This window comes from Nuphar pumila, chromosome 2 (assembly GCF_984573655.1).
Source record: "Nuphar pumila chromosome 2, dmNupPumi1.hap1.1, whole genome shotgun sequence".
NCBI lineage: Eukaryota > Viridiplantae > Streptophyta > Magnoliopsida > Nymphaeales > Nymphaeaceae > Nuphar > Nuphar pumila.
Window position 1 is genome coordinate 40,565,081 of NC_143250.1, and position 63,843 is coordinate 40,628,923.

The window sequence follows — 63,843 nt, forward strand, 5'->3', positions numbered from 1 at the left end:
CTTGTACCACCTACGCTCTCAAAGGTAGATCATGGGTCCAGTAACATATACCGTCTTTCAGGTATACCCAGAGCCCGAAGAATCTGGTAACATATATCGTCTTTCAAGTGTACCCAGAATCTCAAAGGTTTTATATTTATGATTTATCCAATTTTTTATAATCACGTGCGTCCTATCACACCACCAGGGGTCCTGTAGCATATACCGTCTTTCAGGTATACCTAGAACCACACAAAATTTTATGATTTTGCACTCATTCATTTTTGTTTGCTTTCTTGTGCGAGCCATCGCACCACAGGGGATTTCCAACAAATCTTGAACTCGTCTTAGGATTCACACATTTTATATACATTTGAATCTGGGTATCATAAGCACCAATTGAGTAGCGTTACTCAGATCATGGCTCGACTCAAAGCCCATATTTTCCAACATTTATTTTCGGCTATGGAGTATGTGTACATGTCCACGAAACTAGACGTTCTACGTGGCATAAAGACTATTTCTTTCTTTTCAAGACAGTGTGCTTACTCAATTGCTATTCATGCATCAGTACGACCCACTTAGCCATTGACCCAGCATATACTGACCAACTGATCAGCGGGTTTCGTGGCCATGAAATGACCCGAACCAGGCTAGGGTCAAGTTCTAAGTATCAAGTTTGGAATAAAAGGAACCACCTTTTGTCACAGTGAAGAGCAATGTTCCACCACTTCTTTCCAATGAGGCCTATGTTATTGAATAATAGACCTACTTTGATAGGTAGTATGTGTATGTGTGTGTATAGACACAAACATACTATATGGAAAATATTTGCAACATAGTGACCCTGTTGGGGGTTGTGGTTTCAAGCAGTGACATCACCTTTTCCTACATGAGAGCAAAATAAATTGAGAAACCAAACACTTATGGAGCCCTGACACATATTCCAACGCATTCACACACAGCATTGATAAGTGTGTACAAGCAAATTTTGGCAAAGAAGTTGGTAATCTCTTTCCACGAACCTTTCTTAGAGATGCACTTTCAACAATTTTTTTATATTACTGCGTGAATAAGGCCAAAACTTACTCCAATAAGAGACATTAAGCATACCACATTCATAAGATAAAAATGGATTTAAGGAGCCACATATCTTTCAACCTCAAAATGCTGCAAATTAGACTTAAGCATTGTATAAACACCAGATTGCCTCATATTGATCTATAACATCAATGTGTCAAACATATTTGAAGGATATTCATAGGAAAATTTTCAAATATAACTTTCTTTCCCCTTTTCTTTTTTTCTTGTATCATTTTTTTTAAAAGACATCAGGCAATGCAACAGTCAACATATAGTCTTCAATGCCTCGATCATCAAATCCAAAAGGTGGAAAGAAAAAAAAAACATGTGATAGATACATTTTTTCTTTATGAGAAATTTCCCTAATCATAATTAATGCAGAAAAGGAGTGGTTGATACCACTAATAAATTAACAACTAACAACATCCCAACCATTGTAGCATTAGTTGGAATCAACATGATTTTCCCCAGCTTAAAAAATCAAGGTGACCGTAAGTCTCAGGAACAACTTTGACAAATTATGCACATCATCAAGTTCTTGATAAATTTTCACGGGTCATCAATCCAAACAATTAACAAGAGGGTTTCTAAGATATCAATTTTTTCCACTTGGAGAATCAAAAGGTCATACTGGCACTTGAAACCTGGTTTTTTAAAACAATTTCAACAAAAGTTCAGTTTAATCTACCGAATGAAAGCAGCTAGATCCTGAGTTCTATGCACAGAACTTGGTCAATCTGTCAACCTTGCAACACTCTTGTCATAAAATTACTTAGGATGCTTAGTTTGGGTTTTGATTGATAATACAAATAACAAATGAAATTGAATATATATATATATATATATATATATATATATATATATATATATATATATATATATATATATATATATATATATATATATATATATATATGGCAGACTTGCACAATCCAGCCTCATACTAAAAATATATCTACGCTCCTTACTTAGTTCTACAATGAATGGGGGTTCAACACCCGTATTCGCAACCCGCATGATGGTGAACACGCCACCCGTGCTGGTGGTACCATCAAGAGAGAAGTGATAGGGTATTAACCGCATTTGGGTTCACAAAAAACCTGATCACACACAAACAAACAAAATGCCTCTTACTTCTTTGGAGGCTCGCAACGGCAACAACGGTACCTTCTTTTCTTCGTTGAAGCAGCACATCACGTCGCTAATGGAGGTCCACACAGTCCCAACAATGGAGGTCTACCTTCACAGTGGAAGAGAGGAATAGGAGGGCAAAACATTGAGAGAGAGAGAGTAACCCCTTTTCCAAGTCCCTTCCCTATTTTAACTCTCCATCAATTTAGGTTTTTCAAAACTTTTTGAAAAAGGTGGAAACTATCCCCTTATACACGATCTCCCCATTTTTTCTAAAAAAAAAATATTCCACTCAACTTCCCATGTTGCCCCTTACTTATTTTGAGCATTTGCTCCATTAACTATTTTTTTCTCATTTTCGTGGTACCCTTCCACCACTTGTAGTGGGATTCCCCTACAAACATGGAAAAGAGAGCAATATCCTCTTTCACATTTTTTTTTTTTAGAATGGCTAGAACGTAGGAGCTCTTTAGCCCCACGTTTTTACCTCTTTTTTAAAAAAAAGCAAAAAGATCTAGTTAACTCGTGCAAAAAGACTCTGCGCACTGAGGGTTTCAAACCATGGTCGTCCACTGAAGGGGCAATGAACCCCACCACTTGTGTTATATTGTTTTTCATTGCCAAGTGTGTGGGTTAAATTGTATTTAACTCTTTCTGTTTTGTTCCAGATTTAATGCAAAAAGGTAAGGATTTTCATTTCCATGTGGGCACACAATGGGTTTTGAACTTGAGTTGTGGCTCCAAACAACCGTGTTGTCCTACCACTATATCACACCACTACTTGTTGTTTACTTTTGCAAAGAAATTTTTTTTATGTCTTATTAAGACGTTTTCTCCAATTGGTGGATCTTGCCTGTTTCCACGTGGATTTTCTCCCGTTAGTTCTAATCTTGCACTCTCTTACCTTAAATGTGCTTCGAATCTCACGCTATCATCCCGGAACCATTGGATTTTTTCTATTTGGCTCTGTGAACTGGGTTGGATCATCGGATCTCGCTAAAGTCTGTATCCAAATACCCTTTCTAGTATTCGTTACCGAGTTCATTCTAACTAACCCATAAGCATCAAAATCACATTAAATATTACAAAAAATCCTATTATTTTATATAAATGCTCATTTTTATTCATTAAAAATTCCTTAAAATCCATGGGTTTTATATCCTTCCCCCCTAAAAATAGAATTATGTCCTCGAAATTCGCAACACAAATCAATTAAACAGTTAAGGGTACTTGTCCTTCATTGCAGCCTCTGGTTCCCACATGCATTCTTCTAAGCCATGGTGTCTCTACTTCACTTTGACTAATGGGATGACCTTGTTTCACATCACTCGTTCACTGCGATCCACGATTTCGACTAGTCTCTCTTCTATAGTTAGATCTTCTTGCACACTGATGTCCTCAAACTGAATCATGTGTGACGGATCTTGAATGTATTTTCTCAACATCGATACGTGGAATACATTATGAATCTTAGCAAGTTGAGAGGGTAGCTCAACTCGGTATGCTGTCTCGCCGATCCACTTTAATATTTGGAAAGGTCCGACGTTTCTAGGACTCAACTTCTCCTTCTTTCTGAACCTGAAAATGCTCTTGGTCGGTGATACTTTGAAAAACACTGCATCTCCCACTTTGAAACTAAGCTCTCTGCATCGTTGATCCGCATAGCTTTTTTGTCGACTCTGTGCTGCTCTAAGACGATCTCGTATCATCTGTATTTGCTCTGTGTAATGTTGAAGCACAATTGGTGACTCAACTGTTCTTTCGCCGACTTCATCCCAATGTACTGGTGACCTATAAGGTCGCCCATACAGTGCTTCAAAAGGCGCCATGCCAATACTCGCATGGTAGCTATTATTATAGACGAACTCTGCTAGTACCACATGAGTGTCACATTCACCCTTCTAATCCAGCATACATGCACGTAGCATGTCCTCTAGTGTCTCTATGGTCCTTTCTGATTGTCTGTCGGTTTTTGGATGGAAGGCAGTGTTGAACTTCAACTTAGTTTTCAATGCCTTTTGTAACTGCCCCCACAGTCGTGAGGTGAACCGAGGGTCTCTGTCGGATATGATTGAGACTAGCACCCCATATAGTCGTACCATCTCCTGGATATACAGGTCGGTCAAGCTCTCCAATGATCGACCCTTCCTCATAGGTAGGAAATGTGTTGACTTAGTGAGTCGGTCAACCACTACCCAAATAGTGTCATGGTTCTTTCGAGTTTGTGGTAACCCCATCACGAAATCCATCGTGATATGTTCCCATTTGCATTGAGGAATTTCCATCAACTGCATTGTTCCTCCCTGCCTTTGATGCTCAATCTTGATTTGTTGACACGTCAAGCATTTCACGACGTATCTGGCAACATCACGCTTCATTCCATTCCACCAATACCTGTATTGTAGATCTTTGAATATCTTGGTACTGCCTGGGTGAATGGTGTACTTGCTCTTATGTGCCTCTGTCAATAATTCTTCTGTGAGCTCTGGATCACTCGACACCCATATTCGATCCTTAAACCATATACTTTCATCCTCTTTACGCTGGAAAGCAGTGTCTTCTTGCAACGTCAATGCCTCCATTTTCCCGTACTCCGAGTCTTGTTTTTGCTTAACCATGATCCACTCTCGCAGTTTTGATCGTACCGTCAGGCTAGACATCCTAAGTACGCCTTGATCGTCAGAGAAAGGTCTCCATTTTGTGAACTCAGAAATCATCTTCCAACCTATGTTCACCAAACTGGCCAGATTTCCCCCAGCCTTGAGACCACGTTTGCTTTTCTGTGATAATAAGAGATTGTAAACTCGTAGTCCTTGATGAACTCGAGCCACCTTCTTTGTCGCATATTGAGTTCCTTATGAGAAAATAGGTACTTTAAGCTCTTGTGATCTGTGAAGACTTCAAACTGCTCCCCATATAGATAGTGTCTCCAAACCTTCAAAGCAAAAACCACGGCCGTCAACTCCAGGTCGTGAGTGGAGTAATTCCTCTCATGGGTTTTCAGTTGTCGGGATGCATAGGCAATGACCTTGTCGTGCTGTATCAGTACACACCTCAGTCCAGTACCAGAAGCGTCCGTGTATACCACGAATCCTCCGCTTTCAGATGATAAGGCTAACACCGGAGCTGTGGTAAGCTTAGCTTTAAGGGTTTGAAAGCTCTCTTCACTCTTCTCATTATATTCAAAATTGACCCCTTTTCGTAGGAGCTTTGTTATTGGCATAGCGATTCGGGAGAAGTCTTGAATGAATCACCTATAGTAGCCAGCTAATCCTAGGAAGCTTCTGATTTCGGTGACATTCCTTGGTTGTGACCAATTCATCACAACTTCAACCTTGCCGGGATCTACTGAAACTCCATCTTTCGAGATCACATGCCTAAGAACATGACTTCTTCAAGCCAAAATTTGCATTTCGAGAACTTGGCATATAACTGATGTGTTTGGAGGGTTTCTAAAACAGTTTTTAGATGTCCCTTGTGTTCCTCCGTATTCTCCAAGTACACAAGTATGTCATCAATAAATATGATGACAAAGAGTCCAAGTATGACCTGAATACCTGATTCATCAGGTCCATGAATGCCGCTAGGGCATTAGTGAGTCCAAATGGTATCACTACAAACTAAAAATGCCCATATCTGGTTCGAAACGTTGATTTAGGGATATCCTCATTCTTTATCCTCAACTGGTGATATCCTGACTTCAAGTCGATCTTAGAAAAGACCTTTGCTCTTTTTAATTGGTCAAATAGATCCTCAATACGAGGTAGAGGATATTTGTTCTTCATAGTTGTTTGATTCAACATTCTATAGTCTATGCATAGTCTCATAGACCCGTCTTTTTTTTTCACAAACAGGACCGGTGCTCCCCATGGAGATGTGCTCGGTCGCACAAAACCGTGTTCCATTAGCTCCTGCAACTGCTTCTTTAATTCTTCCAACTCTGTTGGTGCCATCCGTTAAAGTGCTCTTGATATTGGCTTTGTACCTAACATCAGTTTGATCCTGAACTCGACTTCGTGCTGAGGAGAAAGTTCTTCTGAGAATACATCGAGAAAATCGTGGATGATTTTCAGATCCTCAATCAGAGTCGACTTCATTTCTCCTCTGATCATACTGATTAAGAAAGTCATATCTCTCCGACAGAGATACTTTTGAGCCTTGAGGATCGAAATAACCCTGTTCTTTATTCCAGTCCATGTCAGTCGGAATTCAACCTCTGGCATATCCAGTCGAGACAAAATTACCTTCCCTTCTCTACAGAGAACTCTAACATAGTGTTCAAAGAGTCAATCCATACCTAATGTGACATCATATTCAGTCATATCGAGTATGATCAGGTTGGCAGGTAAATTGTGTTCTCCTAAAACCACTTCTACTTCTGGCATGTAGTTTACACAAATTTCATTGAATCCTATAGGGTTATATACTACTAGTTCTTGATTCAATGATTCTGTAGGGATTCTAAGTTGTTTTGCAAAATGTAAAAAGATAAAGAAATGAGAAGCTCCACAATCAAACAATACTAGAGCAACTCGGCCAGAAATAAACACAATACCTTGCACCAAGTCCCCTTTTGTAACTGATCGGTCGAGGTAGCGTAGACTCAACCCAATACCCATTGTTGAGCCGCTTGCGGCTGTGGTGGTGGTGCTCGGTGCTGCTGTGGCTGTTGTCCCCCAGTCTCACAACGTGCATCGTCGACCTGCTTCTTCCGACACTCCTTGATATAGTGTCCCATTTTTTCGTTGTAGAGACACCCTCCTGTCTCATAGGGACACTGCTGACCGGGGTGAAAGTGATTGCACTTCTGGCACCTCTAATTTTGTCCTGGCCTAGGTCTGGTGCCTCTGTCGTGCTTTGGTTTCTTGGTCTGATGGTTGAAACGTTTCCCACTGTGAACACCCCAAATTTTCCAAAATATTATAAATATTTCCTTTTTGCCCCTGATTCCATTTTTTGAGTAATTGAGTCAGTTTTAAATCTAAATTCTAGTTTATTTCTCAGGTTTTATTGAAATTAAATTCATTTTACATATCTGACTCGATCTCGGATCCAAATCCAGTGTTAAAATCCAAATCTGAGCCTCACTATCCAATTTTCATATTAAATTTTACAAAAATACCAAAAATAAATTCTAAAATGCTCAGATAGTCGATCCAGTGTCCATTTGGATTCGAGACTCTATATTCCTTGGTTTGAGGTTTAAACCTCGAATATTTCTTCAAAATCCGGATGTAAACCCATTTTCTAAAGAAAATTCTAAAAGATAACCTCAAAATTTCAAAAAAAAAAGGCTACTTTTTTTAAATATTTGAAAACTTTTTAGAAATCCCATAGCTTTAGAATTTTGTTTTCAAAAATACAAAAAAATATAGAAAATTTCAAGAAATGAACAAAAAAATAAGAAAATCGAAAAAAGATAACACAAAAATAGCCTTTTAAAAGCACCTTTTTGAAAATCGAGTTTTGAAAACACTTTTTAGAAAAAAAACTTTTTAGAGCCTCCTTTTTGGAAAATTTAATAAAAAGAAGGGACCCAATCTGAGAGGGGCTTAACGGCCACCTCTTATAAAATCGACCCTCAGGGGGTCGATAATGGCATCCACAATTCGCCTCCCCATCATCTTCCTCTCGAGCTCCTCTTTTTCCTTTTCCCCTCTCCTGATCTTCTTAATCTTCTGCTTTTTTTCTTCTTCTCCCAATCGACTGAAGAAGGAGGTCGACCCTACCTGGTAGCAGCAGATCGAAGTTAGACTCTCCTTCTCTCAATTGAAGCAGGCTACGGTAAGTCCCTTCTCTCTCTTCTGTATACCCCTCTTCCCTTCCTTCCTCCTTCATAACTCTTGCAAAATCAGGTAAGAGTTTTTTCTCCCTCTGATTCTGATCTTTGTCATTTCTTTTGGCTTTATCACCATTAGCGCATCATGGATGTTATTGGGTTGTCTGTAGCAAACCCCGATACATCCTTGTGCTGCAACGAATGGAACTGCAGTTCCAACATATTTTCTTCATTTTTTTTATTTTTACTGTTTTATTCCAACTTATAGTAGATTTATCTCTGGTTTTCGTTTGTTACCTCAATTCCTTGTTTACAATCAGAATCTTAATCCCGTCGTGATGAGTCGGCTTGGATTTTGATTTTTGATTCTATGTTTTGCTTTTCTGTTAGTCGTGATTAGCTATATACCTTCGAATCTTTACTTTGATAATGCTGAGTTCATTGTTTTTTATTTTTTGTTGCGTTCTGGCCCAACTGCATTTCGTTATCTTTTGTTCATGATATTTAATTCATCTTAAATCCTATTTTGAGCTTCATAATGTGTCATATTTTCTGTTTATTTCAATCCAATTCTGCCCACGTTTTACATTTGGAACGGCTCCCACACTGATCTCTGATCTGATCCAATATCAGATCGAATTCATTTTGCATGAGTCGTCAATTGATTTCATATCTTCTTTCTGTAATGATAGTTACCTTACTCACCAGATTTTCATTTTTTTTTTTGAGTTTTCTCGGTGCAAAGCCCTCTGCATCAGTTGTTATTCATCTGCCAAAACCCTTCATATGTTGTTGCGAACCCCTTTGTGTTGATTCAAGACCTGTTGAAGGCTGGAAACCGTTTCGTGGTGAATATAATTCGCCTGAAGGCAAATCTGCTAAATGCCCAAAATTGTTGACCTTCTGTATATCACTACTTTTGTTCTTGAGCCATCTCGTACTTACACCCATTCCTTTCATATGAAGCATTGGTGTTCAAGAATTGTTAACAATCATGATTTATGCAAGTTGGCCATCAGGGAAAGCTTGTAGAAGTATATTCAGAATCAATGTTTATGCATTTGGGCACCCATGTATCGTGGTTTGCAATAACGATTCAAAAATCAATAATTCATGGTCAAAAGGAAATGGAGAATCTGCGTATCAAGCAGGTTTCTGCATGATTAAAGGCAGTTGAGTCCATTAGATATTGTATGAAAGACCGTTGCACATGTTATAGAAGCCCTTGCAAGAGCATATATTGTCGATTGGGGGTCCACCCCTGCAATCACTTTTCTAAGATGGATGGGGTGGATGTTGGCTTTGATTCTGGAGATTTTTTTTTTTAGAGCATGAGTTAAGAGTCAGAGAGTTTGTCTTTTATAGGTTCCAGGGATGTTGAATCCTTGAAAATTCCATTAGGATACCAATTTTTGGCATAAGGGTGTGCTTCTTCAGGGATTTACGTATCCTTCCTACAACAAGAATAATGGTGGAGGCTATCAGAAATTCAGTTTTCTTGGAGATATAGTCCTGGGCTACTTAAATTATACTCATATTCCCCTGTCCAGATCCTAAGCCAGGATAATTAGTAGACTTAAGAGCATTTCGGTGGACCACAGCCCCTTTGCATATATGGCAGTTCACTATTCCCTCCATTTTCTGCATTTGCATTTATACCTGTCATACAATCCTTGCACCCACATTATCATCATCATAGTCACTATAAAACTGTTTCTGCTCAGTGAAGGATGAAATTTCTCTATATTTGGTTTGTTTCCTTTGTTCTCAATGTGTATACATTTATTACTGCTTGTATTTTAGAATTATAGCATCTCTTGAGCAATCTTGTATGAATGAGGCAGAGGTATCAAGTTTGGTTTTGAATTTTGTGTTGAATTTCCTTCCACAAGAGTTGATCAATAGCAACTGAAGTTGTAAAACACACACTACTGCTGCCATCCGATCCCACAGCAGCATCTTGCTGCGCCACTTCCCTGTAGCTCATCATAGTCACATGCTACTCTGCACCTCACCTGTCACCTTCACTTAAAACCACCTACCAATAACCCCTATAACTGCCAAGGTTCCATCGTTTTGTTGTATTATTGCATTGTTAACATCATTTTTTTAGTATCTTACTTCATTGAAAACCCTTGAGATCTGTTATGGTTTATCAGTTTCAATTTTGCATCATATCAGCTTGATTCTTGACATCGATTCCTTGCTCTTTTGCTGTGTTTCAACACATTCTGCTGGATATGCTCTCGTCGGTATCTCATTGTCCAGATGTATAAAGCATTATTCTAGCATATACCTATGCTTGAATCAGATCCTTACGGGAAGGATCATGGAGGTTTGCTGAAGGTCGCCCACGCTTCAAAATGGACATATGGGCAGGTTTATATTCCAAAAATGAACTGGATTCTCATGGGTCTTTGCATCGTTACTATCTTTATTCTATTCTTATTCTATTTTTCTCTTTAAATATATCACTTTGATTGGAAAGATTCATGCCATCACCTTCATGTGTGTGGTCTTTGTTACAGCATGGTTCATGGTTCTGATTACAACTTGTGATGATTTGTTCTGATATCAATTTGAGCCTCATATTGGTGACTGTGTTCCCTTGCTGGTCGGTTATTACCTCAGGAGTTGATGAAGAATTTCATGAATACAGCCTACAAACCTTAGAAAGTTGTATTCTCACAAGCAACAATATGTATACTGTCATGTCTGTCGCATTTTTCTTGTTGCTTCTTTCACTACTGTGTCTCTATACTTACCAATACATATACCATTCCCTCCATATAGTACCTTATAGTGTTTATTTTCCATTTTGTTACTCTACCAGCACACCCATACACCTCAGTCTCTCCTTCATGGCAAAACACTGTTGTGTCTATCCTGTGTCATATATCATAACAGCCCAGCCACCAACTTGTTGGCACCTCTTATCTCCAATGATATCCCTTGCAGCACTTAGCCCCAGTCTTAGCATAACATTTATCGTTACATTATTACAGCCACACACTACTACTGCAATTCCACATCTATACACTATTGCTGCAAAACACTTTGTTGCCTCATTTACTCACACCATTTCATGTTATGTACAGCTGCTGCAAAACACTCCACTATGTACACTCCCCCAGCCACACTGTGCACCAACCCTTCACTGCACCATCACCATCCCATCCCAAATGCCTTCACCTCACAAACAACACTCTCATCATATCAGCCAATCGCTGAAAGGGGCTCCATCCATTGCTACTACTGTAATAGCACCCCCCTTCTCATTCATGACATATCATCTGCACTTTTTCACAATACACCATATATTCACCATAGGTTGTATATAGTACAAGCATCTCTTTATTGACATATACGTGGCCATATCTATATCTATATATATATATATATATTAGCATGGTTTGATTTCATATTCATGTTAAGTGCTAACTCTGTTTTGCAGGAATACATGAAGAATTTAGATTTCCTTTCCCAAATTAGAGACCCTTTCCATATTTTCCAAATTTGATTCGAAGTTGTAATAAATTAGACATTAATGAGAATTATTTACATTCCAGCTTTAGATTAGGATGAATGAGCATTGTAGATATCCTAAATTGCTTATTTCATATTATTCTTTCTTTTTATTGCAAAATTTCACGAATAGGAACACGAATGGCACGTGCACCATTCTAATAAAAGATGATTAAATCCTAAGTTGATGATTTACATCAATGGCCATAGTCAGGATGTGAACAAAATTTAGGATTTTCATCTTTTATGAAATAACATTGGATCCACATTGGATCTCTTTCTAAAAATCATTATATTTTTAAATATTTTCTTCTTTTATCAGAGTTTAACTTAAAATTAACTCAAAATATATATCAATGGCCATAGTCAGGATATATTGAGAGTTAATTTCATTTTAAACTCTATAAAACCACAAAAATATGTTTTATTCTTCACTTGAATTTAAATATGATTATTATATAATACATTCAATGACTATAGTCAAGGATGTATTATATCCTCAATCTTATTTTAATTCACTTAAAGAATGAAATATGATTTTCAAAATCCAGTTTTAAAATCTTTAAATTCATTCATCATTTAGGCTAGAACTACATCATATTTTCAAAATTCTTTTTCAAAATCCAAGTGATCTTGAATATATCTTCAATTTCTATTTCAATTCATCAATTCTATCTCATTTCAAAAGTTCAAAAAAACCGATTTCAAAGTCCAATTTGACTTTGAAATTTCAAATTCATTTTATATCCAAAATTCAATAATTCAATTTCAAGGTTCAATTTAACTTTGAAATTTCTGATTCATCTTCTATTCAAATTCCAAATTGACCTTAAAGTTCATTTGTTCAATTCAAATTTGGAATGCCAAATTCATTTTCAGGATTCAAATTCAAGTTCAATTCAAATATCTCAAATTCAATTTCAAAAGTTCAAATTAAAGCTTTGAAATTCCTGATTCATCTTCTGATTTCTAAATCCAATCTTCATTTTGGATTCCAGACTTCGGATCCAAATTCCACTTAGGGCTCCAAATTTCGGATCTAACCCCATCTTGGATCTCAGATTTCGGATCTGAATTCCATTTAGGGCTCCAAATTTTGAATCCAACTCCATCTTGGATCTTAGACTTCAGATCTAAATTCCATTTAGGATTCTAGAACTCAACTTCATTTTGGATCTCAGACTTCGGATCTAATTCCATTTAGGATTCCAGAATTCAACTTCATTTGGATCTCAAACTTCTGATCCAATTCCATTTAGGATTCCAGAATTCAACTTCATTTTGGATCTCAGACTTCAGATCCAAAATCCATTTAGGATTCAGACTTTGTATTCAAATTCCATCTTGGATCCCAGATTTCAAATCCAATTCCATTCTCAGATCCCATCTGGATTTCTTAAATCCATTTCTATTTTTTTTTAATTCCATTTGGATTTCTCAAAATCCGAATTTCATCCTGATTTCAAACTTTAAATCTGGAATTCAATTCCACTTCAAATTTCATCCTCTCCTAAATCTAGGTTCAAAATTCAAATTCAAAGTCCATTTCTGACTCTGAAATTTCATTTCTTTCAAATTCAAGATTTATTTTCCCAACTCTGATTATTTCAGAGACTTAGAATTTCAAATATCTTTCCTGATCTATTTTTAAGATAAGATTCAAATATTTAGAAATTATTTCTCAATTCCATCATCACATTTTCACTTGGAAAATCTCAGATTTCCAAACCATTCTTTTCAAAAGAGCATACATTCTTGTATTGTACAAGCATGATTCTCTGTGCATTTTAGACTTAGGATAAATTCTTAGATAATATTTACGCAAAGCAAAAAGGCATAGATTTGATCCTTGGTTTGATTACCTCTGGTAAAGGCGTCAAGAACGGTTGAACCTCGTACCGACGAGCGAATCTCGTCTCTCAATTTTTTCACAAATATTTCAAAACGGAGGCGAGTAATTTTCTAAATATTTTCAAATCAAGGTCAAGTGAGACCCCGCAAAAGAGTTTCTCTCTCTCTCTTCTCTTCTTTCTTTTCTCTTCTCTCTTCTTTTTTCTGTCTTTCATTTCTCCCCTTCAAAAAGGAGAAATAGAGGTTGTAAAGGAAAAGAGAAGGAAAAGAGAGAGAAACACAAGAGGAAAAATTTTGCGATGATCACACCCACCAAATATCTTCTTGAACTCGGGTTTCTGAACCCCAGTTTTGTTCTTTTGCGCCTTCTACCCCTCCTTCGAGTCATCATCGAGGAGAGTCGCAACCTAAATAACAAGGATAGTTGATAACAAGTCAACGTTTCTTGATTAACCTTACTAACTCAAATAAAACTTATATAACAACGGATATAGTAATTTTACCTGAATGGCTTCATCAAGGATTTTGGGCCCTCGAGTATACAGACGGTTCCTGAAACCTGTCTTCAAGCCTTGAGCAAACTTCATTGCCCGATCCTCGTCCAAAGTGTAAACCTTCGGGCAATAACGTTCCAAGCTATGGAACTTAGTGATGTAGTCTGCCAAGGACATCTCACCCTACTGCAGGTCCAAGAACTCATGCATCTTCTTCGCCCTCTTGTGCTTTAAAAAGTATGCGGCGTTGAAGACCACTACGAACTCCGTCCAAGATACAGAACCATTCTGGAACTTGACTGCCCTAGTGGTTTTCCACCACTTTTCGGCATGGTCCTTGAGACGATAAGTCCCAAAGTCCACTCGACGCTCCTCGGGCACCTCCAGTACACGAAAGATGCATTCGATCTCCCGTATCCAACTCTCAGCGGCCTCCGGATCTATCTTTTCAGAGAAAGCAAGAGGGTCCATGTCCATGAATTTCTCGTAGGACATAGTCCCACCGTTTGTACTCTTCTCGTGGGCAACCTCGTGTAAATTGTTGCCCATCTGCTGCATTGTTGTAGTTTGCGTCTCCATAATGTCATTGCAGCGGTTTGCCCAAGCCATCTATTTGAGCAATTAAAATCCATTATAACCTTAGCTATAATTTTGTGAAAGGATCGTACATACTTATATGGTTTTTATCTCTACATTACAAAAACAACATTCCAACATACTTACAAAGCCATCATGGTCGCTGGAAGAGCCAAGATCTCATGTTTTTCAGTTCTACTCTGATACCAAAGCTGTAACACCCCAACAATTTGGACGAAAAATTTTGAATTTTTTTTTTTTTTGAAATTAGCGAAAGTGACAAGTCCAAGCGTCGAGCAAATTATAGGGTAAAACAGAGAAGTACTAAAAGCATATCATTCATTAATTAAAGCATTAATGTTATTAATTACATCTCATAACAGAAATGTAAATCTACTAATCAGAGTTCAAACATAAAATATTGAAATAAATGAGATCTCTGAGATATCCATAACGACACCCCGATACTCTGATTTAGTTGCTACCTGAAAAACATTTAAAGCAAAAAGGTCAGACTCCCTTGCCTGCGGAAGAAGCATTATATTTATATGTGGTGCTCAGTGTTTTGTGTACAAATACGTGCAAACATCTAAAGTTATAGCTAGCAGGTAATTTGCATTATTCTAAGAAAATAAACATGTTTTCTACTTAATGATACAATATGAGAGATAACTGGACTAAAGGTACATTTATTCATACTGGCATAAATTGTAGTTCTACAAATATCATATCAACAGTTCACAATTCTTCAGGAATAAGTTTCCAGTCAACTTAAATTATTTAATGTTTATCTTACTCTTACCCTGTGGGTACGCACATGCATAGACCTCGTAGCGGATTGAGACCATATGGGGGTCTATTAGTTAATAACTCGTATGACTAACCATACAAATATCCAAAGGGGACAATCTGTGACCGAGAGAGAACTCCCCAGAGGCTAGAACAAGAATTAGGATGCACCATGTGACACTTCTGCAGAAGACTTGGATCTACCACCTAGGATACATTGGTAGTTCTGGTCCCCTAACTTCGTGGACCGGGGACCTGGTGAGACACCTAGCTCTCACGAAACACAAGAACGTTCACGAAGCTTGTACCACCTACCCTCTCCAAGGTAGATCATGGGTCCAGTAACATATACCGTCTTTCAGGTATACCTAGAGCCCGGAGAATCCTGTAACATATACCGTCTTTCAGGTGTACCCAGAATCTCAAAGGTTTTATATTTATGATTTATCCATTTCTTTATAATCGCGTGCATCCAATCGCACCACCAGGGGTCCGGTAGCATATACCGGCTTTCAGGTATACCCAGAACCACACAAAATTTTATGATTTTGCACTCATTCCTTTTTGTTTGCTTTCTTGTGCGAGTCATCTCACCATAGGGGATTTCCAACAAATCCTGAACCCGTCTTAGGATTCACACACTTTATATACATTTGAATCAGGGTATCATAAGCACCAATTGAGTATGGAGTATGTGTACATGTCCACGAAACTAGACGTTCTATGTGGCATAAAGACTATTTCTTTCTTTTCAAGACAACGTGCTTACTCAATTGTTATTCATGCATCGGTATGACCCACTTAGCCATCGACCCAGCATATACTGACCAACTGATCAGCGGGTTTTGTGGCCATGAAATGACCCGAACCAGGCTAGGGTCAAGTTCTAAGTATCAAGTGTGGAATAAAAGGAACCACCTTTTGTCACAGTGAAGAATAATGTTCCATCACTTCTTTCCAAAAAGGCCTATGTTATTGAATAATAGACTTACTTTGATAGGTAGCATGTGTATGTGTGTGTATAGACACAAACATACTATATGGAAAATATTTGCAACATAGTGACCCTGTTGGGGGTTGTGGTTTCAAGCAGTGACATCACCTTTGCCTACAGAAGAGCAAACTAAATTGAGAAACAAAACACTTAAGGAGCCCTGGCACATATTCCAAAGCATTCACACACAGCATTGATAAGTGTGTACAAGCAAATTTTGGCAAAGAAGTTGGTAATCTCTTTCCACGAACCTTTCTTACAGATGCACTTTCAACAATTTTTTTATATTACTGCGTGAATAAGGCCAAAACTTATTCCAATAAAATACATTAAGCATACCACATTCATAAGATAAAAATGGATTTAAGGAGCCAGATATCTTTCAACCTCAAAATGCTGCAAATTAGACTTAAGAATTGTATAAACACCAGATTGTCTCATATTTATCTATAACATCAATGTGTCAAACATATTTGAAGGATATTCATAGGAAAATTTTCAAATATAACTTTCTTTCCCCCTTTTTTTTTTCTTGTATCATTTTTTTTTAAAAGACGTCAAGCAATACAACAGTCAACATATAGTCTTCAATGCCTCGATCATCAAATCCAAAAGGTGGAAAGAAAAAAAAACATGTGATAGATACATTTTTTCTTTATGAGAAATTTCCCTAATCATAATTAATGCAGAAAAGGAGTGGTTGATACCACTAACAAATTAACAACTAACAACATCCCAACCATTGTAGCATTAGTTGGAATCAACATGATTTCCCCCAGCTTAAAGAATCAAGGTGACCGTAAGTCTCAGGAACAACTTTGACAAAATATGCACATCATCAAGTTCTTGATAAATTTTCATCGGTCATCAATCCAAACAGTCAACAAGAGGATTTCTAAGATATCAATTTTTGCCACTTGGAGAATCAAAAGGTCATACTGGGACTTGAAACCGGGTTATTTAAAACAATTTCAACAAAAGTTCAGTTTAATCTACCGAATGAAAGCCGCTAGATCCTGAGTTCTATGATCATAAACGGGGTAAGAATGGAGGGTTCGCATATTTTGTCAAGTGTCACCAACTACTTTAAGGTGCATTTCTCCAATGTTGTCATTGTACATTATGATCTCTCTAATTTGGCTTTCAATTCATTAAGTAAATCGGAGAGGGTGGGGATCTCTAGGTGACTTTTCCTTAATTGGGCTTATAACGACTATTTTGTCTCTCCCTATGTTGATGGCTTTCCTATTGAATTTTACATGTACATGTGGGATAGTATTAATGGGGAATTGCTTTAAATGATGATTGACTTTTATGTACATGGGGAAATCTTTATTTATCCTTATTTTTAAAGAATCGCATGCCGAGAAAGTTGAAAGACTTAGACCCATTTCATTGCTGGGAACTCTATTCAAGATTATCTCAGAGGTATTGGCATCAAGGTTAAAGGGCATTATCGAGCATCTTATATCAGATTCTCAAAGCGCGTTCATTCCAGGTCGACAACTGCATGATGCATGTGTCATTGCTCTTGAAACTATTCACTCCATTAAGCTTTCAGGTATGAGATTCTTCATTTAAAAAATTGATTTAGAAAAAGCTTTTGACTCCCTTGATTAAAGATTGTTGTTAGTTTGTATGCAACACATGGGATTTGAAAATAAATGGAAGCATTGGATAAAAGGGTTGTTGTCCGCTACCTCGATTGCAGTGTCTCTAAATGGGGATAGGGGAGAATTCTTTAAACCAAAATGAGGGTTGAGGCAAGGCGACCCTCTCTCCCCTCTTCTTTTCATTATAGCTATGGAGGCCCTTTCAGTCATGATTGCTAATGCGAAAAGGGCAAGAATTTTCAAGGGATGTAAGGTGTCCAATTCAATCTCAATTTCACATCTTTTATATGTGGATGGCCTTTTGATTTTTAGGGAAGCTTCAGAGAAAAATATGTGGAACTTGTGAAGTATTCTCAAATGTTTTTCAGAAATCTCAGGCCTTTGTATAAATGAGGAAAATATTTGGCTTCTTCTATCTTTAATTGTGAAGCGGGTACTCTACCTATGAAATATTTGTAGCTATCATTATATTTTGAGGCCTCTAGGGAGGCTCATTGGAGTGAGATGGAGGATAAAATTTGTGGAAAGATCCCGTCTTTTGCCTCTCCATTTCTTTCTAGAGTGGGAAGGATTAGCCTTGTTCGTTTCAATTGCTTCCTCGGTGATTCATTATCTTCAAATGTTTAAAATTTCAAAAAAGGTATAGAAGAGAATCAACTTCTTATTTCAAAAATTCATTTGGAACGGGACATCGGAAGGCAAATGTAAGGCGAGAGTGAATTGGACGACTATCTCTAAACCCTTGGATGTTTGGGGTTTGATAATTCTCAATTTAAGAAGGTTTAATATAACACTCTTGGCTAAGTGGATTTGGAGAATTTGTAGAAAAGAGGGTACCTTTAGCCAAATTTGTGTAGAAAAGTATGGCTTGGAGGGGTGGTCTTCGAATTTGATTGAAAATTGCAAATGGATAAGGGGTTCTGGAATTTGGAAAGAATGGATCACGGTGTTAGACTCATTTAATGAAGCGTTTAGAGTAAAAGTAGGGTGTGACAACCACACAATATTGTTTTAGCAAGAGCTTTGGCTAGGGGATCTTAAACTAAAAGTTTTGTATCCCTTATTTTATGAACTCTCTAGAAACAAATATGGCAAGGTGTGTGATTTTTTATCTTCTACGACGGTCTCATGGGATATTATTTTGCCAAGGGAGCCTTCGGAACCGGTTGTGCAACAATGAGCTGCTCTAATGGCTCTCTTAATGGGATCCTCTCTTTCTCCTAGAGAGGACTCAATTTCTTGGACTCTAACTAGTGATGGTCTACATGCTACTTGCGACCTGCACCTCTTCTAGGTTACTTCACACGTCACTAGCGTCCCGGCCCCCACATGCAATGATTCTGTCTGCTGTTGTCTCTGATATGGACAACCTGTTGCAGATATTTGCAGGTTGCAGAGGGAGCTGAATAAATTCATCCATTCTGCAAGAGGTGCATCATTTTTGCAGTTTGGACACCTTCCATTGCATTTGATGGCCCCGATCTCTCATGTATACGGAACATTCAAATTCATCTGCTTTTCTCAAGATCGTCTGCATATGTCTTTATCTGCTGATGTTTTGTCTTGATACTTTCTAGACCCACTACATTAGGATAGTGGATTTCTGTTCTTGTTTTGTTTCTGTTTTTGAAACCTGTTGATTATCAATTGCAGGTGATTTCTTATCACCTGTACCTCTTTAAAAATAAAAAAAAGCTCATCCTAAATAATAAAAAAAAAAAACTCATACATCATGCTTTATTATTATCTAGCAATTGTACCAACGAATGCCACATAAATTATGCGTGCAAAAGTATCTTATGTTGCTGTATAGTAAATCCATATTTCATAGTTCTATATCATGGAAAATTATTCTTAGCTATCACGTTCTGAAGTTCTGAGTATTATCAAATCAAGAGAATTCATGAGAGAGAGAGAGAGAATGAAATTGCATAACTTCAAGTCATTGACATAATCCATTACCAAAAGCCAAAACAATAAGTTGAAATAATGGCTTCTGCATTCACAAGTGTTGTCATTGTCACTTCATATGCCTGTGCATGTGCATGTGCACCTAGATCAAGATCAAACCTAAATAAGTCAACTAGACTCAAATTGATGAGTTTGGATAGATGTAATGAAACATCATTATTCGTGTGTTTTACAAGCTAAAATATGAGAGAGAGATGTTCAAAGCAGAATTTTCCCTGTAGGATCATGACAGCTTGTTGAAGGTATAGAGAAGTTTGTTCAGCCACAAATCCTTTTCCTATGGTCGGAAACCTTAGTAAAATTCTATCTAACTCGCATTTTCCAACAAAACCTTTAAAAGTAAACATGCATTTTCTAACAATGCCAACAAAAAATGTGTTCTTTTGCAATAAAAAACACAAAAAAAACTATATTATAGATTTTTTTTTTAAAAATCTATCGTATAAATCCAAATTCACTAAATCTCAGATAAAAATCACATTGGATCATGGACTTGAATCCTTCAAATTTTTATACCTGAACTTTTTTGCCAAGACAAAACCTCATATTTTTAGCTAAAAAACATTTTCTTCGTTGAACTCGTGAACTCAGCCCCTTGTGATTGGTATAGAGCTTCTTGATGATAGTGATGTGTACAAACGTTGATTAACCTCGTTTCGTGAAATTAAGGTTGAATTATACCTGTTCATATACTGTTTTAGTTTATAACCTTTTGTGCCCCCCTTTTATGTCTTTTTGAGTGTAAGGTATTTTTAGTTTCATATTCATTATTTAAGTAATTTTTGTTTTTTCGTGTTGCTAACTAAAAAGTTACAGAAAATTATTAGAACTGTATAGCTACATGGTTAGCATTTGTTTACGGGTTAATATTTGGTGCCTTTGAAGGCACCAAATTACATGGAACTATTGAGCTTAATTAAAATAATACCTTTTAGTCTTTTTTTGTAAACTAAATCTTATGGATGTGATCTACAAGGTTTGTTTAGTGGAAAATGCATTTCGAATCATACGATTGTGACACATAAGCAGGTTTTTTAAGGGATTAAAAAATGAACGGTGTACAATTCACTAAAATTTCATGACTCCATCCTGAGCAAATAAACCTTAATCAACACATCTACGCAGCCGAGTTGATAAAGCTTGAACCTATGATTTTCAGCTTAATAGTTTCATATAATTTGGTGCCTTCAAAGGCACTAAATATATATTAACCCTTTATTTACAGCGTATATTACAAAGAACTATAAAATATGAATTAAGTGCTCAACTATATAAAGCCATTATTGATGCTCTCTCTCAAGCGTGCACACACACACACACACACACACACACACACACACACACACACACACACACGTAGGGAGTATGTGTGAACAAAATTAGGTGCGAAAGGAGATTTTTGGAAGGTTCTACCTTGTTTTTTCTTGAAATATTACTATAGACATGATTTACATGCTTGATTTGATAGGAATTGATTTTCCAATTGTTTGATTTCAATATGCGAATCAATTTTTATAGGATTTGAAATCAACAACTAAAAAATTCATAAATATTTAAGGCTTAAAAATCAATGATTTTTCTTAAAAAATATGATCCAAGTATCTATTCCTAGCAAATGAATCATACCGAACACATCTGAGGCCAATTTGCAACATAAACATTGCAACTTCCCACCTACACCCTACACCAACCCCCCCCCCCCCCTCTTTCTCTCGCTATATATATATATATATATATGTGTGTGAAAATGTGGATTGTCCTAGTTTTTTGTTGTTAGGTCACGTTAGGACCCTCCAAAAAGCACACTTTTAAGTATTTTTTGCTTGATCTTAACTGTTGAATGCATTTATCATAATTTACTCAATAGAGAACATGTATTTGATTAAGATTTTTTATGTTCAGACGTGTATTTTAAAGAGGTACAAAAATCATTGGTTGATATTATGCTAAAATTTGATGATAACAAATATATATTTTTATATCAAATCAATTTGAAAGAACGCTTGTTTCTTAATAAATAAACAATCATAAACACATCTTACAGCCCAGATTGAGCAGAAATACTTGAAAGCATGATTTCTAGAGGGTATTAATGTGACTTAATGAAAAAAAGGGGTAGGATGATCCCCATTCTCTCTCTCTCTCATATATATATATATATATATATATATATATATATATATATATATATATATATATATATATATATATATATGGGTTAATATTGGCTATTAATCAAGGTATGGAACTAAAGAGTAGAAATCACATTTTTCTTCAAAAAAATCTGATTTTTTGTAGATCAAATGTTAAGGATGTGATCTACATGGTTTGTTTAGTAGGAAACTGTTTTGAATCATGTGATTATGACAAGTAATCAGCTTTTTAAAGAGGTTCAAAAATCAATGGTCCACAATGTGCCAAAAATTCATAAATCAAAAGATCACATTTTTACATTAGAAAAGCACAATCCAAGGCTTGATCCTGAACAAACAAACCATGTTGAACACATCTATGTGGTTAGAGTCTATACAACTTGCACCTATGATTTTTAGCTCATTATTTTCGTACTAGCCAATATGTACCATATATATATATATACACACTTAATTCCTCTATGTATTTGTACACACACACACAGTTTCTGTACATCTGACAACGTATACTTCCCCTTTCTCCACCAAGTGAAAAATGTTGTCTGTGCCACCGGATATATTTGTAAAATTTCGTTTCAGGTGCCTACTGCCGGGATGGCAAAGTGGTAGCAATGAACCACTTAAAAACAACTTTAATTTATTCTAATGGGGCATGTGAGCTGTTTTTATAGCATAACACCTTTCCCTATCGCTTTTACATGCTCCTTAAGCACTACTCATCGAGACTCCATACTTTACCATATGCTTAAACTGGCTTTTTAAACTTTTTTTTTCTATTAAGATATGTATAAAAAGTTGAGGCTGTGATCTCTCATATACGGTCTGTGCTATATCATCCAATTCTGCAAAAAGTGAAACTTTTTGGTGTCTTTGGAATGTGGCCATTTCTTTACCGTTCATTTGCTTTGATTATCATTGTTCTATTACAAAGGAGTGATTCACACAATCCCTTTAGGCATTAATCTTTTTTAACAGTATTCTTTGTCCTCCTCTCATAGTAGCCCTCCATTAAGTAAAGGCTAATTTGTGTAATCTTAATGGGATTCACAACTTGTTTGTTCAATATCCCATGGGGAAGCTTTTTCTTAGTGGAAGACCACAAGTGTATTATTTTCCTTTTGTCATCACACAAAAACAAGAGTTGTAGGGAAATCAGTATGCCTAATGCAGTAGTGGGGTTCTTAATTATGTCTTAGCTAGCTAGGCCGTTATTTTTTACTTTGCAACCGGGTCGGATCTGAACAGGATTCATAATTGGCTGATTCCATGTTAACCTCGTGATTGTCGGCAAGCCGAGCTGGACCTTGGACCATGAAAAGGATCAATTTTAGCAATACATTTGGCTGGTTTGGACCTTCACCTGGCAAAGCATTATATGAATTCAATAAATGCAGTTTTTTTTTGTTGAATCTGGTATCAGACTCGAGCCTCAAGTCCCACATTCAATATGACTTGATTGGATCCAGAGCCATGTAAGGAATGAAGTCAGTTGGACTTGGACGAGACCTTAGGATTGAAACTGCTTAAAGCCCTACTTAATTATATCATTAGTTCTTTTGGTGACCCACATTGTTAATGACTATAAGATGAGAGACATGCAGGAACTGAAATGGTTTCCTCAAATAATTTTGTTGCTCAACCTCAAGAGATGCTGATTTTCCTGCAATTTGGATTGATTCTTGTTATAACCTTAGCAGTTAAATATATTTAACACGATATAAAAAAAAGAGAAGAGGGATGGTCGTACCCGTTTTTTTCGTTAGGTCCCTTTAGGACCATCCGAAAATCGTACCTGTAAATATGTTTTGCTCGTTATCATTGTTTAGTGATACTAAAATTTGATGACCAAATATTTATATTTTTACATGAAATCAATTTGAAAGAAAACTTGTTTCTTAATAAATAAGCAATGATAAACACATATCACCGTTCAGAAGGAGTACAAAAATATTTAAAAGTATGATTTTTAGAGGGTCCTCCTAACAGGACCCTAACGAGACCATCCCCTTTCTCAAGAAAAAAATGCATAAATTATAAGTCATGTTTTTTGGACTTAGGATGATAAGAGCATTTAAGATGCAGTCCACTCCATACTTCTTTTTTGAAACTAGGATGATATTTGAATATACACCAATTAAATATTATTGACCTTTAATCTGACTGCCTCCAAAGATTCATGGAATTGAACTTTCATGAGAGCCGGCAAACAGGGATGTAAATATGTCAGATCTCATCCAATTCTATCGTACAAGTTTGTATCCGGGTCCATTTGTATAGATCCAGATCCAATTATCCACTGATTGAAATCTTTTGCATTATTCATTGTCCGGTAGAACAGCATATAAGTTGATTTTATGTGCCACATGATTCACCAGCAATCTACCATCCAAATCCGGATCCAGACCTAACTGAATCTCTTTCCTCTTTTATACATATCCAAGTAAAACATGTCTTGCTAGGTTTGGATGAATTTGACTCATTGGCAACTTGTCTTGCACAGCTTCAGATCCTGTAGAACGCTATATATAGCCCAATAGGAGTTCCTGCCCAAAAAATGCCCTTCTGAAAGTATAAAATTTTGACTTAAGATATAGCACTGAAAGTCAACACTTATATTACACAAAGAACTCTCAATAAAATTATGTGAAAATTGACTGCACTGTACGACAAAAATGACTTGTTTTCGGAAATGATATATAATTTTTGAAATCCGCCCGATGTCCAAATTCTGAAATTTTTTTATGTAAAAAAAAACATTTACCCTTCACACAAGGGAACAGACTTCCTCCCAAATATTCAAATATGTGAATTTCCTCCTACACATTTACAAATGCCCTCCTGTCTGTGCCTAAAAGAAGACTCACACCTTTTTTAACTAAATACTCCCACATTTGGGGCACAGGCAAGAGGATGCTCACAAATGTGTGAGGACATTCGCGTGCGAAGATTAAGACAAAAAAATTGTAGGGCATTTTTGGTGTATAGTACAATCATTTTATGAAAATTATATTACGTTAATAACTGAATTGTATAATTGGCTGTGCTTAACCACATTGGAGGTCTTGAACTAAGAGTTAAGACTTTAATATTTGTCTCTAGGATATATATATATATATATAGAGAGAGAGAGAGAGAGAGGTGCTAAATGATACATGCTAAATGGGGTTTTTTTTTGCTCTTCCAGTATTTTTTTCGCAGTTCTAACCCAATAAATGTGTTGGGCATGGTCGATTTATGAGGAATCCACACATGAATCATGTGTTTGGATGAAAAAATGATATTTGGACCCTTGAAAATTTACAAAGATTTTGGACCTTTGATTTTTTGGACCTTATAAGTTTTGTAAGTTCTCAAGGCTCCAAATATCTTTTTTGTTCACCGAAAACACATGATCCAGGTGTGGATTCCTCATAAATCGACCATGCCTAACCTATTTATGGGGTCACAACTGCAAAAAAACACCGGAGGAGCAGAAAAACCCATTTAGCACTATCATTTAGCATATTTCATTTAGCACCTACCCATTACTCTCTCTCTCTCTATCTATCTATCTATCTATCTATCTATCTATCTATCTGTCTATCTCTCTCTCTATATATATATATAGAGAGAGAGAGAGAAAGAGAGAGAGAGAGAGAGAACTGAAATATGGGCATTTTCAACGTGGTGTTCTATATATATATATATATAGGGTAACTAAAATATGTTTACCAACCAAATATGTTTACTGTTATCAACCAAGATTTTTATAGTCTTTTTTACTTTTTTTCAAAAATCTCACCGTGCTGATGTGATCTAAATGCTTGCTTTTATAGAAACATACTCTTGGATCATCCAATTACGATGTATAAGAAGAATTTTTTAAGGGTTGAAAATCAATGGCTTAGAATTTTTATAAATATTCAAACATAAAAAATCATATTTTTTGATCTGAGATGATCCAACAGTCGATTCCTAGCAAATGAATCATGCCAAATGCATATGCAGGGTTAGATTTGCAAAAAAGCCTATGAAAATCTCAATTCATACCAGCAAACATATTTGGTTAGTAAACATATTCCAGTTTCCCTATATATATAGACACTGTTATATTTTGGGGCCCTTGCTACAAAATTGATGACTAATTGTAGCCAACAAATCAACAACTATAGGATATCATATTCTAATGTTTAGCAGGTAGCTGTGATTGTGAAGTAATAATTCCCCTCTTACTGCCGAAACATCATGAGCACAGCAAAGTCACCGGCAAGTTGAAGTATAATATGTGAACTACTGTGAAACAGAATCAACTACACCATGAATTCATCAAAGCCCGATCAGCACCACTGGGCACCAGTGCAAATACTAATCTAGTACAGGGCTACCGACTCTGTTGTGCAGTAACTCCAATTCCTAATCGACTTGAGTTGAATTTGGTGCCATTTCAATGAACAGAACTCAGTTAGACCGAGATGGTCTGGTCAAGTTTAGTCGACTCCCACTTTTCATTGGAATTTATTAGTGCTTTCAGATATTAACATGAGCATCATTGTCATCATTATAATCATATATTGCTTTTCTGTTGGATTCTAGATACGATCTGGACTTGTGTGGTCCGAAATTTATTCAATAGTATTTTATGTCTCAAACAAAAGCACTCACCAAAATTATCCAACATTGATGCGTGGAAAGGAGCAAAAGAGTAATTCTTTTGCCATTGGGTGTCCCATTGATTTCTTGCTAGTGAGAAAATTGTTGGTGTTCTTGTTTGCCACTGACAGAAAAATCATGTAAAAATTTTGGGTACTAATCCATTGTGATGCAAGAGATGAGTGTGGTGGATCACCAATATTGCTTGTTCAACTGGTCTTCTGTTTAAAACGAAAAATTATAGAGAAAAGATTAAAAAGAGAAGAAGAAGAACAAGAAAATGAACAAAGGATGCTCAAGGAAGTACTTTTGACCTGCACTGTGAAAAAGGCTAATGCAGCATCATACAAATTTTTGAGTTTGAGGGCAAAATGGGTCTTTTACAAAAGCATCTTAGTGTATAAATCTCCTTGAGAAACCATGCAAAGGAAGCCAGAACCCCACAAAATGCCAACTTCAAGTTGTTATATCACCTTCTCTACCATGTTTCATGCTCTATCTCAAACACCCAGAAGACTAAAAGAAAGGATGTGTGCAAAGTGGACACCAGATGAAGAACTAACCATAATGAGACTAAGGTCTGGAGCAGAAATGAGGAGGAAGTTGTGTTGGTATGATCTGGTTGCTCTAGGTGTTGGCGGAATGCTGGGAGTTGGAGTCTTTGTTACCACAGGCCAAGTAGCTCATACCACCACTGGTCCTGCTGTTTTCATTTCCTACTTGATTGCAGGAATTTCAGCACTTCTTTCATCCTTGTGCTACACAGAGTTTTCAGTTGAGATCCCTGCTGCTGCTGGTGCATTTAGTTACCTGAGAATCACATTTGGTATCATCTAAACTCATTTACTTTTTAGTTGTTGGTCCTAACAAACAAGAAGCCCAAAGGGGTTTGCCGTAGTGCGAGGGGGCCTTGGCTTCTACACGGGTGGGGTTCCATTCTTAAGGGCATCAGCCCCTTGCATATAAGAAGGGGAAAGGGCATTATGTCCCTTGCTCATGCCAAAGCAAGGCGACTCCCTGAGAGCAAGGGGTGAGCCACGGGTTTACACTATCAGGAAAGCGACCTTAAGTATGACGGGCATAGCCAGCGTGACTAGGTCTCTGATGTTGGGGTAGATTCCCTGTTCCTCATGAAAAAAAGTCCTATCAAACTAGACTTTACTCCATCGCGAACTACCAACATAAGCTTGCTTTGTGGATATATATATGCCACTAACTCATATATCCAAGATTTCACCAAATTAATAAACAAGAGTAATTTTTTTTTTCTAATCCATAGAAATAAATAGAGTGATCTATTTTCCATCATATGGTCTTTTGTTGATTGAGGTATTGGGCTGATGCAGGAGAATTTGTGGGTTTCCTGGGTGGAGCTAACATTCTGATGGAGTATGTGCTGTCTAATGCAGCAGCGGCTAGAAGTTTTACAGAGTATCTGTGCACAGCTTTTGGAGTGAGAGATCCAAACGTATGGAGAGTGAAGTTGAGTGGATTGCCAAAGGGCTGCAACATGTTGGACTTTCCTGCTTCTTTTCTTGTTTCTCTTCTCACTCTCTGTCTGTGTCTTGGGTAAATTATCGTTTCCTTTAAATCACTTTCTATCTCTTAATTTGTGAGAGAGAGATTTTAGGAACTGCAATTATAAGTTTATTATTCTTTTACTGATGGTGGGGGTCGTCTCATCAATGTCACAACTATCTTGAAATGAAAGACAGTGGTAGGCACTTCTTATTGGTGGTGTCTCTCGCTGTACTTTTGTTTTTATTGTTTCTTGTGGATCTCTCTCCCTCTCTCCTTATGCACTTTGTTTTATTGATGACAGTGGTGGCCTCTCTCTCCAGTAGAATGTCATAAAGGTCATTAGAATTGTGACAAGTTGATGCGTTTTTCAACCAATATCTTTCTTTTTATTTGTACTTCATTTGTTCTGTTTTCCTGTGAGCACGTATGCGCTACAGGTGCACAGACATTTGCTAGCGATGCTTTGAGAGTTGCTTTATTCCTTCTTCATTATCATCATGTATCCTATGGATTGGCTAGCAAATCTTTTCTTCTTCTAATATGGCAATTCAGTTTTTTTCTTTTTCTTTTTAATGCCATGTCATGTTTACTTATTTTATTATAACTGAAATCATGTTGAAACTGCAGCACCAAGGAAAACTCAATACTGAACCTTGTGATGACGGCTTTACACTTGATATTCTTCGGATTTATAATCGTTGGAGGTTTTTGCAATGGGAAGCTGATAAACCTCATAAAGCCTAAAGGATTGGCCCCTTTTGGAGCTAAAGGTGTTTTTGATGGAGCTGCTGTGGTCTACTTTAGTTATCTTGGCTTTGACTCTTTCAACAATGGCTGAAGAAATCAAGAACCCTTCTACAAGCCTGCCTTTGGGGATAGCCGGCTCGGTCATCATTGTCTCCTTGCTTTACTCTCTCATGTCCTTGGCTTTGTCCGTGATGGTTCCCTACAATGAGGTACTGCTAACCACAATGGAAGTTTTTGGGAGAATATTGAAATTCAATAATAACTTCATGGGAGGATGTGCACACATTCAACGTATATATTGGACATGCAACGGTACTGGCTAGTCAATATTTGTCCGCAATTCATCATTAGCACCATCAAGTCTTATCCCACTTACAAAGTGTGTATCAGGTCAGAGTGTGCTCTGATGCCGTTCATCCATGCGATGAACTGCATCACAAATACCATCGTAGGGAATCTGCGTCTACTAGCAGATGGATCCTATCTTCTTTTTTTCAGAACTGTTGATGCCTTAGATGAATGGGATCTAAGTTTTGAAATATGAACAGCTGAAAAATAGTTCACATGTATGGTATTTGGGATGCCGTTAATCCCATGGATTAACTGTTGGCAACCGAACTTGTATGGGGCTGAATTTGCAGCAGGACAAAGGCTTTGCAGTTACGCTCAAAATTGCCAGGGAGTCCGAACTCTCAACTCTCTTCTTCTTTTATGCTGTGATTTCTTGTGTATATTTTATTTCACTTGCATTTTATAGACTATGAAGAAGGTTCAAGCTTTAGGACACACTCCTGAGAGAAATCCCTTCATTCCTTGAGAGACATTTCTCTTGAAATGTGATTGTTGAAATGACCTTCAACCTCAAGCGACACTTCTCTTAGAATGTGACTGTTGGAATAGTCACTCCAACAGTCACTTATGGCCATATGTCCTTACATCTTTCACTTGGTCATAAGGGACTTCTTGTGTTTATATGTTTGTTCTTAACCAGAACGTTGCATACACATTTTCTGAGTAATCTTTACTCACCCTGTGTTTATATGCTTATTCTCAACCGAAACCTTGCATACATACTTTCTGAGTAATTTTTTTTTTACTCATTTACCACTTAAACATATTTGAGTCCCATCTGACTTACATGTCTAGTGAAAACATCCTCAGTGATTGTCTTGGTTAACGGGTTTGCTATCATGTCACTTGAAGGAACATAGTCCACTCCTATTTCATTTTTCATAAGCATATCATGAATATATAAATATTTAACTTCAATATGCTTACTTTTAGAGCTATCAGTTTCAGTTTGTATTAGTCTTATAGCAACTTTATTGTCACAATATAGTTAAAGTGAATCTTTTAGAATGTCCAATCTTAACTCATTTAAGAAACGGTTTATCTACACACCAAATGTGACCGCCATGTTACAGACTATATACTCAACTTTCTGGGTATGTTGTGACACACACCCGTGTTTTTTGCATGACCATGCAATTGCCCCACCTCCTAACATAAATACATAACCACATGTGGACTTTGCTTTATCCTTATTATTAGCAAAGTCAGCATTTGAGTATTCTACAAGCTTTAAACTATCTGACTGATAGCATAGCTTAAGTTCCTTAGTTCCTTTTAGATATCGAAAATTTCTCTTTATTGTTTTCCAGTGAAAGAGCCCAGGGTTACTTTGATATCTACTTACTAGACTTATAGCAAAACTTAAGTCAGGTCTAGTACAAAACATTGCATGCATTAGGCTTTCAATTGCCTGAGCATAAGAAACATTCAACTTTTCTTGTCCATCCTTTGGACAATCATTCTTACTTAGCTTTTGGCCTTTTACTACAGGTGTCAAAAAATAATTTTCTTAACTCAGACATAGCAATCTCGATTTTCTATCTCTGTAGATTTTAATTCCATGTATATATGAAGTCCCACCCATATCCTTCATTTTAAATCGAGAATTTAACCATGATTTAGTCATATTTATCATGTATATATCATTCTCTGCAATTAATATATCATCAACATAAAGGGATAACACAGTAAACTTATTTCCACTTTTTCTAGCATATACACAGTGATCCAGATTAATTGCCTCATAACCCAATTTGGTTATAGCATTATAAAAGGTCAAATACCACTGTCTTGGTGACTGCTTAAGTCTATACAAGGATTTATTTAACTTGTATACTTTATCTTCTTGACCTTTAATTTCAAAACCTTCTGTTTGCTGCATGAAAATAATTTTATTTAATTCACCATTTAAGAAGGTTATTTTTACATTCATTTGATATAGGTCAAGATCAAAATAAGCTACCAATGCCGAAATAATACGAATAGATGCCAGTTTAACTATAGAAGAGTATGTTTCTTCATAATCAATTCATTCTCGTTGAGTATAGCCTTTTGCTACTAATCTGATCATAAATCTATCAATAGATCCATTTACCTTGAGTTTTTTCTTGAGAACCTATTTGCTACCAATTGCCCTATATCCATTAGGCAAGGTAGCTAGTTCCCAAACTCCATTCTTTTCTATAGAGTCCAACTCATCTTTCATTGCTTTCTTCAAGAGTTCAGACTCATTAGAAGCAATTGCATCTTCAAAACTCAAGTTATCAAGAGTTTCATCCAAATCCATGGAATAACATAATTTTTCACCCAAGAATGTATAATAATCATTCAAATACGATGGAGGAGTTCTTATTCTTTTCTGTCTAATTACTGGTTGTGAAGTTTGTTCATTATTCACAACTGCATCGTTATGCTCTAAATCTTAAATGGGTATCCCAAGATTATTTATGATATCTAGAAATACATCATCATCTTCAAGATCAAAAATGCTTTCTTGAGTTTTCAAGAATTCTACCTCTCTACTCTCTATAAATTTTTTTTTAGGATTATATAGTCGATATCCCTTTGATTCCTTTCAGTATCCCATGAAGATGCATTTGATAGTTTTACTATTTAACTTGTCTCTCATTTGATTAGGAATCAATACATGAGCAGGTAATCCCTACTTTCGTAAACAAGTCAAGTTTGGCTTTCTATCAGTCTATAATTCATGGGGAGTAAGCTCTACAACCTTAAAAGGAACCTTATTCAGGATATACATGTCAGTGCAAATTGCTTCTCCCTAGAATTTTTTGAGAAAATTTACATGTACCAACATGGATTTTGTCATATCCATTAAGGTTTTATTCTTTCGTTCTGTTACACCATTCTGTTGTGGCATATAAGGCATCGTTTAATGAAGAGTTATATTATTATCAATGCAGAAGGTCTTAAACTCATTAGAGTTATATTCACCTCCTCAGATCTGATAACCTGGATTTTTCTTTCTAATAATCCTTCAACTTTATGTTTGTATGCCTTAAACTTTTCTAGAGCTTCTGATTTCTTAGAAATTAGGTATATATATTTATACCTAGAATAATTATCTATAAATGTGATAAAATATGATTTTCTTTCATGTGTTTCTATGGTTAAAGGTTCATAAATATCTGTGTGTACTAGAACTAACAAATCGCATGACCTACTTCCCTTAGGAAAAAGGTTTTCTTTGTCATTTTTCTTGATATGCATGCTTCACATTTTTCAAATTTTATATTTTAAGGGAATGTAATAATCTCATGTTAATTATTTTTTTTTATTTTATTGACATTTACATGCCCTAACATTAAATGCCATAAATATGCATCTACATTAAATGCACAATCAATATAACCAGAAATATTCATTGCATTAATTGTAGAAGGAGTTACATTAAGACAAAAAAGACCATAGTCAGCATCATAGCGACCCCTGAGCTTCACTTTTTCATCTTTCCCAATAGTGACCTTGTCACTCTGAAAGCAAATTTTGAAGCCCTTTTTAGCAAAATTTTTTACTGCTAAAAAATTTCTTTTCATGGAAGGTACATAAAGTATATTTGTTAGTAGGAGACTGGTCTCTTCTACTTAAAGCCTATAGGTTCCTATCCCGACCACATCACTATAGGTATTTTTCATATACACCTTATGATCTTCAAGCTTCAACTCTTTCATTTCCACAAGTCCTTCTTTTGTCTTAGACACATGTCGCGTCGCCCCTGAATCTATCCACCACCCTGGGAGATCACTATATGCGATCAATGATTCAGATACAGTGCACACTAATTCTCGTTTTCTATTTACTTGCTTTCCTGAAGTTTCTTTCTTGGTTTTATTTAGGCAATTATTCTTGAAATGTCCAACTTTTTTACAAGAGAAACATGCTCCCCTGATTGCAGTTTTAGAGTTTTTGGTTTGCACTGGACGTTTCTTATTGAATTTATTTTTCTTAAATTTCTTGAAGAATATGCCTTTAGGCTTGAACTTGTGAGAATTTTCTGGGAAGAATTCTTGAGTATTCATAACTTCTCATTTTTTGTCTTTTGACATGTGCTCTTGCTCAAGAGCTAATTGCAGAGGGAGCTCTATTAGAGTAAGACTTTTCTGGTTTAACCTCATGGCAATCGACACCATCTTTCATGTTGGAGGAAGACTATTTAATATGGTGGAGATTTGCATGCACACGAGAATATCATTTTCTGATATGGCTAAGTCTTCAGCATTATCGATATTCGATTCACATGATCGACTACGTTATCTGAACCTTTCATCCTGTAAGAGTTGTACTGCTCTAGAAGAAGGTGAATGTGGGTTTTGAAGTCATATCATACTTTTTCTTGACTTCTTCCATCATTCTCTTCGCAGTGTCAAAATCTTCAAATACTCGGATGAGGTCATCTTGCATAAATGTTAGAAGAGTTGCTCGAGCAAGTTGATCATCTTAAATAAACTTGTTATAAGATTTTTTCTCTTCTTCAGTGGATTTATCAGTTAATGAAGATTTCATATTGTTCAATATGTATAGGGTCTTGTCATATATCAATAGATATTCTATTTTTCTTCTCCACATTCTAAAATTTGTTTCATTGAGTTTGTCAATTTTGGATAACTCAACCATGACTATTCGATTTGCCATTTTCCTAATTATAAACAGATATAGGAATTAATAAAGTATATTCCAACTAATATTTGTAAATATAACTAGTTTTAATCTTTCTAAACTAGTTTATCTTGCAATAAGATCTTTAAGTATGCAAGAAAATTACAAAAATTGCTAAATTTAAGCACTTTTTGACAAAGATAAGTAACAGGTGATTTTCTGAAACTCAGAACCACTTTTCTGTAATTTCAGAAAGTATTTAAGAGAAGTTCTGTGTAAATAAAATCACAAAAACTTGTTTCTGCAACTTTTTGAGTTTATCAAAAGGATAAATCTCTTTTCTATAATTTCCAGCAAGGCAGAAGCCTTTTTAAGCAAAAGCGAAAATAGAAACCTCAAAACGAAATTTTTTAGTTAAATAGAAAGGTTTAACCCTCTTTCTTTAATTTCAGAAAAGATTAGTGTCTTTTCGAAATTACAAATTTTTTTGAAGTAATCAGAAAAGAAAAGAACCACTTTTCTATAATTTTAGAAAAGTCAGATATGAATTTTTCTATTTTTTTAAAGAAAAGTAACCCCTTTTCCAAATTTGCAATAAATTTAAGGTTTAATATGAAAATTTATTTTTTTTAATGTAAAAGGGTTATACATTATAACAAAAAGGGGGAAAACATATTAGGGTTTCCCCTTTTCGTTTTCTCTTAACCTGCTTTGAGAAAACCAACGTTGGGCAGCGCCGAGCGACGTCGATTTTTCGATGACCTCCTCGAGCCTATCCAGAGACGCTCCGGTAAGCAGACCCTTTCTCCTTCCTCTTTTTTTCTGGTTTTTTTTGTTTGCCGCTGCCGACAGACCAAGACGTTGGTTAGGCGACAGCTCACGGTGTCCGCCTCCAGCGACTTCACAAGGCACCCAGCTTCCTGCTAGCGTCGGAGTGGACACTACTTACGATGATGACCCAACGGAGTAGCATGTACCAGCGTCGAACCAACATTCTTCTGCCAACCACAAAGTTTTGGGTTTTCTGGCAGTGACCCTACAGAATGGAGGAAACCACTAAACCCTGATTTGGGCATGCACGGTTTCAATGCAGGCCAGAGTCGGTCCGACGATAATTTTTTTTTACTAATCAAACATTGTGGGCATGTGTTGCCGAATACGACTCCACCGATTTCTGGTGACGGGTCTTAACGATTGTCGTTTACCAGAAAATCTATATATATTATTTGGAAAAAAATTACCCTGGTAAATCGGGTTTTCTCAAATAGGAAAATCTCACTGAGCTCAATCGCTTATTTTTCCTGTTTGAATTGTTTGTTTTTCTTTTCTCGGTGATGCAAAGATACCGTCATGCATACTTTCACCAATAGGGATCTATCAAACCCGCACAACCTGCGCTCTGATACCAATGTTAGCAACTGACCTTGTACAGGGCCGAATTTACACGGGATGAAGGTTTCACAATTACATTCAAAATTGTCAGAGAGTCTGAACTCTCAACCCTCTTCTTCTTTTATGTTGTGATTTCTTGTGTATATTATATACACTTTCATTTTATAGACTATGAAGATGGTTCAAGCTTTGTGACACAACCCTTGAGAGAAATTCTTTCATCCCTCATGAAACACTTCTCTTGAAATGTGACTGTTGAAATGGCCTCCAACCTCAAGAGACACTTCTCTTGGAATGTGACCGTTAAAATAGCCACTCCAACAGTCACTTATAGCCATATGTCCTTACATGAATGACATCATAGTGAGTTGTTAGGGATTACCATCAGAGCACACTATGACCTGATACACACTCCCACTTATATGGCGTTGGTTGTCTAGGTTTTGATTCTCCATTCCTTTCTGTCTAAAGGTACATCTTGGATCGCCATACAATCTTTCGCATCACCTCTTCTTCCTTTTGCTTTTCTTTTTCCCCTAATTCCTTTCATACGAGTTCTGTCAATACTTTTTATTAGTGTTGTGTTAGGTATCTGCATAACATGTTTCAACTATCTTAAATGAGATCATAAACTTTATACCAACTCTCTCTCTCTCTCTCTCTCTCTCTCTCTCTATATATATATATATATATATATATATATATATATATATATATAATAAAGGAAAACCGTGCAACCAAAAGAAGGTGCAACATCTATAAATGTTGATTGGAAGGCTCCACTTCTCAACTATCCGATCTCATATTTGTCATTCATAATGTACTTAACAAAAAATATGCTTTATATGAAGATTTTACAACATCTACCCATGTTTTTCAAAACATAAAAAATGGATGACTCACAATTTTACAATACAAAGTATTATCATACATTGATTTTAAACCCTTTAAAAAATACATCTAAATATCAAAAAATCATAATCTAAAATATGTCAATTACTAAATATATGATAAAAATGCAATATGTAGAGCCCGAACAATAAAAAAACTCAATCGTTAGAGAAAGAGAACGCTGCCTGATCATCGTCCTCCTTTTGGTTGTGCGGTCCCCCTAGTAATGTGTTGCTTAGGCTCCCTTTTTCCTTAGGTCTCTTAGGCCCTTTAAAAAAATAGTGAAGTATTTTTCTCACATCTCACATCGTAGATGTGATCTATAGGTTTTGTTTAGTGGAAACCAACTTTTGGATCACGGTAATCTGACTTGCATATAGGCTTTTTCCGTGATCCAAAATCAATGGCTATGAAAGTACCAATTTTTTCCGGCTCAGAAAAAATGTTTTTTTGTCAAAAAATTTGTTTTTTTGTTAGAAAAACATGATTCAAGAGTCAATTCTCACTAAATCAAGCATGCTAAACACAACTAACCGTTCAGATCTATCATAAACCTAATATATTCAGTTCTCATATATATGTATACTTAATTACTAGCTCCAGTTAAAAGTTAAATAAGTCTCACCCTGCATGTGTTCAATATTATTAGGAGACACACATTAAGGGCACGTTTGACACCCAGGGAACCCCCCCCCCCCCCTGCATGTGTTCAATAGTATGTTTTGCCAGTAATGGATCTGACACTAATAGTTAAACATTTAAGTTTTCATCTTAAATGTTGGTTGCAGATAGAAGGTTCAGCACCTTTTGCATACGCATTCCAAAAGGTTGTGGGGTGGAGATGGGCAAGCAATGTCGTGGGTGCAGGCGCAAGTTCGGGCATCCTCACCTCTCTTTTGGTAGCCATGTTAGGCCAAGCAAGGTACCTTTGTGTTGTAGGAAGGGCAAGACTTATTCCTTCCTGGTTCGCTAGAGTTCACCCTTCAACTGGGACCCCTGTGAACGCTACTATCTTCCTAGGTAAAAAACCCTAAACCCCTGCCTCAATTTGCTTTTTCATTGCAACTAAAATAAAGGAAAATCTATGGCGATGCCCACAAGGGCTCCTCTCATTTGGTAGCTTGGGGCCAATTGTGAATGTCACAAGTTGACAGGATGTCACAAATTTGAAACCCATAGGTAGTGTCCCTTGCCGTAAGGATGAAGCTTAGGCGTACTTCCCTCAAGGGTTTTACCAACCATAGGCCAGCCAACGGTCGATGATTGGGGGGTTCCCTTAAATTATCCAAAGAAAAAAAATCTATGGCGATAGTGTCAAATTGTTCCAAAAGTTTTTTGGTGTGATGACTAAACCATATTAACCATAAGGACTCCACTCATCTAGTAGGGTGGCTTGTAATCCTCACCAAAATAGTAAATGTCATGAGTTTGAAACCCACGAATAGACATCATTTGTTGCAAGATTGAAGCTGAGGGTTTTACACTAATGCTCTATGAGCTGTGCAGTTTTTCTCCATTTATATGAAAAAATGACTGTATTGTATGGTAAAATTGATGTGTTTTCCTAAAACCCTATAATTTGTGATATTCTCTTTGTCTAAAATCATAAATAGCCAGCGTTGAAATATCCCTTTTACCCTTCACATGCATGAAACTGATGAAGTTCATGCGTTATATCACTTCGCTCCTCGGGTACTGCATACATCCACTTAAAATGAGGTTCGCATATTTTTTGTATGGACTTTACGAAGTTTGCATAAAATTATATGCAAACTTCCTATTAAACTTGAACAAAATGAAAAAGTTTGCATATATTTTATGCAGATTTCTTCAGTCTACATAAAATATATGAGGACTTAAGGACTTTCGCATATATTTTATGCAAACTTAAGACAGTCAGTATATATTTTATGTAGACTTAAGAAAATCTACATATATTTTATGCGAACTTTTCTTAAATCCACTTGTGTTTTATGTGGACTTTCTCAAGTTTGCCTATATTTTATGTTGACTTCTTCATCCTCATCAGATCAAGGTGATCTTTGGTAAAAGTGAAAAGACATCTTAATCTATCTCTTTTATTTTTTTGAATTTTCAATACAGGTTACCAAAAAATAGCATAGAACATATAGAAAATGCACAACCCTAGAGGGTGCAGAGTATGTTTTTATTTTTGGTTTTAGAACTCAAAATTGAAAACCATAGAAGGGTTTTCGGTTCTAACTCAAAATATGAAAGTTATAGTCATATGTCTCAGCTTTCTAACGACTATAATAACACGGGTTTTTGACATCTGATCTAAGAGATACATATATTCTGCAAAAGAGTCTCACACATTTGGGAGGAAGTTCACGTGTGAAGGGTAAAAAGGTTTTTTAAATTCAGATATTTATGATTTTGGACATGGGAAGAAATATAAAAAATTATAAGGTTTTTAAGAAAATGCATCAAATTATCCATGTAGTATGGTCATTTTCTGAATAAAAAAAACACACTCATATGATGAAAAAATCATTTTGACAAGAATGACTCGCTTTGAAATATGTAACGGATAAGTACAACTGTTGATCCATAAAATTTTAGCATATATGGCGTGTCTTGTTCTAGAAATGGGATATTTCATCACATTGAATTTTCTCTAGAATGTCTTGACCTCCAAAAACAAAAAAACCACAATGAACACCTTTTGTCATATCAAAAGACACGAGTGGAGCCTGTGTCCCTACCTTTTGCCTGTCCCGTGGCACCAACCTTCCCAAAAGCATCAATTTTTAACTATTAATATAAGATTTGATAAAATCCATAACATATCTAACCAAGAAAAACCAACAAACAAACTTTCTTGTGGCTGGCCCATAAGGGCTCCACTCATCTGGTAGGGGCGACTTGTGGCTGTCACCAAGTTGACGGGACATCACAAGTTCAAAACTCATGGATGTCATCCTTTGCTGCAAGGTCGAAGGTATAAGTGGGCACGGGGGAGGGGAAACAAGGGTTTTACCAACTGGAGACCAGCTAATGTGCTGTCGATGATTGGGGGGCTTTATACTTGGACTATCCAAAAAACAGTTTCATGTGGCTGATCAGTACATAAGTCCCACTATCTTAATGAGAGCCTAAGAGTTGATTCCATGCTTATCCTCGACTTGGTTAGATGAGCCAGTAAATAGTTGGTAAATACTGCGACAGATTAAGCAGCATTATCCAGCCGTTTGTCATATTTTACATTTTGGCATCATGTGGAACATGATGAAGACCAACTTAGTTTTATTTAACTTGCATCACATGCAACAAAAATGTAAGGTTAGGATGAAAAAAGTACGTACTCTGAATAGAAGACTATATTGCTTCCTTTTGTTTGACATGATATTACAACACAAATCTCACAAACAGGCACCTGTACTGCTCTTATTTCATTGTTCTTGGATCTGGATCTAGTGCTAGATATGATCTCAATTGGTGCACTCTTGGTGTTCTACCTGGTGCCCAATGCACTCATTTATCGTCGATATGTGAAACCTGGAGCTAACGGCCTGCTTCCAACTCTAGTTTTCCTATTGCTCGTGTCCACGAGCTCATTTGGGTTTGCACTGTCATGGAAATGGAAGAAATACTGGTGGGAATTGGTCCTGTTTGGTGGATTGACAATCTTATGTGTGGCATGTTTTCAATACTGCGTCCCTATGGTTCACGGGCTTCGCCATTGGTGTGTGCCGATGATGCCATGGCCTGCTGCACTTTCCATATTTATCAATGTGTTCCTGCTTGCAACCATGAAGAGGAAAGCATACCAGATGTTTGGGATATGGAGCTGTGTGGTCACCTTATACTATGTCCTATATGGTGTCCACTCTACATACAATGGTGAAAGAGAAGAGAGAGAAAGTAGAAGGCCAAATTCAGTCATCAACCAAGTTAAGGTGGAAATTCAAATGCAATAACCACAAATTGGTTGAATCATCTCAACAAAGCCAAGAGAGAGAGAGAGAGAGAGAGACTGGTGGTAAAAGAGTTAGAAGTGGGTGCAGATAAGGTACTCAGTTCTGAATCTTCTGATGCCCCTAAAGTATTCTGCCTACCAGTATTAAGCACGTATTCTAGGGAAAAAATTGGAGCAATAATAATTATCGCATGTGCAAAGAATATATGAACAATGTTGTCAGAATCAGAATCAGAATCGGGCATGAATGGATTTTCAAAATGATTCAGAGAATCGGCCGATTCAGACTCTGAACCGAGACCAATCTTTAACCAGCAGATGATATGTGTCAGTAAAAATATTCAAATAATGAAACAATATTTTAAACCCTTTTTCAAAAACATTAAAAAATAAGCCAAATCAACGAATCGATTTTGGCCGATACAATATGAAACAACAATGACATGTAAAACTGTCTGTGTCCACGATACTGGGCAAATGAAAAAGCAAGCATAATTATTGCATGACAGCCTTCTAACCTAAAAATTAAGCCAACATCCATGGTGCCATATTTACAAAGTGCGAAGGAGAGTAAAGGCATCTGGAACAGTTTTCACAGGCAGCATCACAGAAACGTTGGTTTAGTTTTCAGATTATAAGGTTTCACTTAGCGACTGCAAAATTTGAGTACAGGTTCATGAACTCCAAACCTTGAGCAATGGCAGCCAGGTTCATGACTTTCATGTTTGTGGGTATTCTTTTCTATTGCATGTCAAAATATAGACAAATCCTTGCCCAATTTGGCATAGAATGTAGGTCCCGCAGAAATTTAGAATGGCAATATAATCATGTTTTAGGATCACCTGTGACTTGCAATAAAATTTCCCACAAGTTATTGAAATAACAATGTTACATTTTTATACCAATAACAACTTGAAAAACTCGCTTATTTATTTATTTATTTATTGGAGAGGGTGGGGTTTCTCCCCAAAAATATGCACAAGGTTTTCACCCTCTAGTCCCAGTTATATATACTAGCTGAGAACAATATTGGTGCTTTATGGCAGTTTAAATTTTTAGGTAGCATGATTTTAGATTAGTTCAATTACCCAAGTTGGAAATTTGGTATGCCCACCAGAGAGTACACCCAGCTTCTGCCGCATGGAAAAATCGTGCATCCTTGGGTTTCGAACTCATGTCGTCCCTTCAGCTTGGTGACTTTCGCAAATCATCCTTACCAGATGATTGAAGACCTTTAGGGCGAAAGTTCAAATCCAGTTGATACCCATATCTTCCCAAATTAAGATATTTAAAAGCCAAATTGTCCAACATTATTTATTGACAGAGACCCAAAGTTCATTCACCCAAGTCACAAATTTATACAGTTTTTATCCATAATATTAGGCTAGTACATGGACAACCTACTTATAAGCCAAAACAATTCAAGAAGAAAAAGAGATGACACAGCAAACAGACATACAATCAACTTATTGAAAATGAACTTGTTTTGTTTTTCTATTGATATTTAAAAACCAAGAACGATTAGCCGCTCAACTGTCACAAAGATACTCCAACTTTATCCTGTGTCGTGTCCCTCAATATACTAATCATGTTGAAAAATTACAAACAGCGCATCATGTGTCCTTTTAGCAAGTATATGTGACAGCTTCTCAAGCGTATGTTGAAGTACAGAGAATAACAATTAAAGAGAATGCATGAAGAAAGCATCTCAACTAAAACCATAATGATAGTTTGTGTACAAAAGATTAGGCATTTTTTAGTTCAGAAAAGAGGAGCTACACATTGTATCTCGTTTGGACAATGAAGGAAAACCGAGCAGCCAACGTAGACCAAGATAGGAACCTTGAAGCTTTACTCTTATTGACACATCTAAATACACAAGGAAGTTTCATGAAAGTTCACAAAGAGTGCCTCACGGCCTTGACAAGTTACACAAATCCATTTGCTCACCTTACATTGCCGCAAAACCAAAAAGGAACAAGAATAGATAACCTCTGAAAGCCAAATAGCAACCTTTGCTGCCATTAAAAAGTAGTAAAAGAATCTACCTAATTGAAAAGAGACCGGCACGACCTGATCCTTCTTTTCCTCAATCTCTGAGCAATTGCAAATGCTAGCTCCAGAGACTGAGATGCATTGAGTCTAGGGTCACAATGGGTATGGTATCTAGAATTCAAGTCATCATAAGTAATGGTCTTTGATCCTCCAACACACTCAGTAACATTCTGTCCAGTCATTTCCAAATGCACACCTCCTGGGTGGCTCCCCTCTTGCTCATGCACATCAAAGAAAGCTCTCAGCTCGGCCTACACAGGAAAACAGCATCAACATCAGAAATGATCTATAGAGAAGAAATAGAATAATGACAGATTCACAAAACAACAGCAATTAAGTTCCCTGTGATTATCAATTCTTACTCTGATTGCATCAAAAGAACGTGTTTTCAAGCCACAAGGTGCCTTGATTGTGTTTCCATGCAGTGGATCACTGACCCAGGTCACGACAAGTCCTGCCTGACGCACAGCTCTTATCAGGTGAGGAAGCTTGACACGCATGTTTTCTGCTCCCATCCGGGTGATTATAGTCAATCTTCCTGGCTTGTTATCAGGGTTTAAAATCTCACAAAGCTTCACGAGTTCTTTTGGATCCATCTTATTACTAACCTGCACATCGCATGAAAAATTACATAATGATGAAACTGGTTAAGATTATTGAAAGAAAAGCATATTCAGAGAAGGTATTATGATATTCAAGCAAAAATTCTGAACAGAACTGCTGAACTCCTAAACTATTAGGGAATTCTAAAGAATCAAGGTTTTATACAGAACGACAAAAATGCTTAAAAAAAAATTTGACAGCCCACAGCAAGCACAAGCAAATTTGAAGCACTTAATTATTTCATCTAAAAAGAAACAGATAAAATATTTCAAAGCTTGCAATACATGTTAAGATCATAAGCATCACCTTTATGCCAAGAGGATTGGCTACACCACGGAGGAACTCCACATGAGCCCCATCTAACTGCCTTGTCCTCTCCCCTACCCAAAGAAAATGAGCTGAACAATCATAGAACAGCCCAGATGTTGAATCCTTCCTTGTCAATGCTTGCTCATAAGGCAGTAGAAGACACTCGTGAGAAGTCCAGAACTCTGTGGTGGTCATTATGGGATGTTCCATAGTAAGACCAGCAGCTGCCATAAATCCCAAAGCTTCATCCACTCTCTGAGCAAGCTCTATAAATCTGTTGTAAATAGGATGATTCCCCAATATGCCAATGATCAGCTTGTATGATGAAATTAAAAAAAATTGATGATTTAACTTACGAATCATGACATGCAAATTCTAGGCAGAACCATCCAGTATAAGTATGAGGATGACTGCAACGTACCTTTCACCTTGTTCATTATGCTCAGTGAAATCCAAGTTCCATTGGGTGACCCTCTGCATAGCAGCATATCCTCCTGTAGCAAATGCTCGAAGAAGATTCAAAGTTGCTGCAGACTGGGTATAGGCACCAATCATCCTCTCAGGATCTGGGGTTCTAGATTTCTCATCAAAGGCATCCCCATTGATGTTATCTCCCTGGTAACTGGGAAGCTTCACTCCATCCTTAGTCTCAAATGGATCTGATCTGGGCTTAGCAAACTGACCAGCCATTCTTCCCACCTGTCATGCAATAACATAAACCCAGTTAGGCCATCAATCCAAAATACAGGATTCAAGTTTACCCCATGTGGCCCCAAGGAAACACAAATCCACACCACCATCCCACAAAACAAACTCAAATGCCCGAAGCCTTATGATGAAGCTACGGGACACCAGCATAAGTATCAAGCATCGAACAGGTAAGATTGCAGGTTAAATTTAACATATAGCTACAAAACCATAGCAGAAGGGTCACCTGGAAAAGAAATAGCAAATGAACAGTAGAGAACTATAGGTCTAAGGCTCCAAAAAGAAGAAAAAAGAAGGTAGATAAATCCAATCAGGGGTAGGCCGTCGCCTCAACAAGTCGTCAACTGTAGGCAAGCATCGGAAACGATGTTAGAGTTTACTAGTAGGGCTGGTAAACGAGCCGCACGAACCGAACAGGGCATGTTCGGGCTTGGCTCGTTTACTAGTGGATTGAAATGAGACAAGCCGAAGACGAGCTGGCTTGTGTAAAAACATTACATGTTATTTATACTTAGTATATACTTTTTTACATATTATACTTGAAAATATATATAACTTTTTATAAATTACACATAACAGTCCATATTTTATGTATATATATATTTCATTCATCATTCCTTTTTATATATATTTTATGCATTATTTCTTTTATATATTACACAAAATATATATTATCCATAAATATATATATTTTATCTAAACAAGCACTCTCGAGCCGAGACAAGTTAAACACCTTGTGTTCGGGCTCGACTCTTTAAGCTAAATGAGTTGCTGGTGGCTCGGCTCGGCAACTATACGAACGAGTTTGTGATAAGCCAAACCCAGCCGAGTCACGAGCTGCTCAGTTCGTGTACCACCCCTATTTACTAGTGCAAAATTACACAAAAAGAAATCAATCTCTAAAATTACACCATAATAAATCAATCCCTGTTAATGGGTGCATCACAAAACCAACATCACACTACGTCAAACATCCTCTAGTATTAGATGTTTTAACAGTCAAAATCAGTAAAGGTTCTAGAGGATAGTGACAGAACGGAAAGAAGAGCCAAAGAAGAAACACCATTAAGAATCATATCCAATGAATTGAATGGGAGAGTGTGCATGCACATGAATTAACAACAGCAGTGAAATGAAACATTTCCCCCATGCAGAAAACCCAACCCACATCTAGAAATTGTCAAAACCTATTCGAGTTCAAGGACCCAAATACAGAGGAGAACGAACCCAACCCATAAAAATCAAGAGGAAGCCCATATCATACAAAAAGGCATCACCATAACAAAAGCCTTATCGACTTACGAAACAAACAAAAGATAATCAGAACCCCCAGGAAGAGTCTCAACATTAAAAAAAATAACAAACAAAAAATTGGAAGTAGTATATTCTAGATACAACAATATATAAAGGAAACACCAAAGTGAAAGATCAAAATATACTCACTCAAACGCCCAGCTTCCAGAGAAGAATCTATGAAGAAATAAAGAATGTCTCCCAAAAAGTTTCACAATCTGAAGAATTTACAAAAAAGCACACAACCAAAATAAAATAAGAGAATAAATTTTTTATTTTCATAAAATTTTTAAAAATTATGTTGTAACAACAGCTAGAAACAAATAAAACGTAACAGCATAAAACAGAACCTTGAAAAGATCAAGATCAAGATCAACCCCGAAAAACGAAATAAAAAACCCAAATATAGGCGCTCAATCAATACCCAACTTCTTGGAAAAAAAAACAAATCCAACACACCATCATAACCACAATATGGAGAACGGAGCTAGAAATATATAAATTAAATACCACAATATACACGCTCAATACCCAACTTCATCAAAAGAACAAAAACACCACAAGGACTCGAAACAAGAACAATGGCACCAAAACATTTACAGAAACAAATCAATTGGCATAAAAACACGATTAAAAAGAAGAAGAAACCATATTGAATTCAAACGCCAGAGAGTAGTAAGAATCCGAATAAAGCACAAAACCTTGATGACGGGCATCTGGCAGCCGAACATAAGGACGACGCCCATCTGCAGGATGACCCTGAACGTGTCCCTGATATTGTCGGCGCTGAATTCCTTGAAGCTCTCCGCACAATCCCCTCCCTGCAGCAGGAACGCCTTGCCGACGGCCGCGGCCGCGAGGCGTTCCTCGAGCTTCCGCGCTTCTCCGGCGAAGACGAGCGGAGGGAAGCGCTCGAGGCGCCTGAGGGCGTCGTCGAGCTCCTCCTTGTTGGGGTACTGAGGGATCTGCAGGGCCTTCTTCGTCTTCCAGCTATCGATTGCCCAACTCCAGTCCAAATCAGCCGTCCCGGGCTTCAATGGTTCCGCGGAACGGACTGCGCGAACCGAAACGCTGGTTCTTGGGTGGATTCTGGGGTTTTGGAGCATGAGAGGGACTTTGGAGAGGTACCCATTTGCAGAGATCGCCATTTTCCCAAGAAATTTCGCGTCTCGGAACGATCTCTCTCTCTCTCTCTCTCTCTCTCTCTCTCTCTCGCTCCGCTTTATAAGTTGGAGGTTATATATTTGACATTTATTTCAATGTAAATATCGAGAATGCTATTAAAAGCATCGTACCTTTGTGGATAAGGTGAAACAGGGATTCTTTTGGGGGATACGTACCAAGATGTCCTTTTGTGTCAGTTTCCTTTTTCAGTGCTTGACTTTATCCTATGGAGCTTCAAAGTGGATCAGTTTAATCAGGTCGGCCGGACCCGGTCAAAACAGGGCTCAGCTGGACCAGGCTGACCTGTTGCCCACTCTTTAGTTAAGCTCCTAATGGTGCTTATCAATGGATTGGGTTTTGCTTAGTGAAAGTAAACGTAAAGTTGACAAATTTGTTGTATCAAAAGTGTTCCTCTTTGGACTCAAGGGGTTTGGCGCAGTGGGATGGGTCCTAGACTGTTTGACAGGCAATTTAGGTTCAAATCTCATGGGTGTCACCTTCCAAGCCCAAGCTTGGTGACTCCTTGGGGTCGAGGGGTAAACCCTTAAAGTTTTAGGCTGACATGGACAGAGACGGTAAGTACAGTAAGCTAAGCCAGCACGGTTAGGTCTTTGCGCTTGGAGCGGTTTTCTCAAATTAAAAAAAAAAAAAAAGTGTTTTTCTTTGATATTAGTCCTAAAAAAAAAAACCTTAGAGTGTTTTTACATGAATAGAAAATTCAATTTTGCATTAGTAGGCCAAAATAGTAAGCTTTGCTTTGTGGGTGAGAGCACTATAGGTTAGCAGGACTTGTAGGTCTCTCCATTTGTCTGTTTCTCCATCATTGCTAGTAACACAGTAATCTTACTGGGATGGTCTTGTTCGACGGTTCGACTCTTCCACATCTTTGGTTTAGGTTCTCTTGTCCTATCAATATTTTATTTTGTCCTTTCCTTTTTCATATACAGGAAACCAAAATAAGGACTAGTAGTAGCTAGGATGGTAAGTGGCAATTCCAGAAGTGGCAGCTACCACATTCTAAAGGAGGTGGTTGTCAATTTCATGGTGTAAACAGAATGTCACTTGGCTCACTTCCCATCCCAGCTACCAGTTTCCAAACAGCCACAACGGTAGTTTGGCCAACATTTTGCCAAATGCATTAACTCCTATCCTAGTTCCTAGATTCCAAACAATCAAGTTTTTTTTTAGGTGACGAATGTCAAACTTAGGTCTCTATTTGACGGTTTAAAAAAAAAAACAACCTGTGGCTCATATCAGAAATTTGATAAAGGGCTGGTCTCCAAATAAAATGTTAGCTCAAATCAGTTTTTTTTTTAAAGGAACAAAACCATCTGGCCTTTTAGTTCATTGGCATAAAACCCTAATTCTCCTTTGCTCGCCACAAAGTACAACCACCTTAGGCCTAAGGGCAAAAAACACATTTATGGGTTTTGAACTCATGACATTCATGAGTCACTCTTTCCAGATGAGGGGAGCCCTTAAATCAGTGTCAATGTGGCACATTGGTATCTGCTGAGAAAACCAACTAATAAAAAAGCCTAATATTCTAACCAAAATCAAATTAAGCAATATTCATGGAACCTAATGGTAATTAAAAAAAAAACCTAACTAAACATGTATGTCATTCTAAAAAACCAAATCAAAATCCTAATTCCTACAAACATTATAGATTATGCATTTATGTTAATTGATAACAAATTTCTACTATTTTAATCAAAATCAAATCACGCAATATTTGTGGATTAATGCCTAATGGTAATTTTAAAAAAATAAAAAAACTCTAAAACCATAATTAAACATTTATGTTATTCTAGAAAGTTCAAATCAAACCCTAGTTCTTGCAAACTTCATAATTATGCATTTATGTTAATTAATAAAAAAGCTCTTAGTATTCTAATTGAAATAAATTCATGTAATGTTCATGCCTATTGGTAATTTAAACAAAACACAAAAAAACCCTGAATCCATAAACTACACATATATGTCATTCTACAAAAGCCGAATCAAAACACTAATAACTATAAACATCATAAATTATGCATTTATGTTAATTGATAGGAAACCCTAATATTCTAACCAAAATCAAATCATGGTTCATGCCTAATAGTAATTAAAAAAAAGCACAGAAAAACCTTAAAACCATAACTAAATACTATTTCATTCTGAAAAATAAATCAAAACTTCAATTCCAACAAATATAAAAAATTATGATTTATATTAATTAATAAAAAGCCTAATATTCTAACCAAAATCAAATCACACAATATTCATTGATTCATGCTTAATGGTAATTAAAATACATGCAAAAACCTTAGAACCATAATTTATGTGTTTATGTCAATATAAAAACACCAAATGAAGACCCTAAATCCTAACAAACATCATTCATAAATATGCTATTTTTGTTTTAAACAGTCATAAATATGCTCATTAAAAAAAGCAAAACTTCAAATTGAATATTTATGTCTTCTGACAAACCAAAATAAAAAAAATAAATAAATTCTATCAAAAATCAAAGATTTAGGGATTTGATAACAAAAATTAAGCATTTATTAATGGAATCATGCTTAATGATAATTGAAAGAAAAATAGCACTAAAATACCTTAAAACCTTAATTACATACATATTCAAGTCATTCAAAAAAACCTTAATTAATACTCAAAGTCCTAGAAAAATCATAGATTTAAGCTAATTGAAAAAAAACCCTAATATCTTAACCAAAATCAAGCATTCATTACTCATGGCTAATTGAAAAATAAAACACACGAAACCTTAAAACTCTAACTAAATATTCATAGTATTTAAAAAAAAGCTACATAAAAAACTTAAACCCTAACAATACATTAGGTTAATTGAAAAAAAAAAACTGAAATCAAAACCATATCAAGGCTTGGGTTTGAAAAAAAGAAGAAGAAAGAGACTCGGTGTCTCAACCACCAGAGCTAGGGGCGTACACCAGAAAGGTCGTCAGATGATAGACGACCGAACCCAATCTAGCAAAGTTGAGAGAGAGAGATCGTCATTTAAGAATCATTATGAGGAACGATTTGGGGGGCACTCTCACTCGATGTAGAGCGATACCTTGTTGGACTGGGCATTGAGTATCTCCTCATAGTCCAACTTCAATTATAAGCATTGCACCTATTATTGGTGTTCATCCATGGAGGAGCAACACCTAAACCCAACGCTACTGTAGGTCTCCTCCTCCACCCATGTGCAGTTGTTGCAATCACTCTCCACCAGCATCACCTTGGGATAGAACACCTAGCTCTTTGGCTCCTCAGAGTTATGGTCCTTGTGCCAAAGGGCCATGTCACTAGAGCCATTGGGGTGTAGAGAGAGAGACAAAGATCAGGGATGTGGGAGGAGTGGTGTTGGTCGGGTCTAGGTGTGCCCACCCTGACCAAACTTTACAAAGAGTTAGGGTAGGCACTAGCTAGCCACCTAGACGGGTCAGGGTGGGCACTGCCCACCTTGATTCAAACCTCTTATTGGAAAAAATTCAGGTTTGGGTGGCTCCATCCCTGGCATCAAGTGACTCCATTCTTGGCAAAAATAAAAAAATTATATTGTACAATATGATTTTGGGAGCTGGGGAGTTTTTTTTTAAGCCAAGAAAGACACCCCTCCCCCCTCAAGATCACCAAATTGGCTGACCTGTGATTGGTAAACCCCTTGAGATCTCCCCCTGCCCACTGAGGAGTACACCCAATTTTGACCTTGCAACAAGGGACACTGCCTTTGGGTTTCAAACTTGTGATGTCTTGTCAACTTGATGACATTCAAGTAGCCCCTGTTGGCATATGGGTGAACCATGACACACATATGCAATATGGTCAAGATGGCTTCATGCATGCGCATCATCCAACGTTTTACAAAACTTACTATTTTGAAAATTAACTACGCACATTTGGAAAATAAATTTGCATGTTTTACAATTTTTTTGGAATCCCATGCATCTCATTAAAAGACACAGGGCTGATCTATATAAGGTAGTTGGGATAGCATTGAGAGCCATCCCAAAATTAAGCAGAATATTGATTGCCCAATTTGATCTAGCCTTTGCAGTTTCAAGGTCCTATAACGTCGTAAACAACTTCTTACCCAATTGCTCTGTCTGCAACTTATTCATACCTGGGACCATCACTGGTATTAGAGCACGATGTTGAATGTGTTCTTTTGCACCTAGGTGTCAGCGGAATCATCCAACATCATACACTTCTAAAGAGCATCATTCGACATTGGCTCACAGTTCTCTACATCGATGACAAATCTATTTTTCAACATTTCTATATGCACGACACCAAATCTAGTGACCTGCACACAAAAAAACATTTCTTTTGGATTAGCTTTTATAGGTAAGTGGGTTTCATTTTTTTTGAACTCGTTTCTAAAAGAGTTGCAAGAAGTTGTAAAGCTCTATCTTCTCTCACTATACACTGAGAGAATTAGCACTTGTATTTATAGATCAAAACTACAATACAATAAAACAATAAACCAAGAAAACGATAATGCATATAGTACACAATATGTGGGTTATCATTTTATGATAATTATTATCATAAAATGGCTGCACTAAGAGGAATCCAGATTATCTTTTTTGATAATCAAAGAACTTTGGACAATTCTAGACTCTTGAGTTGAAACTAGACTCTCTGAGTTTAGACTCTTCCAAATTATCATGTCGGCACTCTTTATCATGCCCCTGCAAGCTCAACGTGGGGTCAATAACGTTGAGCTTACTCGAAGAAAAGTAAACTGCGAGAATGAAAGAGATTTAGTCAAGCCATCGGTCAGCTGGTAAGAGGAGTGGATGAACTAAACTTAAAGATGTCCCTTTTGCACATGATCTCGGACAAAGTGAAAATCAATTTCAATATGTTTTATGCGGGCATGAAAAACTGGATTTGCTTCAAGGTTGTCAAACCATAGAATAGGTGGAGAAGTGGGCACACAACCTAGCGCATGGAGGAGAGACTTGAGCCAAAGAAGATCCGATGCAGCACAGGCGAGAGACTTGTATTTAGCTTCAGTGCTAGATCGAGTGATAGTATGTTGCTTGCAAGAAGACCAAGAGACTAAGTTGAACCCTAGAAACACAGTAAAATCACTCATAGACTTTTGATTATCAGGTTTACCAACCCAATCAGCATCGGAGAAGCCACTAAGCTGACGAGAAGAGGACCGTGAGAGGAACATGCCATGATGAATAGTCACTTTGATATAGAGTAGAATATGTTTGACAGCAGACCAGTAGGCAATTGTGGGCTGGTGCATGAACTGACAAACTTTATTGACTGCAAAGGCAATATCAGGCCATGTAATGGTGAGGTACTGAAGACCGCCTACAATGCTGTGATATAAGGTGAAATCGTAAAACGATGGTGCATCATCTTTGGATAGCCGAGTAGTGCCACTTAGAGGAGTAGAGATTGGCTTTGCATAAACCATAGAGGCTCGACGAAGTAAATTAAGTGCATAAGCACGTTGGGAGAGAAGACGCCCTAACGAACCATAAAGAACTTCAATGCTGATAAAATAATTGAGACAACCTAGATCTTTGCTGAAAAATGCAAGATTAAGTTGTCAAATGAGTTGCAGGATAACAGTAGTAGAGCTGCCAGTGATTATAGTATCATCAAGATAAACCAATATATACAAAACCAATCTACTATCTTGAAGGATAAACAACGAGGCATCAGAGAAAGAGATGTGAAACCCATGATTTTTGATGAAAAATGCAAGACAAAGTTGTCAAATGAGTTATTAGATAATAGCAATAGAGCTGCCAATGATTATAATATCATCAAGATAAACCAATATATACATAACCAATCTACTATCTTGAAGGACAAACAACAAGGCATTAGAGAAAGAGATGCAAAACCTGCGGGACTGAAGATAAGAGTTGAGTCATTGGTACCAGGCATGGGGAGCTTGCTTGAGACCATACAGGGCTCGATCTAGCTTGCATATACAACGGGAAAAAGCAGGGTCTTCAAAACCAGAAGGTTGTGCTATATAAACCTCTTCATAAATAAGACCATTTAAAAATGCATTATTAAAGTCCAACCGATGTATAAGCCAACCTGACGAAACTGCAAGAGCAAGAACAACACGAATAGTGGTGGGCTTCACAATGGGACTGAATGTCTCAAAAAAGTCAACATCTTCCTATTGATGAAAGCCCTTATCAACGAGACTTGCCTGGTAATGAGCTACAAAACCATCAACATGTCATTTAATGCGAAAAAAACCATTTAGAGCCAACAATATTATAATGAGTACGGGGAGGAACAAGGTGCCAAGTGTGGTTAAGGTGAAGGGCGTGAAGCTCTTCCTCCATAGTCATGCGCCACTTGGAGTCAAGGTTAGCATGTTTGAATGTAGTAGGTTCGGGGGTAAGAAGAACATAGTTAAGGTAAGCAAGGGACAAAGGGTAGCGGGTAGTGTGGTCAAGGTACGAGGTTTAAGAGAGTTGGTCATAGAACGGGTGATTATGGGGTGAATGTGATCAGGTGGGCGAGTGACAACGGGTTCAGAAAGAGGAGAGGAAGATGGTAGAGGGGAAGAGGAGTCAGGTGGGTCAGGAATAGGACTCATGGGGGAAGAAGGGGTAGATGAAGAATGAGGAAGGGAAGTACTTAGCATGGGTCCAGGTTTTTATAAATGTTCTTAAACCAATTCTTTGCCTATTTTGTGAATAATTTACGTATAAAAATGCATGCATAAACATAACATAATTCAATGTAAATCCGCGTAAAAATACCTCCCTTGAAGAGTGTGCTAATCCAAAGACAAAAAATTCTCAAAATATCTTTGAGAAATTTTTCCTCCAAATAAGATGTGAACCTTCGACGATCCTCATGAGTGTGCCGTTCAAAAAAGTGAACAACGAATCTGAGTAAAGGAGAAACCTGGTCAGTCTTGAGGGAATGAGGTCAGACTAGAAGGAAACTGGGTCGGCCTAGAGGGAAACCAGATTGACATAGGGGAAACCGAGTCAGTCTAGAAGAAATTGGGTCAGCATAGGAGAAACTAGGTCAACCTTGGGGGTGAACCGAGCAACTAGGGGGGGAATCAAGCCACTAGGGGGTGAATTGGACCACTTGGGGGTAAACCGGGTAGGGTACGACCAAGGAAAAGTGAGCTAGGCCAAGAGGGGTGGCAACCACCAAAATGGTAGTCCAAGAAAGGGTTAAGAAAGAGAGGGTTGAGTGTGTCTAAGGTGGAGGGGAGGTCCCCTTTTAATAGGGGTGGAGAGGTGCCTTTTGAGAAGATGGGAGAGATCATGGTGTTGCCAAATGCAAAACCATGGGTAAGAAAAAACCATGAGCTATAGGGAAGGGGATTTGGATTTAGATCTTGGCATAAGATTCATATCTCAATCCAATTGGCCCAACTAGGTAGGTTTTTGGTAAGGTTAGTTGGGTATTTAGTTAGCTTTTAGTTATGATTTTCTAACTAGGTCTTAATAAACTTATTAATTTACCTTTTAATATAAAAAAAACTTATTTATAAAAAAAAAATTTATAAAAATATAAATAGTTGACTGAACTTTGTCAACAAAAGTATAGATGACCATGACCCTTAGATTGCTGTGAACCTTGCAAACTATCAAAATTATCAATATACCCTTGAACTTGTTATGGATGTTTTACGAACTCTGATTTTGATTAATTGATGTGGACGCAATAGTGCACTCGAATTGCAAAAGATAGGTCATCAAAAATATCCATTCTATTTATAATGCATTAGAGATATTGAAAAATTATCGATGTCCCAATTCCGGCCTATAGGGTTATGAAACTTTTTTTACAAAATTATTACCAAGGTGATGGTTGATAGAATGAGGAGCGCACTAGATCAAATTGTCAGTTGCAATCAGCAGGCTTTCCTTAAAGGGCGTATTATCCATGATTGTATATAACTCGCTCATGAAATGGTCGATGTTATGGCGTCAAGCAAGAGAAAGGAGGCCATTTTTTAAAACTGACCTCGCCAAGGCCTACGATAAAGTGGATTGGGGATTCCTGGAGAAATTGCTGACCTTCTTAAGGTTTGCTCAAGAATGTATTTAGGAGGAGAAACATGGTATGTGTCCTGCTCCCCATCTTTTGCGGTTGTCATTAATGGGGAGGTCAGCCACCAATTCTGGCCCAGCGGAGGCCTCAGACAAGGGGACCCCGATCTCATCCTACCCCCTCTTTCCTCCTTGTTATTGAGAGGAGGTTGTTGAGGCATCTCAACCATTAAAGTAGAACATCACATCATATCATTTCGGCTTTGATTGCCACTTTTATGCAGACGATGCACTGTTTTTTTTGTTAGAGATCGCAATCAGTCCTTCGTCCAGCATTTGTTACATGAATTGTCAGTCTTCCAGACCTCATCAGGCTTGTAGATAAGCAAGGAGAAGTCCCTGTTTATCGTGTTTAACATGTCTCACAGTAGGATGGATTATGTATCTCGAATAAGCGGATGGGAAAGTGCAAAAAATATGCCTCTTTCTTATGTTGGTTTATCTCTTTTCAAGGGCAGACTATGTAACCACCATGTATTGAAAAAGTTCAGGGCAAAGTTGGATTCGGGTTACATCCTTACCCACGTGAGTAGCCATGGACCTTGGCCGGTTCTTGATGTTTTTAATTATTACAGTGATACTAAATGCTTTTACCTACTCTCACTTGTCCTCATATCTCCACCATCAATGTCAAGAGGCCTTTTTTTTTAACTGCTAATGACAGTCTCAAGCTTGAACGGAAGAAGGTATTCCTTGGTTAAATCTGGTTGTGAAACTTTTGTCACAGCCTACAAGCATTATCAGTCTAAAATATATGATAAAAGCTTTTTCTTTTTCTTTTTTTTTAAGATCAAGGAAAACCCTCACCGAGAACGGGATCACTTAATGGGTGCACTTCCCTACAAGGTAAATCTCCGAGTTGAGGACACAACCACCCAGTCTTACATGCCCCAACCTTGATAAAGCAATGACAGCCCCCATGCACCACCAGCACGATTCGATCATGGGCCTTCAGCTTGACATAGGGCCCCGTTGATCACATGGGTAACCAAAAATATATGATAAAAGTTGCACCAAATAAAAATTCAGTCAAGAATCTCAAATTCTCAATTAGAACCGCAACCTCTCAGCAATAGAAAAGGCTAGCTCTACAGACTGATATGACATCCTTCTTTTCCTCAACTTCTCAGCAATAAAAAAGGCTAGCTCTAGAGACTGAGATGCATTGAGTCAAGTATCACAATTGGTATCATATCTAGAGCTCAAGTCCTCATTAGTAAAGGTCTTTGATCCCCCAATGCAGTCAGTATCATATCTGCCCAGTCACCTCCAGGCACATCAAAGAAGGCTCTAAGCTTAGCCAACACGAGAAAACAAGTTGACATAATCTTCAGACATGATCTAGAGAGAGAAAGTATAGCAATTGATACTCTTCACAGTGATGAACAGAACTTCACCCGTCTTCAAGCCACAGAGAGCCTTCATTGTGTTCCCATGCACGGGATCACAGACCCAGGTCACTATGAGCTCAGTCTGGTGCACAACCCTTATTAGATGGGGAAGCTTGACACGGATGTTTTCTGCTCCGATCCGGGTGATTATGCTTAGCCTGCCTGGCTTGTTAATTATAAGGGTTTAGAACCTCACAAAGTTTTACAAGCTCCTTTGGATCCATCTTATCACTTACCTATTGTAGCACATAAGAATCTACGTGATAAGTAGGTTATAGATTGTAAAAGATCAAGCACAATTTGAAGAAACCGATCATATCATGCATGAAATTCAAGGCAAAATCCTGAACAAGATTACTTGTAAGGAGTTGTGAAGAACCGAAAAGTTCTATGCAGAATGACAAAAATTTCTTTACAAATCAATGTAGGGGTGTCAATGGGTCAGGTTTACCCGGACCCGACCCGTACCAAACCCTATAGGGCCCAGGTATGTCGATAAATAAGAAGACCTGATTAAAAACTGGGTCCGGACCAGGTCTGATTAATACATGCATCTGCGTATAGTTTGTGAAATTTTATACCAGACTGAGGCCCGACATGACATCTGATTATGACCTATAATTTTTTATGTAAAAATGATAAAAAAATATTATTTTACCTGGTATGGCCTGGGTTTGTTTCATGAAATTCTTATTGGGTTCGGGTATGGTTTCTCTTATGGTAGGTCCGATTATAACCGAGTCTAAACCCGATACCATACCCAAAACTCGAGGCCAGGTCTGGTTCCACCTGGGTCCAAACCAAACCGAACCCGTTGACACCCCTAACTATAAGTAGAACCATTTTTTTTATATCAAGGAACCCTCGCGAGAACCGGGTCACATAATAGGCAAACCTCCTGCGAGGTAAAACCTGGGTGGTGTCACCGACACCCAAGCTCTTACAGAGCCAACCGGTTAAAGTATGACAAATATCATGATATTCTCTAGAATATCACAACATTCTGACAGGTCCGAGACCTCGCAAGAACCGGGTCACTTAATAGGCCCGCCCCATGCGAGGTAAACCCTGAGCAGGGTCACAGACACCCAAGCTCTTACATTACATAGCCCACCAGTTAAAATATGACAAATATCATGTGACAAATGTCATGACATTCTCGAAAAATATCACAACATTCTGAGAGGCCAGAGACCTACTTTTTTTGGTAAATAGTCACAAAACTAGAATTGGCCACAAACGAGAGCAGATCAAGTGATTTGCCAAATCACTTTTAGAAAAGTGATTTGACATCGTCACGGTCCACAATGTACATAAGATCATGAAGTCCTTGTGGGATGAAGCAATGGACGGTGAAGATGTCAAATTACTTTCTTAAAGTGATTTGACAGATCACCTCATCTGCTCTAGCCACAAATACCCCTTTGCAGGGAGGCATGCCTAGAGATGTGAACGGGTCAGATTCGGATTCAGTCTCATGGGTATCTTTTTTATTTTTGAAATTATATGAGAATCAGATTTGGGATCACAGTCAGAAACCGAGTTCGATTCTGAATTCCCTTGGATTCTATGATATATGCAAGACCAAATTGCACCCAATTTCATAATCATATTAAGTTTTTCTAATTAAACCACTAATTGGATTGCAGTCGGTCAGATTAGGGATGGCAGTAGACCAGGGCGGGGGCAGCGGACAAGGTCTCCACCCCCGCTCCGTTTCAAAATTCTGCCCTCCATCCCAGCATGGGTTTTGATTTTAACCTCCACCCCTGCCTCATCCCCATTTCATGTCCTCCATCCCTGATCCAAATGGGTCAAGGCGGGATGGAGCCCCGTTTTTTCTTGGTCCACTGCTATCTCTAAAGAAGGATCACGGGCGGGGCGGGGCAAGGGAGGGATTGGATACGGGGATGGAGCAGGGTGGAGAAAAGTGTAAGTTCATCCCTGCGGGGGTTTTGATTTTAACCTCCATCCCCGGTCCAAACAGAGTGAGGCAGGGTAGGGCCCTGTTTTCCTCCGTTCCACTGCCATCCCTAGGTCAGATATCTGACCAACATCTATACCATTGACATCCTTAGGAACACCATGTCCAAAGTTATTGTGCACTTTAAAATATTGCAACATTGTGAAAACATGTTGATATGTTCGATTTTTTTAAAGAAACACTATTTTTTATCTCAATGTTTATTTTCTTACTGCTTTAGGTAAAAAAAAGAGTCAAATTTTAATTTCACTCCTTTTACATGTTTTTCTAGTTTTTTTGTGTGTGTGTGTGTTTGTTTTTACTTACCGATAGTTTGTAAATAAATGCATGAAAAAAAAAACAAATTCTCATGAAAATTTGGATACTGTTATTTTGCCAATTTAAAATTTTGTTAGTATGGGTTAAGATAAATAATCATCATCACCTTTATGCCAAAAGGATTAGCTATACATCACGAAGGAACTTCACGTGAGCCCCTTCTAACTGCCTTGTCATCTCCCCTACCCAATGCGGTCAGTATCGGAATCAGACCTGTATCGTTTGGCCAACGATTCAGGTGTATTGACCGAACTACTGATACTCAAGTGTATCGTTCTGAATCGACCAAAAAATAATTAAAAAATATTACCTGTCAATCAGAATCTGCACGTGTTAAAACTATTAAAATAATATTAAAAAATAAAGTAATCTATTTTTGTACATTTATTAAAAGTAGTTGATTCAAGTCGGTATTGTATCGATTTTCTGAGGGTATACTATGTGTCGGCCGATACAGGTCGGTATCAACATTTAGAATGATATAAAAAATAACAATGGAGGACCTTTCTATTCTGCTGATCCTCACTACTATTATTTGTAGTTCAGATTCAGAATTAAGTTCTACACCAAATCTTGTTGGGATTCAGACTTTTCCCAAATTAAGATTGAGTTTCCACTATATTCTATATGCCAACCTTCGCACTTCTTAAGCCTTGCCCTTTTAAGCTATGGATTGGAGGAACTCAAAAGCTAACTGGGGAGGGTGGGCAAACCCTATTCTGATTTATTTGGCAGTGAAAACAATAGACCTGAGATTTTCTTGACTTTAAGGAAATCTGCTGATGCAATGCAGCTGAAAATGTTCATATTATGAATTATGAATCCGAATTTCAAACGCATATTGTAAGATAGATTTCAAACTAGGGTTACCGGAAGCGCTCATAATTAAAGCTTGAGAAGTGCACTTCATCGAAACACGCTTCAAAAGCGCAAAATGCAGTGCTTCTGAAACAGGGAGGGAAGCACCCCTTTTAAATGGGAAGCACACTTCTCATTAATTGAGAAGCTTGCTTCCCAATATCCTTCCTTTTTTTCTTTTTTCTTTTTTTTTGGGGGGGGGGGAGGGGTTGGAGAGTTTTAAGTTAACCTTTAATAAAAAAAATTACTCAAAAAATAAAAAAAAATATATTTTTAAAAGGAAAAATAATTATTTTGAAATATCATGAAATATAAAAAACAAAAAATGAGTAGGGTTTGAGATTTTCAATTCTCAGACCCTAACTTCTCTCGTTATAAAGTCCCAGACTTCTGGTGAAATCTAAAGAGCTTCAACGACCTTCGTGGGTATATTATAAATTTTTTTTTGATGAATTTATTTATTAAATGCTTTCAACATGATGCATTTGTTAAATAGTTGCAACAGGAATATGAATTTCTCTTGATTTATTATTTATTAAATATTTACAACACCATACATTTGTTAAAGGGTTGCACTTGCATATATGATTCATTTTTTAGATTAATAGATCAACTTTTATTTTAATATTTTTTAGATTAATCTTATTTACTCATGTTTTATTTTGTCAATGATGATATAAATCTTTTATTTTAATAAATTAAAAAATATATAATTACATTTTGGCTTTTATTTCAATTCTTATTCACTTTCTTTTCTCTTCCCACTTGAATCTTAGGTCACTTCTCTTTTTGTTTTCCTTTTTAATCTTGATTCGCTTCCCGTTTGATTCCTAGATCGCTTCCGGTTCATTTTTTTACTTGCTTTTGAGACGATTCTCGGTTTGCTTTTAAGTCATTATGCTTTTCGGCTTCCTAAAATTTTTAAAGTATCTCGCTTCCTCTTTCCGAATCGCTTTTCGCTCCCGCTTTCTCAATGGACAACCTTATTTCAAACACTCAAGAAAAAGATATTTTAAATAAAACATGCAGGTTTAGTTGTATATCTTAATTCCTTTGCTGCAAATCTGAGAGCAAAATATAAAGGGGAAAAACAAACTTATGGGTGTGTTAATAATTTTGAGGCAACCATTTATCAAAGTTAAATGGTATGTAACTGAAGGTTGAATGAATATGCCTTAACGTTTTGAAAGATGGAGACTTTATTTTAGAATAGCCATAGGCGAGGAATGATTTGCCATTAGGTTATGAGTAGGGGTGTCAACTGGTCGGGTTTGATTCGGACCCAAGTGAAATCATACTTGGACCAGATTTTCGGGTATGGTATTGGATCCGAACTCAGTTTAATCGGGTCCACTATAAGAAAAACTAAGAAAAACCATACTCAACCCGATAAAAACTACATGAACCAAACCCGGTAAAACCATATTTTTTATCATTTTTACATTAAAAATTTGTGGGTCTTAATCGAAACTCGGGTTGGGTCCGGGTCTGCTATAAAATTTCACAAACTATACCCAGATCCATGTATTAATCAGACCTTCGGGTCCGGACTCAGATCTTAATCGGGTTTTGTTATTTATCACCATACCCGGACCCTATAGGGTTTGGTTCGGGTCAGATCCATGTAAACCTTGACAGCCCTAGGTATGAGGCAGGGATGCATTTGTAAAAAAACTCTGTTTTTCTATAACAAAGTAACCCTCACCAAGAACTGGGTAATAGGACTGCCTCCTTGTGAGGTAAAACTCTAGATTGAGGACATGACCACCCCCAGCCTTACATGCCCCAACTGTGATAATGCACTGGCAACCCCCATGTGCCAGTAGAATTCGATCATAGGGCTTCAGCTAGCTCGACAGGGGACCCCTCTGATCGCCTGGGTAACCACCGCAGTGTTTAAAACTTAGGGTTGATGACACGACCACCCAGCCTTACGTGACCCCAACTGTGATATCTTTCTTTTCTTTTTTTACATTTCTCGTATTTTTTCAGGAAATATTGGCTAAAATATTAGACGAATTAAAAACCACACATAAAATGAACAAAAAAAACTTATTGTTTTTCCAATAGACGATAGAAACATAATTTTTTTATAAAATCATGATATTTTAAAAATATTGTGATATTTTTTTTGTGTTTAAAAAAATGTTTACAAAATCTTTGCGAGATTTTCGCAATATATTGTAAAATTTAGAGATATTTTGTCATTATGTGCATGAGCAGGACCATGAGAAATCTTTCGCCTTGCTAGCTATATATGCTTAGCGAAATCCAAGTTCCACTGGTTGACCCTCTGCATATATAGCAGCATACCCTCCAGTATATATAGCAAAGGCTCGGAGAAGATTCATGGTGGCTGCAGACTGGGTGTAGGCTCGGATCAGACTCTCAGTTGTGTCTCTGATCTGGGCTTAGCAGAATGACCAACCATTCTTCACACCTGACCAACCATTTGTAAGATCTAAGATTCATCATTTTGGTGCTTTGGCTACTGTTCATCAAATGGATGAATTGCATCTTGGGGTGTCAACGGGTCAGGTTTACCCCCGAACCTGACCCGTACCAAACCCTATAGGGTCCGTGTATGGTGATAAATAAGAAAACCCGATTAAGACCTGGGTCCTGACCCGAAGGTCCGATTAATACATGGATTCGGGTATAGTTTGTGAAATTTTATATCAGACCAGGGCCTGACCTGAGTTCCGATTAAGAGCTGCAAATTTTCAATGTAAAAATGATAAAAAAAAAATAGTATTTTACTGGGTATAGCTCCGGTCTAGTTCATGTAGTTCTTATCGGGTATGGTTTCTCTTACGCGGGTTCAATTAAACCGGGGTTCAGACTTGATACCATACCCGAAAATAGGGGCCAAGTCTGGTTCCACCTGGATCCTAACCAAATCCGACCCGTTGACACCCTTAATTGCATCCAAAGCAGTTCTGACGGTATGCCTCTTAAAAAAAAATTTACTTTTTACCGTTTTATACAATACGGTTATTTTCCATTATACAAGTATATAAAAAGTGAAACAAAAAAAACATAGAAAGTAATATGAAGCAACGACAGGGAAATAAGAAATGGCATGAACACAAAAATGATATAGAACCAACATGCAAGCTTGTCATAAAAAAATTTATTTTTATTTTTTAATATATAAAGTGTAGAAAGTGAAAGAGAAGCGAGATGGAAACGCTAAGGAAGCGAAAGGAAATCAATTTGAGGAAATGAGGACAAAACGGGTTTTTCACTGAAAGGAATCATGCTTTTCATATTTCAAAAGTGCATGGGTTTCCCAAAGCTTCCCCTCTTTTCGGGGGAAGCGAGGAGTTTCCCGTTTCGGAAGTCACCATGAAGCTTCTGGTAATTAAATATGTTCCAACACTGGCTAAATGCAACCATGGCCAATCTCACTAAGCAATAGGGATGGCAGTGGACCGGGGGAAAGCGGGCCCCGCCCCGCCTCGCCCCGTTTGGACCGGGGATGAAGGGTATGAAACGGGGATGGAGGCGGGGACAAAGGTTAAAATCCATCCCCGTCCGGGGGTGGAGGCGGGGATGGACGTGCACTTTTCCCTGCCCTGCCCCGTCCCCGCCTCATCCCTGCCCCAACCCCGCCCCGACCACTTTTCCCTGCAATATCCCCGCCCCACCTCATCCCCGTTTGAACCGGGGATGGAGGACATGAAACGGGGATGAAGGCGGGGATGGAGGATAAAATCCATTCCCCACCGGGGATGGAGGCGGGGGTGGAGGATAAAATCTTGAGGCGGGGCGGGGGTGGAGACCTTGTCCCCCGCCCCGCCCCGCCCCAATACAGTTACAAAATTTGATTATTTAGAATGCACCATGTAATGAAACCAGTCCTAGATGGCCACACCCTTCAATTTCAATTTGACAATGCCCCTCGTTGAATATTTTATGATGAGCTTTTAGGCCTTGTCAATCTGAAGCAAGATAGGAGTCCAACAATTCCCTTGTTTTTCTAGTCAAAGAAGGTAGAGACTAGAGAGAGCGATACCAGCCTGCCAAAAGATAAAAGCCTGATGAATCCTTCACATCCCATTTCTTCAAGCTTGAAATACCAATTAGGTTGTCTAGCTAACCCAGTGAAGTGAAGAGAAAGACCATTACCACAACTTCCTGTCAATGTGGCGTGAATCTCAACTAGGGGTGTCAACGAGTTGGGTTTAGTTGGGACCCAGGTAAAATCAGACTTGAGCCTGATTTTTAGATATAGTATCGGGTCTGGACTTGAGTCTAATTGGATCCACTATAAAAGACACCGTACCCAAACCCGATAAGAACAACATGAATCATACCCGATAAAATAATATTTTTTATCATTTTTACATTGGAAAATTGTGGGTCTTAATCAGAACTCAGGTCGGACCCGGGTCTGGTATAAAATTTCACGAGGACAGGACTTTTTTATTTTAATCAATAAAAAATATTTTTCATATTTTCAGTTTTAAAAAATGCATTTTATTGAAATAATTTTAAAAACATTAAAATAATAAAATAATATTAAACAAATGGTTGTATGTGTCAGTGTCCGTGTCCGTATCCACTTTTTCGTTCTTGTTCAGTCATGACCTCACGGAAAATGCTGTCAAAAAATTTGATGTTTCAATCAACTCAAGCTCTCAAACTTAGCATCCAACATATCTCAAATAAGCCTAAATATCAAGTTTTAAACTCCCACAAAATTAGGTGAAGAGAGAAATAGATGGTATAAGTTTTTAAAAAAAGATATTTTGAAAAGTTATTTTTGATAAAAATGATTTGTGTAAAGCAGATACCAAATAATAAAAATTGGCTCACACTAGGGTGAGATCTGGGTCGAACTCAGGAAACAGGATGAAAAAGTTCATATTCTACACAAAGCACACCTTTATTGCCTTCACAAAAAAATAAAAAGTAATTTAATGTGTAGCACAAAAATGTGTAAAACCCTATTATACAGTCATGAGCAGAAAAGAAATTAATTACAACCCAATTAATGCAATCTAAGACCCTATTTAACTAAGAAATAAAACTAAAACTAAAAATA

At 37.3% G+C, this 63,843-nt stretch overlaps 1 protein-coding gene and 1 pseudogene across 1 annotated transcript; one reads left to right on the plus strand and one right to left on the minus strand.

The window, feature by feature from the left end:
• Positions 1–26,987: 26,987 nt before the first annotated feature.
• Positions 26,988–40,027, plus strand: LOC149845320 (cationic amino acid transporter 6, chloroplastic-like; annotated as a pseudogene).
• Positions 40,028–41,863: 1,836 nt separating this feature from the next.
• Positions 41,864–46,202, minus strand: LOC149845321 (phospho-2-dehydro-3-deoxyheptonate aldolase 1, chloroplastic-like). Its single transcript, XM_089995692.1, has 5 exons — positions 45,696–46,202; positions 43,415–43,692; positions 42,991–43,267; positions 42,444–42,689; positions 41,864–42,332 (listed from the first exon to the last, which is right to left on the minus strand). Exons 1-5 carry the CDS (start codon positions 46,140–46,142, stop codon positions 42,075–42,077), a joined length of 1,506 nt encoding a protein of 501 aa, XP_089851818.1. The 5' UTR covers positions 46,143–46,202; the 3' UTR covers positions 41,864–42,074.
• Between the last annotated feature and the right edge of the window lie 17,641 nt (positions 46,203–63,843).

What these genes read in the sequence shown, in the direction of transcription:
- LOC149845321 (XM_089995692.1), bottom strand. Translation starts at nt 46,142, where the DNA reads ATGGCGATCTCTGCAAATGGGTACCTCTCCAAAGTCCCTCTCATGCTC. An exon ending in CCAATCCTCTTGGCATAAAG is followed by an intron (nt 42,690 to 42,990) that starts GTGATGCTTATG and finishes TGCGATGTGCAG; the next exon opens with GTTAGTAATAAGATGGATCC. An exon ending in GTTCTTTTGATGCAATCAGA is followed by an intron (nt 42,333 to 42,443) that starts GTAAGAATTGAT and finishes TTTCCTGTGTAG; the next exon opens with GCCGAGCTGAGAGCTTTCTT.